At 38.4% G+C, this 60,948-nt stretch overlaps 2 protein-coding genes across 2 annotated transcripts; both read right to left on the bottom strand.

The window, feature by feature from the left end:
• Positions 1–566: 566 nt before the first annotated feature.
• Positions 567–10,052, bottom strand: LOC139728892 (ribonuclease P protein subunit p29-like). Its single transcript, XM_071639826.1, is given in 7 exon segments — positions 567–1,112; positions 2,118–2,219; positions 2,959–3,025; positions 5,145–5,220; positions 7,421–7,662; positions 8,321–8,433; positions 10,008–10,052. Coding segments are annotated over 6 exon segments (714 nt in total). The 5' UTR covers positions 8,411–8,433; positions 10,008–10,052; the 3' UTR covers positions 567–975.
• Positions 10,053–24,288: 14,236 nt separating this feature from the next.
• On the bottom strand, positions 24,289–35,358 carry LOC139728931 (uncharacterized). The gene is made up of 5 exons (XM_071639859.1): positions 34,263–35,358; positions 33,007–33,069; positions 29,672–29,737; positions 28,233–28,310; positions 24,289–26,434 (listed from the first exon to the last, which is right to left on the bottom strand). Exons 1-5 carry the CDS (start codon positions 35,356–35,358, stop codon positions 26,232–26,234), a joined length of 1,506 nt encoding a protein of 501 aa, XP_071495960.1. The 3' UTR covers positions 24,289–26,231.
• Between the last annotated feature and the right edge of the window lie 25,590 nt (positions 35,359–60,948).

Raw genomic sequence — 60,948 nt, 5'->3', positions numbered from 1 at the left:
TGTTACTAGCTACCACAAAGCCTTTAGAAGTTCTCCCAGAGCATTCTGCTGCAGGAAATTTTCATACAGCACTGTCTGATCTTTCTCACCCCTGCCTTTTCAATCCTAATCGACTTAATGCATTGGACACCATCAACAGTTAAAGAGAAATGCAGGAAGTGGGGTGGAGCATAGTACTACAATACACGCCCACAATGCTTCTAATGTCCCCACCAGTGCACCGGCTCTTAATGTAATTGGGGTCGGTGGGGAGAACTCCACTTCAATCACTCTTGCCAATTCCAAGCATCTACAAGATTACCGTGCTGTCATTAACACTTTTGCTATATCTGAGGGGTCAATGCAAAATTGATAAATAATTCAGTGACGACAACGACAAAAAACAGACTTCTGAGCCAGAGCGCAAGGTCGATGGAGAATTCCTTACAGAATGTCTGACCTCTACCAAGTCTCTTATATGCCACCAGCAGGGGCACATGTCTCAAGGCTACTTGTATGAGGTACAATGCCAACAACATTACCTTCAATAGTGGTCACACATGAAAGAGATGTGATGCTAAAAAAAAGAAAAAAAAGTTAATGTCAATAGCAGGGAATGTATGCTTTGAAGGTATTGACCAGATTGCTTCCAAAGGTTAGTGGTGACATAACAGACAATCAAGCAGTCAACAAGTATTCAGTGCCCTTGCCAACTTCACATGTGTAATAATCAATCTATCGCTAAGCTTGAAGAGCGATGGACCAACAGAACTAGGGTTAATAGGCACCGTGAGTACTTCATTTTCAGCAAACCTGCCTGAACTGTCTCGTACATTGCACATTTACAATATACTGCGCACCAACGCCTTCACATCCAATCAACAACATAATCTTCCATGAAGGACAGTCTGGCTGCCATGGAGTGCACCCCATGTGGAACATCATCCGCATCAACATACTGTATCGAGCTCCAAATCACTTCCTTTTTCTCCGTCATCAGAGCTCTATGGTTGGCCTCGCCTTGAACTTCTTGGCCGAACGCATGCTGCTGCGGAGGCAGAAGTGCTGGCCGTAGATGGTGATGGCAAACTGGTCCACGGTGAACATGAACCAGCACTGACTCTTGGGTATCGCTGTTTGGGGGAAGACAGAAAGGAAAAAACAAAAATCATTAGTTTAATGCACTGGGAACTCCCCACACAATACCATTCATCCTACTAATGAGAAGCTCATGAATGAAAGGCAGTAAAAATAGTGCCACCATCACGAAGTCATGACAAGCCAATCTGCCTTACCCCACCCCCTTTGCCACACAACACACCTTGTAAGGAGTAAACGAGCATCCAAGGTTGGTCTTCACCCTCATCCTGATTCTAGCCACAACTTTGTTGCTTTCATTCCATATCATGTGTTTTTAAATATTTTGGCGAAAGTGCTCCCTAGTTATCTTTAATCTACCACAATTTCTTTTTATTTCTCTTTTTGCCACTGTGTCTTTCAATTGTGCATTCAACCACCCTTTACTATTGTAAAATCGTCTTACCAGTCGCAATTTAGTCTCAGTGTAGGGTAATTTGTTAATCAGGTGCAATACGCAGGTAACAACAACTCGACGTTGTACTGCTTTCACAGGTAGCAGTCCTCATCGTTCAAACAGTGTAGAGGGTCTTGAGCAGAAATCAAATAGTTGCAGTTTGAAAGCTGGCTTTCATGAAGTTGACTACATCAAAGTATTCCATCCAAGATCACTATATCCCATCACAATGCAAAAATTGTGTAATTCTGCTTTTTGATGGTTTGGGGTTTTTTCATCTAAACTCAGCTACAAGTATAAATGATACCTGAGGAGGATAAAGCCTGCGTGTAACATAAAATTACATGACCAATTCAATTTCTCACTCATCACAAGTTTGTGTCATAAACAAGATGCATGCAGATTTGATATCAACCAAAATGCCTATTAAAGCTTTGATGAAATTTGATGCTTTTTGTGAAGGCTTGCCAAGAAGGACGACCATTACTCCCTGCAATGCGGAAAGAATACAATTCAAATTTCAAGGGTAATGGCATCTAAATATGTAAAATTGAACTTCATTCCTGATTCTTTCTCTCTGTGTAGATGGAAGAATGAAACCTACTCTTGAGCTTGTCATCTTTGGTGATGATCTTGAACACATTTTTAGTTTCCTGAAGCAGGATCCCAGATGTACCAACGTATGAGGGGCACTTGGAACGAGTGACTGCATTAGGAAAAAGTGCACAAGACAAAACTGACTTTAATATACATGTAGTAGTAGTAGAAGTGGCAGTACAAGAAATGGTGGTTGTTATAATAGTAGTGGTAGATATATGATACTGATGATACTGACAATGCCAAAGAATAATAGTAAAATGATAATCATTACCATTGTGCTACATTTCATTTACCACTATGCTTTCTCTTTGAAGCATCATTATCATTATCAATATGCGATCAATGTCAAATGATTACTTCTCCTGTACCTACAGGCGTATGTACTTCATCGTTACTTCAGTATACCTGCCAGAACGCTTCACGCACATTCTACCTAATTTGTATTAAACATGCAAAAATGGGTTTTCAGAGTTGTTTCTATACCTTGACTACTTGGACACTACATGTGCAGAATGGTGACACAACATTTGCTCCTGCGACAATTGCTCCAGTCTTACTTTCTCCAAGGACTTTAGGATTAGGGTTAGGGTTGTGATTGAGGTTTAGGTTTAGTTTGATGTGAGGATCAAAGTTAGAGTTATGGTAGTGGGTAGAATTTACGTTTAGCTCATAATGTGCAGATATTCCATGGGAGCAATTGTCACAGGAGCAAATGTCATGGAGTCATGCAGGACACTGGTGGCACTATGAGAGAGGTTTGAACCCACGACCTTAAGATCACTGCTCCACAGTGCTGTGAAACTTATGGAAAATTCAAAAGGAGGAGCCGTATATTTTCAACTCACCTGTCAGAATGCAGCCATGAAGGTCGCATTTGAGCAGCCTCGACTGAAGCTGCGGCATGCTCCTGTACTCCAAACCAAAACACAAAGAATTCAAGTTTAAAATTAAGCACTGACTTTTATATGTGCACAATAAAACAAAAGGGCAGGAGACCCAGAGCCAGTCCTTCTCTCCCCTCTCTCTCTCTCTCTCTCTCTCTCTCTCTTGGGGGGGGGGGGGGGGGGGGGGGGAAGGGGCTGTATTAAGGTGACTAACACATTATTTTGTGAGTTTTTAAAGCAGGTAACACGTACTGACTACCAGATTCCTAAGACAGCTGAGAACCCCTGTGGTCTATTTTCAAAAAGATGTAATGGTTTATATGCATGCTGTATAAGCTGTTATTTTTGCAAATTTTGCAAGTCACACTTGGATTGCGAATTTAACATGCAAAAATGTTGGCACGCACTAGGGTAATAGTGCATTTACGATACCATCTGCAAAAAATAATATCTTGTAAAAATGTCTGTGACCTTTGCATTTTGTAAAAATATCTGTATGCGAAAATAACAGCTTATAGATACAGTAGTTTGTGTCAGTGTATTCATTATTTGCCGACTGTCGGGGTATGAGATGTGTAAGGGGCATTTATGTGGTTAAAATTTGTATAATCCACGAACTAGATTTCTAACTACCGTACATGCTTCATCCCATCTACATCATACCATAAAAGAGGACATTTTTGCAGTGTGGAAATTTTCGCTAATTTTGCACAACCAGAAGCTGCTGCAAAAATAAAAGCATGCGAATATTTCTGTTTGTCATATGTTGCAGTAATCAATGTTGTGATTCCGTGGAATTAAAAACACGCAAAATTCATCTTACAAGGCCAAGCGCAAAAAAAAAAAAAAAAAAAAAAAATTACTCACACAAAAAATATCCACTTGTACAGTATTCTACTCTCATTTCAAGCAGTTTGGTTTTTTGTTTTGTTTCTTCTCACTCACATAAAACTCTGCCTTCTGCACTTTAATTGACTTCTGTTTATGAAAGCCCACCAACTGATCGCATGCTGACAGAGCAAATCATATGCAGATCAGAATCTCTTGACATGTGTCCAAGGCACGACAGAATGCAGATGAATGACAATCAATCTCCACAAATTGATAACCACCTATCAACATGATTGGATATCATTCAAGAGCATGAGACCTTAAATTGACCTTTTGCGTGGTAATAATTCTATGACACATTACTGAGGTCTTTTACACGTTATTGTACTGCCATATAAAATCAAGGTGTTCATTCATATCCTCACAAAAAGGGAATACACTTTCACAACAACAGAATAAGCCATCTCATAGATCCACTACGTGCATGAGCCAGGAAAAGATCATTTAAGATATTAAACAGGCATATTGGATTTTAAATTCACACAGATAAGCATCTGGATATAATGATTATTTAATATGTAATACGTATACATGGTTCTAGCCAGCACATCTGTCTTACAGCAAGCCTGGTATTTAGCAATGTGTCAAGAGAAAAATGCATTCAATGTATGACAATAAAATGAGTGCTTCCTCAATTGTAAACTGATCGGCCACTCCAGTCACCCGATTTACGCAGGTTCATTCTTTGTATGAATATACACAAGTGTGTATGAATTCCATAAATTGTTACATCAGATGAGGTTATGCATTATCGCTTTGACAATGAGAAAAGTGCACCCACCAACTGAGAGAAAAAGGAATGGTCATTTGTCTAATAGTGTGCACATGAGCAAATTACAAAATGGCTTTCTAAAAAATGTGCATCAACATGTATACATGTCCCACACTAAGAGAGGGGTCATTCGGTCAATGAATTACAGCGATTTGTAGATGATGTATTTACATTGTCTGCACAATGTATGGATGTCTATTAAAACAAAAGCCCTTCTGTGCACAGTGTTTTACATTCTGACTTTGCCGCACTGGATTGCACAATCAGCATACAGCCCGCACAAATTCAAGAGCTGTAGCAGATTCTACTCGTATTTAACCTTGTGACAAGAACAGAAAAAAACAAACAAAATAAACAGAAGTATTCATCTACTTGACTACAGTATTGCGGAGTCTGGCTAATTCCCAAACACCCCCAGGGGATTATCAGTCTGACAAAAGTCTGTGTTGTGAATCTTGTCGCTAGGCAACGCTTTCAAGGCTACTCACGGGTTTTGTGTCATCAGCGTCTCTCTCATGTAATCCAACCAGAGCTGGTGCAGAGGCGTATACAGCTCATACCTGGGGGTCACAAGCGTGCATTTGTCAATTATTGGATAAAACGAAATCCAAACACCTGTGATATGACACCCATGCGAGATAATGCACACTGTGCATTAAGCCATAACTTGGTACAGAGTATCCTGTCTGCATATATCTATAGGTATTTATAACATAATTCAGGTAAGATACTTATGATGGCTTTATGCATTTCAAAGATTAAAGACTGCAAAAACATTACAGATGGGATCTACAAAGGTTAGATTTTACAGTGAAGGCCAAATTCCAAATGGGGAGATTCTCGGCCTAAAAATGTATATGCTACTCATCGAAACGGGATGTTTCAAACCCATCAAAATAGAAACAGAAAATCACTTTATCATCATCACAGGAATGCTACTTTTAAGAAAAAGGGGTTTTGAAGTTTCAGGTCTATTCAAGTGCACTGAATCACACTTCAGTGTGTATGTTTGTGTGTGTGTAAAACAAAAACATAGAATGTAAAACTTCACAGCAATCTCCAGAAGACTGAAAGGGAGCATCTGATTGATTTCAACATGTGTATATTCATTAACAACAATCTATTAATGACATTTCATATAACACAGTATCAATGCCATTACTGATTGCTTGTAAAGTTTCTGAATGGTTTGAAGACACATCATAACATACATCTACTGAGTTTAAAATTGGGGAAAACAACTTCTGAGAGAAGTGCTTATCTACAAAGCTGTTATGTGTATGGTACTTTAGTTTGGGTTTCTAAACCTCAAATCTAGCTACAAAAGGGGAAACTGTTAGGAAACACCACAACCTCAGTCAAGTTGACCCTAGCCTTTTGGCAAGGCCTCATGGCTGTGAAAGAGACTAACTGCGAGAGAATGGGTGAATGCGAGAACGAGCAGCGCAGCCGTGAGGTCTTTTGAAACCTGACATGAATTTCTTATCTTGAGCCTTGTTTCTCGCTGATTCTGCTACCCTATAGGGCAGCAGCCAATCGGCGACCGCATTGCTCACCATGCCGTCGCATCTAATGAATACGCATAAGTATGCATGTCGGCGGCTCGCTCATCTGTAGCTGCCTGCATCGCCAGCGCAGCGTTGACACGTCCTCATTAGCATACCAACTGTGCTCTGACTCATGAATATATGAGTAATTAATATTCGCCTTCGTCGGGAGGCGGTGGGGAAAAAAAAAACAGATTTCAAAAGGCCTCTCGGTCTCGCGTTCACCCGTTTCTCGCAGTTCTCGGTGTGGCGAGTTAGTCTCAATCTTCAGTCACGAGGCCTTGTCAAAAGGCTAAGTTGACCCAGAAATTGGATATCACTACCACTGGGAAATCAAGTCTAATAACTCTTTGAGGGTTTTGTGATGTTCTTTAAAACAATTACAGAGCTTGCTGGAAAAAGGAACAAAATACATTTAGCTGGAAAAAAGAACAGCACTGCATGAGGTTATGGAATCCTGGAAAGAACATTTCAGCATGCACCTGAACATGCATGCAATTCCCAGATAGTGAGGCCTACATTGACACAATACCAGTACCACCACCTACATTGTACAAGTGCAACAAACCAGCCATTCACAAGGTGAAGTTGAGTCAGCCAAAAAGTCACGGAAGAACAACAAAGCAGATGGCTGGGACAAAACATCGGCAGAAAAAATAAAGGCACACGGCCTGGCTATGAGACAGATGCTGCTCAACGTAAAAGATATCCATTGGTCATTAAGGTACACCTGTATACCCCAAAAGAAAAAAAAAAATGTGACTTCACAACATGGTCACCCCCAACTCAGATGGAAAGATCAGACCAGGAACATCTCGGAACCAACCCTTGAAGAGGCAGAATATACTCAAGCCCAGAATTGGACTGACTGGAGGATATTTGCCACAGGTAAGCACGGGAACACTCGGTCCTGAGCAATTAAGTCAAGTTGAGAGGGAGTCACATGATCTCAATATCACTTCATTATAATAAAAACAGAAAACAGGGATAATGCCCAGCATAATGGGCCTCCTTTCATTTTACAGCAGTTGACAAACTTTTGTTTTCACCCTCTATAGACGTGGTCAGACTGGCAAAAGACTGAGAAGTTTAAGAATGCGAAGTGGCAATTTCTAGCAGTCACACTGGCAAAACTTCCAGGTCTTGAAGACCGCGATCTCAAACTTTTTGATCTTTTGTCAGTGTGACCAAGGCTTATGTGTGCTCCACTCACTTTTGTTGTTCTGGAGGGATTTCAAAGAGTCCCAATTTCTTCTTCTCCCGCGTGCTCAGCATCTTCTTCCCTCGTTTCAGGTTGCTGGACATCTGCTTCTTGGCAGGCTTCTTCCTCCTCACACTCCCGCCTTCCCTGATGACATCTCGCCGCCTCACTAGGCTCACCTTCTCCGAGGCCCGGTTATCGGGCACATGTCGCTTGATGAAGCTGGTGACAAATCGGCCAGGATCAGCAGTCGGCTGTCATCAGAATTATACCATGGGGGGGATGGAAAAAGTTGTATTTATTTCATACTCAATTATCTCATTTGGGCATGGACTGGCATGTTACTTTATTCCCAAATAGTTTATGAAAACAAATAAAATGTGAAGTGTGATTGTGTTTAACACTTCTTCTCAAAAGTGTATTCAACATTGACATTTTTCCTGAACCACACATGTCCAAGTCAAGATTTTTTACACACACACACACACAAAATCACCGTTCAAAATATATCAAAAGAATGAGATCTACAGATTTACACTAAATCTGATCAAAGAGTCACACAAATAATTTCTCTTGATGCTCTCAGATGTTACCGAACAATTCTTTCAAATTGTCATCCTTGTCCGAACACATGGACTCGACCAAGATGCATTCGTAATATGGAAACCTTTCATGTCATATCAAATCGGAATGCCATGACGATGTCATCATTAGCATTATTTTGGGGGTTTGATGCGAGTGATGAATCATAGACAGATATTATGCTTTCCTCAATCTTTGTGAACTGTTTTATTTTATTTTGAATGAGTACATTGTAGTGAAACAGGGTTGAATAGGCACTCAACACCCAAGTGTCACTTGAATGTCTGGGGGTCACAACACACTCCAATAACAGGCTGAAGTATTGCTTACCTTAACCAAGGAGTCATCATCTGTAATGTCCTGTGGAAGATTTCTGTAGAGCCACATGCATGTGCCTTCCTCTGTCTCCATTGAAGACATGCTGTAATGTGGTTCCTTGTGTTCTGTACATTAAATGGCAATCAAAAGGTGCAGCATATAGAATCCTTTAAACTTCAGACAACAGCTCATGTTTCATGTTGTTCATCCTACTTTATATTACCAGACATGTAAAATCTTATTTTGAACTGCATATCCTGAAACCCATAGAGCATTACCTGTAAACATATTGACGACACTCTTACGAGAACAAGGAAACACACACATACACACACACACACACACACACAAAAGTTGTAAAATTAGCAATGAACAGCTATAGGGTCCTACTGCACTTTATGCACATGCACATGGTAGGTTTCATTTTGCTGTAATAATAAGATTCTTAACCCGTTGAGGACGAGTCGCGAGTATACTGGGGCAGGTGTCTATATGGATTATGGGAAATTCATGTTGCAGCAAAATCAGTCCATCCTCAACGGGTTAAAGGTTACTTTGTTCTTAGAAGAAAATACATTAAAATACAACAACAACAGTGAATTGTGTCATTGCACCAGTACACTTAAGATTTTGGACAGAGGTCTGTCTTCAGCATTCAAATACTATACTACTGTAGCAGATCAACTTTTCTCCAGTTTCTCTCCTCCACAATCTCTCTCTCTCTCCGCTCCGATATCTCCGTCTTTCCCACTCTCTCTCCTCCTCTCTCCGTGGGTCATTTATCCTCCCCGCTGGTTCTCTTCAAAACAATTCCAAGGTAACCGCTTGTCAACACTGACCACTTGTTTCACTGTCTCATACCAGAGAGGTGAGTCACCTCCTGTACATGTATAAATACCAGTGGCTCTTTCTGTAAAAATGGAGAGTGTATCACAATTTCACCGTCGTCACATCAGTGACTGGCTCCCACAACTCGATCTAATAAAACCATTCAATCTACAATGTACACAGCTCAGAGTGCTCGATGCCTTCATTTCCTATACCGGTAGTGTATTCGCCTTAAATTAGTGAGAAGGTGTTGTTGTGAACGTGTATACCTGCGCTGCACGATGAACAATACACCACCACAACACATATCATGCACTCAAACTACCATCTAAAAGGAGTTATAGTCTGGACAGTAGCCAGTGTGTGAACACCAGCAACATGCATTTTCTGCCCGATTTTGTGAGTACCAGTAACATAGTAGGTTACTTCAATAGACCAGATTAAAAGTCTACTCTAAATTTAGTTTTGCCTTTTTTTAGGTCCAGAGGCTCAGAGCAGCTGCTACGAGTCCTGCGCACTGCGGGCTGCATATTCTGTAATTAATACTATAGGAGAAATTATATTTGCTGACAGTCTGACACTTATCCATTATTGGCTGCCGGTAAACTACTTAATTTACTCTGCCTGTGAAATCTAAGTAGTGGTGGTCTAATGAAAACTTTTTTTTTTTAACCAATGACACGATTAAAAGGCAGTGGGACTACAGTTTATGAGCTTGATGCAATGATGATGGGCGCTGGGCAGGAGTTATTTTTCCCTTCGACGCCGTTTTCTTACAAGTTAAGAATAGGTTTCGCGACAAAATATCGAATTCACGTAAGGAAAACTAGATTTCTACGTACATTACTCTACAATGAATATGCAATCTCACATCTATTACAGATGACAATTTAATCACCCCTGCAACTAACTGTCGGATGCGCGGTCGCTGCTGGTAGCACACTTCGGGCCTCGTTGCGTTTTACAGTAAATACGTGGACAGCGTGAAATCAAGCGATTGCGCAAGAAAGATGGCGGCGTTGTTTATGAGACTGGGCAGCACATGGACCGGCGTATTTTCGCGTCGAGTTGGGAGCAAGTTCAAAGGACAATTACTTCTACGAACTGTCACTAGAAGTGCGAGATGTCAATTGGGAGAGAGAACAGATTCATTTGATACAGACTTGCTTAAGATCTTGGTCTGCCCGATTTCAAAGCAGGCCCTCAGGTAAGCTACCTAATACAACAATTTGCTAGAAAAAGATGCTGCTCCTGCCGTTGGCCGCCCGCCCCGGCCCGGCGAGCTGTGGCCGACTGCCGCACAGTGCTACGCTGCATCTAATCATGACATTGGGGAGGAGTTTGCCTATTGATACTGAACGCAGACTTTGATTTAAAGTTCAAAGCCTCTCAATTCAGGACCATTGTTTTGTTGTTATTGTTGTTGTTGGTGGTGGTGGTGGAATGTTATTGTTGTTGCTGCTGCTGCTGCTGCTGCTGTTGGGTTTTTTGGCGCTTGTTAGTCAAACATGACTATTAATGTCAGATTTTGTGATGCTTAAGTTGGCTGGGTCATGGTGATATGGGATGGCATCAAACTTAAACTTGATGGGTTCGTTCTTCCAAAGCTTGTCCAGACCGATTTCAAATTTGTAGACACTATGCCATGCCATCAACTCAGGTTTTCTCATATTAAAGAGTTTAGTATGAGAAAATTTAATTCACTTCTATTTCTATACTGTACTGGATTTGAGGTCTAAACTGTTTTGATTATTTTCTTAACCATGTAGAGTCTTCGGTATTATTTGTGCTAAAATAAAACCTCTCTTTCCATCAAAAACAGTAATTTTCCTCCATTTGTATTTTCATTGATTTGAATATATGTTGTACTAGACTTTGAGTGCCAATTGGCAGAAAAAACTCAATAGCATTGTACACACTGTCCAATGCAGAGACTCCAACCCCAAGCACCTTCTGATCTGGAGATTCTCCCGCCTGAAACCCCTAGCAAACGGGAGATTCCAAGTTGATGTGCGCGAAGCGCAAAATTCCTTGCGGCCGGGGTCCAGTCTAGGGTTCTAGATGCTCTCTCGTGCTATCTAAGGCTTATTTTTCAACATACGATATAGCAATACGTAAGAAATCCTTTCCAACGGGAGACACAGAGCCAGGGTGGGAGAAATCACATCTCAAGCGGGAGAACGGGAGATTGTGCAAAAATGGGCTTTCGGCGGGAGATCTCCCGTCGAAAGCGGGAGGGTTGGAGTCTCTGCCAATGTCCCTGGCACAGAAAGGGTTAAAGCCCTATTCCTGTTGTTACATTCATTGTATATGCACACACACACACACACACACACATGCAAAAAAAAAAGTTCTGTAGATGTATTCATTATATGCATATCTATGGGTTATACAAACTGTAGTAGGTGTATGGTTGAAGACCTTTATGAGGTTAAATACATTGTACATGAATAATAATATTAAAACGATTAAGTCATCCCACACAATGCATGCTGAACAGGTACTGCCAAATGAATTAACATTACAATGTACAGTGTATTACATAGATCTATATGCATCAGTTATAGCTACAATGTGTATTATCTTCTGCAGAGTAAGAACACATAACAAAGTGAAGAAATGTCATTGGATACACAGTTTATTAACTCTGAAGACAGTAACACTTCAGCTTCTTTCTCATGGTTTTCTTGGTTACAAAAATCATTGCCAATTCTTTTATAGATTTCCATTGCTTATGCAAAAAAACAGTCATGGTCTATTTTTTTTTTATACAGTGTAGTTCTTTTTCTTGTTCTTATTGTTTTCCTTTTTGTTTCTCCGACTGCTTGTCATTTTAGCTATGACTCTGACACCAACGAACTCATCTGCCATGCTATCAATGTTGCATATCCGGTCAAGAATGGAATCCCAAATTTGATACCAACAGATGGACGCATACTCACAGACAACAACAAGAAAGGACTGAAGCCTGAAAAAAAGAGTGAATAGATATTGTGCTTTTAGGTGAAGGTCACAGCAAATTGCCAAAACCTCTCCAAGCTTGAACACGTACATATATGGTACAGTATCACAGATATGATGTGCCAATTAGAAGCACAGGGCTGAGAGGATGTAACATCTTGCCTAGCTGTCATTGTGTAATGTGCTAGCCAAGCTAGACCTGGCAATGGATTTGTCAATTATTAAGCACCCTAAAATGATATACAGTCAAAGTATTAAGTCATAGAAGGCAGAGATGTCTTACAACTTGTATGCAGTGTCACAGGTATTGGTATCGTGTAGAGGAATGAAATTCATACCTGGATGATATTACTGTATTATATGTATTCTTTGTTTAAAATAAGTTACAACAGAGAAACCAGCTACAGTGTATGTATAGATCTCAGCAGTTTTTACATGCGTAATATCATATTGTACAATGACGGCATTAATACAACCCATATCGAAATACAGTCAGGCATTTTTCAATTTTTCCAATTGAAACGCTGCATGGCACATGAGATTGAAGGTATGAGAATATTGACAGGACTTGTGGAGCAGTCCAAGACAGGACAAGGAGCAGGGCCTGCAACAGTTCTACAGGAAGACCCAGTAGAGCCAACTGCTGTATGCCAGGACAGAGTCAGGAGACAGCTTCAGGTCAACCGAGACTCTCTTCAAATGAGTGCTAATGAAATAATGTGACAGACCTAAGGGAAGTAGTTTGTAGGCTTGTCAACAGTCTATTCATGGAAGGGGATAGGATAGGCACCAGTGTGCGAGATGTGAGAGGGACACAAGATTATCGCCATTCAGGAGGCAGTAATCTATCGTCTGTGTCCATCCGGATTTGTGGACATGGCTGACATCTGGGAGAGATGAGCTGTCCGTGACCAAGCAAGAACAATGAGAGAAAAATGAAAAATACTGCTGAAGTACCAGATAAACATAACGAACATAAGGAACAACCATTCTTCGAGCTCGAAGATTCCTTTCCCTCTGTCTCACTAAAGTACGAGCATTAAATTCACAACCATTGGACCTGTTTAATGAATACCAATTGGATTCAATTTCTTTAAAGAGGTTTGTTCGCAATTGCAATTCTTGACATCTGTAAGTATCATTACAGTAGGCCTACTGTGTTTACCGTCATGTTTACCAAAAGCGATCAACATGCAATAATTATTTCATGTACATGTTTGTGATGCGATATTATTATTTGTGATTAAATGCAACATTTCTGGCATAGAAATTTCATATTCCATTTGGTTCAACACTTCATGCTTCTCCAATTGCTGTTTTGGAAATTTGTCTTGTTCTGTGTGTGTGTGTGTGTGTGTGTGTGTGTGCTTGCGCCGTGTTTGAATGGGCGGCTTGTGTGGATGGACAGGTGGGTGTGTTTTTTTCTGTTGATGCAAGTTGCTATCATACCTCCGTGGTTGGTCTAAATATCGATGCATGCATCTCGATGGTGTGTGTATGTGTGTGTGCGGTGTGGTGTGTGTGTATGTGTGTGTGTGTGTGTTCGTGTAAATCTGTATTATATGGTTACAGTTACTGGTGGATGTGTTTTCTATGTGATCTATGACTGTCCAAATTCCTTTTACATGTACGCCCTACTTGTTTAGGTTTTTAAGAGCGCATGTTAGCATTCCACCCCATTTCCAGCATTTCCGTATACTATTACATACATGTACTTTGAATATTTTGCAAACTTATAAATTTCGTTTATTGTACATTGCAATGTAATCTATGCATTCAAGTGCTGTTAGAAAAAAAGCTAACATGTTTCTGATGGAAATAGAATAAATTAATGAGTTCAAAAAAATGCATGAGTATCGACATACACACACATGATACACAGTACATACAGGTTCACTCACTGATTTGAATAATCAATATGGGTCATAATACTCCGGCACTGAACATAGGAACTTTTTATGTACACTGTAGATGTACATTTTGTATTCATCCGGAAGTTTCACATCAAATTTTGTGCTATGAGGTTGGGGGTCGAAAAATTAAACCCCGTGCGTATAGGGATGATGATTTTTCGTTAAAACACAAAATGACCTCTCCATTTGGGACAACTGTCAATTCGCTTTCAAGAGGACTTCTCTATTGAAATTCCGTCTGCCCATAGAAATCGCACACTTTTCACACACACACACAAAAAAAATATTTTATTTCCGAGATGCCACATGTTTCTAAAGGTTGTTAATGGTACAAACGTTATTTCTAATCGAATGTCTCATTCTCTTAAGTGTAATTGGCATTGTTAACTTCATTGCCACAATCGTATTATTACTCTGTATTAGGATTTTTTTAATTAATAATGTATGATTACATGTCTGTATTTATCATTTTCAAGCACGTGTATACGCAGCTCGCGGACGTATAACCTTCAATGTATTAGACAAAAGTGTCAACCTTGAAAGTTTAAAAATTTGCATAGGCCTACGTTTGCGGTAGAGGTTGTTTTTATTTCCGTTTTGAGATAAAATATACACAATTAATTTGCAAGAAAAATACATATAATAAACAGTATGAAGAAACGGGGGATTGCCCGATCAGCCATAATTGCAAAATAGTGTAAGACTGTTCTTCCACAGGTTCGCACATTTACAATACACACACACACACTTTATTGTTTTTCAATGATATTTTATTGATTTCATTCAAGTCAATCAAAAATCAACCCATTCTGGGTGTAACATGAACATAAAAACGGTACAAATGCCATTCAAAAGACAAATCCATTACCAACTTATACTGCCAATCATCTCCCTTCAACATAACAACTCGATTTTAAATCAATCCTACTGACCATTTCTTCACGAGAAAGTATTGACATGTACAAATATATATATATATATATATATATATATATATATATATATATATATATATATATCTTTGACTATGGTATACTTACACTGCCAGTCATCTCTCTTCAACATAACAACTCGATTATAAATCGAGTATATAAGGGTGTTATACAAGGGTATATACATAAAAAAAAGCTACAAAAATACGTTATACAAAACTAGAATGAAATCATTTCATTGAAAATCAAATCCCCATCCCCACCAACCCCGATGCACTCAAACCTATCCCACACCCCCACCACAACCCCAAACACATGCGTCCACAACCACCACACACATACACCCCAAACACCAACACACATACACACCAACACCAAAACACACATACACATATACACCCCACACACAAACACATCCGAAGCGATACCAACTTCCTTCCTAATGAAAACGATTTCCAAATGTTGATTGATACGTACAACATACAAGCGTGTAATGGGCCGTATGCAGAAAAGCATCGTCCGCCCGCACCCAAATACCACTCCAAATACACATTCAAATTCATCAAACAAAACTCATCAAACTCCTAACTGCAGACAAAATCCTATAACTTTTACACCACCAAAAACGTATCCCTCCCCGCCCGCGGCCAATGATACATTTATATTGCCTTCACCACTGATAACTACACTGTACAGTATGTCCCAAAAAAAATTACAACGGGGCCCTCCGCAATGATATCTGTAAAAATAGTGAATCAATCTAAATACAAATTCAGGGTATGAAACTATAACTCATTGCCCACATCTTACAGAAAACCCCATTCGATTTGCTTCAGTGGTCAAAGAGAAATACGGAATTTTGTAGAGGATGTCGGGAATCTCTTCTGTCCAAGTTCTGTCTATTGTTCACACACAAGATCATTGAAATGCTAAACTCGGAAGAATCTGATTCATGACATGCTTTACAACAATCCACATTTCTCTGTGACCGCTTAACCAAATCGAATGGGGATTTCTGCAAAATAGAGCTTAAATGTTATATTTCAAGACCCTGAAGTAGCATTTGAAAAATTTAATCATATTGGGCATTATCAGTGCGAAAATCTTATTGTAATTTTTTTGGGGACATACTGCAGTAAGTCGCCCCAAAAATTACAATCAGATTTTCGAATTGATAACACCTATTATGATCAACCTAAAGCATGTCATGAATCAGATTCTTCCGAGTTTAGCATTTCAATGATCTTGTGTGTGAACAATAGACAGAACTTGGACAGAAGAGATTCCCGACATCCTCTACAAAATTCCGTATTTCTCTTTGACCACTGAAGCAAATCGAATGGGGTTTTCTGTAAGATGTGGGCAATGAGTTATAGTCTCATACCCTGAACTTTTATTAAGATTCACTAACTATTTCTAAAGATATCATTGCGGAACACTGGCGTAGCCAGGGGGGGGGGGGGGGGGGTTCGATGGGGGCGGTCGCCCCCCCCCCCCCCCCCCCCCTAAGATTTGGACCGGGGATTTGGGAGGCGGAAAAAAAAAATGCGTGTATACTGTATGCATGCACATGAAGCGGGTCTCCTTTGCAACCTTTCATCAAATAAGATATTTTTTTGAATATTTCACTCAAATTGTGCACCAGATCGTTGAATTTCAATTCAAAATATGCAAAATCTCTCGTGCTTGGGAGGGGGAAAACCCCTCCCAAACCCTCCCCCTCTGTGCCTCTTTCCCTAGCTTAGTACACTTTTTAGATTTGCACAAAAATTATGAATAATTCTGAGTGCACAAGACTTATCACTTATATTCCGAAAACTCAAGGTTCCCTCATGTATAAGGGGAGTTTCCCCTTTTAATCGACCCTTTCCTCCCTCAGTCCCCCCCCCCCTCCCCATCAGTTGGTTTTTTTTTTTTGTGATTTCCCAAATGTTGATTCCATCAAATATGCGTATACGAGATATCTCAATTTCAACCTCAAAAAGGCAAAAGCTCCATCGGAAGGGAAGGGTGGAGATAACACTCGCCCACGCCTTCTCCCTGCTCGCCCGCCCCTCCCCCCCCCCCTTCCGCCATGCATAGAAGTAGACTGTGGCTATACCCAGATCGCTTTATTTCAATTCTAAAAACGCAAAAGCTCCGCGAGCGGGAGGGGAAATCCCCCTTCCCCTAAGCTCTACCTCACTAGACTTTATACATACACACAGATGGTGCACATTCGGAATAAGAGCTAAATTCCGTGATTTTAACACTTCGATGAAAAAGTATTGCACCAAAAATTTGCACCAGATCGCTGAATTTCAGGTCTGAAAACGCAAAATCACGTTCGTGTGGGAGGGGATATGCCCCTATCATCTACACCCTCGTGTGCATGCTTTTTCTGTTTGATTGCTGAACAGACAGCGTTCATGATATTCAGTGTAAGAATTAATACAAGAAGATTATTTAAATGATACCATTTTATAGGCATATTGTTCAATAATAATCTACACTAAAATATACTGCAACCTTAAACAAGTGGGACTGTTTCAACTCGTTAAAACACGCAAAAACATGCATCAAATTGCACCATTTGCAACATCAAAATGCAAAAAGTTCTCCCACACCTTCCCCTCCCCCCTCGCTCGCTCCGCTCGTTCGGGTTCAGTCGCGTTCGTGATATTCAGAGAAAAAAATTGATACAAGAAGTGTATTTAAATCATTCCATATTACAGGCTAATTGTTCAATGATAATCTACATCAAGATATACTGCAACCTTAAACAAGTGGGACTGTTTCAACTCGTTAAAACACGCAAAAACATGCATCAAATTGCACCATTTGCAACATCAAAATGCAAAAAGTTCTTACCGTGGGAGGGGGGACACCCCCTCCCACACCCTCCCCTCCCCCTTCGCTCGCTCCGCTCGCTCGGGTTCAGTCGCGTTCATGATATTCAGTGAAAAGAATTAATACTAGAAGTGTATTTAAATAATACCATTTTATAGGCAAATTGTTCAATAATAATCTACACCAAAATATACTGCTACCTTAAACAAGTGGGACTGTTTCACGTCGATAAAACGCGCAAAAACATGCATCAAACGGCACCATTTGCAACATCAAAATGCAAAAAGTTCTTACCGTGGGAAGGGGGACACCCCCCTCCCACATCTCCCCTCCCCCGCGCTCGCTCCGTTCGCTCGGGTTCAGTCGCGTTCATGATATTCAGTGAAAAAATTAATACAAGAAGTGTACTTAAATCATGCCATATTACAGGCAAATTGTTCAATGATAATCTACATCAAGATATACTGCAACCTTAAACAAGTGGGACTGTTTCAACTCGTTAAAACACGCAAAAACATGCATCAAATTGCACCATTTGCAACATCAAAATGCAAAAAGTTCTTACCGTGGGAGGGGGGACACCCCCTCCCACACCCTCCCCTCCCCCTTCGCTCGCTCCGCTCGCTCGGGTTCAGTCGCGTTCATGATATTCAGTGAAAAGAATTAATACTAGAAGTGTATTTAAATAATACCATTTTATAGGCAAATTGTTCAATAATAATCTACACCAAAATATACTGCTACCTTAAACAAGTGGGACTGTTTCACGTCGATAAAACGCGCAAAAACATGCATCAAACTGCACCATTTGCAACATCAAAATGCAAAAAGTTCTTACCGTGGGAAGGGGGACACCCCCCCTCCCACATCTCCCCTCCCCCGCGCTCGCTCCGTTCGCTCGGGTTCAGTCGCGTTCATGATATTCAGTGAAAAAATTAATACAAGAAGTGTATTTAAATCATGCCATATTACAGGCAAATTGTTCAATGATAATCTACATCAAGATATACGGCAACCTTAAACAAGTGGGACTGTTTCAACTCGTTAAAACATGCAAAAACATGCATCAAATTGAACCATTTACAACATCAAAATGCAAAAAGTTCTTACCGTGGGAGGGGGGACACCCCCTCCCACACCCTCCCCTCCCCCTTCGTTCGCTCCGTTCGCTCGCGTTCAGTCGCGTTCATGATATTCAGTGAAAAGAATTGATACTAGAAGTGTATTTAAATGATACCATTTTATAGGCAAATTATTCAATAATAATCTACACTAAAATATACTGCTACCTTAAACAAGTGGGACTGTTTCACGTCGATAAAACGCGCAAAAACAAGCATCAAATTGCACTATTTGCAACATCAAAATGCAAAAAGTTCTCACCGTGGGAGGGGGGACACCCCCCTCCCACACCCTCCCCTCCCCCTCGCCCGCTCCGCTCGCTCGGGTTCAGTCGCGTTCATGATTCAGTGAAAAGAATTGATACAAGAAGTGTATTCAAATTATACAATTTTACAGGCAAATTGTTCAATAATAATCGACATCAAAATAAACTGCCACCTTAAACAAGTGGGACTGTTTCACGTCGATAAAACGCGCAAAAACATGCATCAAATTGCACTATTTGCAACATCAAAATGCAAAAAGTTCTTACCGTGGGAGGGGGGACACCCCACTCCCACACCCTCCCCTCCCCCTCGCTCGCTCCGCTCGCTCGGGTTCAGTCGCGTTCATGATTCAGTGAAAAGAATTGATACAAGAAGTGTATTTAAATTATACAATTTTACAGGCAAATTGTTCAATAATAATCGACATCAAAATAAACTGCTACCTTAAACAAGTGGGACTGTTTCATGTCGATAAAACGCGCAAAAACATGCATCAAATTGCACCATTTACAACATCAAAATGCAAAAAGTTCTTACCGTGGGAGGGGGGACACCCCCTCCCACACCCTCCCCCCCCCCCCCCCCCCCCCCCTCGCTCGCTACGCTCGCTCGGGCTCGGTCGCTTCGCTCCCTCGCAGACTAACCGCCCCCCCTAAGATGAAATCCTGGCTACGCCGTTGTTGCGGAAGGCCGCGTTGTAATTTTTTTTGGGACATACTGTACTAATAAAAAGAAAAAGAAAACAAAACAATACTTAAGCTCTCGTTTCAGAAACATTTTCCCATTTTAGCAAATGTAATCCCAACTTATTTCTTTTTATAGCAATTTCTTTTTCTTCATCCCGAAAACTTATTATTCTTTTACAAATTTCCTCCAAAGTAGGAATTTTTCCCTCCGACCTAGATCTAAAAATGATATATTTCAAAATAAAAATTATTGTATTATAAAATTTTACTATTGGATCCCTTCCCGTAACACCAAAATGAACATCTCTCCACTCTATATTTCGAAGATCTGCCATCTCAAACCTATCTATCACTTCCTGCCACAAATTCTTAACATACACACAATCCCAAAATAAATGTTCACATGTTTCTACCGATTGCTCACAAAAAGAACACCGGTTATTTGCAACGAAACCAAACTCAAAAAGATTTTCCTTTGTATAAACAACTCCATGTAATAATTTATACTGAAATTCCCTAAGTTTTGATAAAAGTGTTGTCATTCTTGGTCTTAAAAATATATGTGTAATTTCCTTTTTTGAAAACAAATAATCATTATGGCCATCTTTCATTCGTAAAATATACAATTGCTGTAAATTTGTAACAGAGAGTTCACACCAATACACCTTTCTAAATGAAACATCTTTCAATAAAATTACATTCTCAAAAATTTTCAAAGAAATATTATATTCCTCTTTATCAACAGAATAAAAATCATATATATTTCCCTCAAATTTCTGGCTTCTTACAACAACCTCCCCTATTTCCCAAACTTTAACTAGAGTCTATATTTTCACTATCTAATCCTAACTTGCGAAAATATACTGCTGATCTCATACGATATTTTTTCCAAAATTTGCTTCACTAAATAAATATTCTTCCTATATAAATTTTCACAAAAAATCATTTTCCCTTTACACAAATAATCCTTATTATAAAAAGAAAAATACACACACACACACACACACACACACACATACGTACATGCCTAGTATGTCCGAGGACCATGACAAACTACCTCCTCTTGAGGACAGATGTTATCTAGCTCTCAATCGTCATACGGTTAAAAGACTCATAATAAAAAAGAATGCCTTTAACGACGCTCACAAGATTACGCGCGTTTTTTTAAGTTTACAAAATAATCATAGACCTATACATCAGAGGACATGATTTCTTGTTTTGGTATACGTCCGAGATAGCTTTCTCTGATGTTAACATTTTATGTTTCAACATTCGACAGAGGTCAACCACACACAATTACATTTGTCAGACATTATAATGCAAACCTGGGTCCTGTTTGATTAAAACTTGCTATTCTAACAAAATAAGATTTCTGTGACTAAGGTCAATAGCTACAGTTTATGCATTTATACATTGAAAAGCATAATGAAATGTCCATTTATTATTATTATTCTTTAGGGGGAGCACTCGCCTAATATTGTATACCGGCCTGTGCCGTTCAGATGGGTCGCTTTTTTAAAAAATATATCCTTGAACATGCCCCCCTTTTGAGTCGTAAAATCTCCAACATGCCTCACTTTTTAAAGATCGGTAATTTTATTGTTGAGTGTTTAATCGTAACTTATAATGCAATAGGGCTTTGGTAAATCACTTTTACATTGTACGTCCTCCTACGTACTTTGTTTCCTTTCCAAAATAATGTTGCACATTCATAAATATTCATACAAATGTTCTTTTTAAACGCATATGATAGGTCCTCGAACGCTTTTGTAAATCGGATATGTGTGTTATAGATACAGTGTAGTGTCCTCGTACATCTAGGCAAACTTGATCTGTGCTACCTTTGCAATGAAATGTCCTCGAATGTTTTTACAAACCTGGTCTGTGTTACCTATACAATGAAATGTCCTCATACGTTTATGCAAACCCGTTTTGTGTTCCCAATACAACTGAGTGTCCTCATAAGTTTACGCAAACTTGATCTATGTTACCTTTGCAATGCAATGTCCTCATACAGTTATGCAAACCTGGAATGTGCTACTTTTGCAACTCATTGTCCTCATTCATTTATGCAAACTTGATCTGTGTTACCTATACAGTGTAATGTCCTCGATAGCTTTTGCAAACCCGGTCTGTGTTACCAATACAATTTAATGTCCTCATAAGTTTATGCAAACATGATCTGTGTTACCTTTACAATGCAATGTCCTCATACATTCATGCAAACTCGGTCTGTGTAAATTACCTGTACAATGTAAGGTCCTCATACGTTGCTGCAGACTTGGTTTGTGTTTCCTGTACAATTTAATGTCCTTATAAGTCTACGCGAACTTGATATGTGTTACCTTTGCAATGTAATGTCCTCGGAAGCTTTTGCAAACCCGGTATGTGTTTCCTATACAATTTAATGTCCTCATACGTTTCGTTTTATTAACTCTCACAACATTCAAGAAGTACGTGTATCTGGAAACAAGCAACTTTTCTAATCCCTTTTTAAATTTCTCATTGTACTGTTTTGTTTATTTTGGTGTACCATGGACTTCGTATCTTTTGAAAAGAGTACTTTTGGTATTATCTTTATTATCATTATTATTATTGTTGTTATTATTATCTCAAACAACACAGTGGTCTTCTTCTTTTTATCATTTTTATAATCTCTTCAATTTTCCAAACTCTATTTTTCTCTCTCATCTTCAGTTATCTCTTCCTTTTCTCTCTTCTCAGTTCTCTTCTCTCTGCAACCCAGCCCCTCTTCATCTTTGTGTGTGTGTGTGTGTGTGTGTGTGTGTTGTAAATGCCAGAAATCCTGGTATGATTTTTATGACTTTGGGGTCGAACAGCCAAGTTCCTTATGATCTTTCATCTCGATTCTCACTCATTCAGATTTGTATGTACTTGATAATTATGTATGATCATCATGTGCAACTGTGCACTTTTATGTATTTTTATACTGATGAGTGAAATAAATGAATCTTGAATCTTGAATATTATTATTATTATCATTAACATCATCATCATTAATATTCTTACTGCAATCCAGTGAACAGCAATAAGACTAAGATTTTAATACAGTTATTGTGCTTTGGCCTGTTTCAGAATTATTCGTAGAGACAAGCAGACAAGTGACAGAGATTCAGTTAACAGTGGAACACCTCTGAAAGAAAGAATAAAAGCCAAATAGATGAGGAAATAATTCAATAAGGTGGAACCATACTTTAAAGGAACAAAAAATCATTGTGTTCTGTGTAACGTGTATCAAGTACGTTTAGGCCCTGGGCCAGTTCTTTATAAAAAAAACAAAAAACAAAACAAAAAAGCAGTAATATAAATGCATCTTACATTAGGTAATTTTAGCTATCATAAGGAGATTATCATAACAAGGTTCCATTTTACTTATAGAATTCAGATACAAGCAAATTCATCCACTACAAATATTCATATAGATTGTTTTCTAACATTTTTTTTAAAATAAAACTCAACAGGGAAGAAGGAACTTGACATACATGCTGTCAGGCATTCATAATGTATAAACAACTTTTCTCTTACATGTACAAAATCTTGATGGAATGCAAAAATCTCCAGAAATCACCTCTTCATTTCACTTAAAAGGACAGAAGTAACTTAACCTGAAAACCCCCTTTACAGAAGGACTTCGTTAAATTTCAACTACAAAAAATCGGGTAAAAAAAAAAAAAAAATGCCCAGGTGATGGCTTTTGTTGTCCACGACCAAGGATTTACTTTAAGAACTCAAAAAGCATAGTATAAATCAACCAAAAAAATATTTTTAGAATCTTTGTCTTCTAGGGCCGATTTTTCTTTTTTTAATATTCATCTCTAGCATAGAAATTATAAATGACAAGTTAAACAGATTACTACATTGGTACATAAGCATACTTTCTCATGTGCAAACTACATATAATTGGTTCAACACAAGGGGAAAAATTAGTGTTGCATATATCCACTTTTAAACTTATGCAAGGCTAATGTTCTGTTCTTTAACTTCTATCCCTCTACCTAAAAATGAGAGAGAGAGAGAGAGGGAGAAAAAGAAGTTATGTAAGTGCTACCTAACTGATCCCAACAATTCTGGATTCCCTGTACCACAAACCTTAGTTACCTACATAAATCTGCACATTACATGTATCCCTAACAAACAAATCACATCATCTTCATAGCATTTACCCAATGACTGTACACAGTGTCTCTTTAAGCACCAAGAAATTGATAAGTATTTATTTTACGGTACCTCTACACACCGTAATAAAAAAACCATAACAAAACAAAGGAACAAATAATGTCAGTAATGCCCAATGGATTTTTTCCAGGGTCCCGTTGCATAAATACTATCATGGTAACGTTGCCATTATGGTAACTACCATGGTAACAGAGCTCAGCAAGCAATCAAAATCAATTTTTCCATGGTGCATGTACTTAATATAATGGCAAAGTTATTATATCAGTAAGCTCTCATGCAATGGGACGTATATCTTAGTAAACTACTAAGAAATGATAATCCACTATTGCAACATACAGATAAATTTTATAACGCAAAGGCCAACCCTCTCTGCTACCAATGCATCCATCCCAGTCTCTTTGTGAGGTTAACAGAAAAGCAAAGGTAAAAAGGTAATCCCTACTGTTCCTAATAATTGGCCCGTATTTCTCCAGTGCATTCCCAGCCTCATTTTGAGATTTTGGGAATTAACATTATACTTCATCCCCACCAAGTCCAACAGTAATGCCAGCCAAATCCGGGTTATATTCCAGAAATCCCACTATAAAACGATACGATATCCATCGTAACACACACAAACACAATAGCTACGAATTGTCAAAAAGTAAAACAAATACAAGGGCTCTCCTACATTTCAAAAGTAGTCCCTATAACTATCAAATGCACGTCATGCATAACACACAAACAAAATTGAATTCACAACCTAATCGTATTGACACATTTTGTCTCCCTGAGCAACGCTCCCTAGCGTCCGATGCAAACAGTGCAATGTTGTAGACAATGGGCTTTCACAAAAAGAGTTTCAGGACAGTACATGGAGCCACTTTAAACGTGGAAAATGGGTGAAATTTGAGCATTTCACTAGACCTTTGAAATTTGACCTCTGGCCTAGTTCACTCAAAAGCTAATCAAGTGATTACCACATCACACTTCATCATTTTGGACCAGGTTGGGGGAAATTTGTTCTTTCCAGTCTGAAGTTATTGCATTGAAGGATAAATTTCATGATTTGACCTTTGGCCTCCAGCTGAGTTAACTAACAAGCTAATGAAATGATTGCCTTATCACACTTCATCCTTGGACCAAGTTTGGGGAAATTTGCTCCTTCCCGTCTCGAGTTATCATGTAAACGGATAAATTTCTTGCTTTGACCTTGACCTTTGACCTTTGACCTCATGCTGATTTCAACCCAAATCTGATCATGTGATTGCCCCATCACACAACATCCTTGGACCAAGTTTGGGATAATTTGCTCCCACCAGTCTTGAGTTATCATGTAAACGGATAAATTTCTTGATTTGACCATGATCTTTGACCTTTGATCTCTCGCCGATTTCACCCCAAATCTACTCAAGTGATTGCCCCATCACACTTCATCCTTGCACCAAGTTTGGGGAAATTTGCTCGTTCCAGTCTTGAGTTATCGCGTAAACGGATAAATTTCATGATCCGACCTTGACCTTTGACCTCAGGCCAATTTCACCCTAAATCTAATCAAGTGAATGCCTTATTCTTCTATTTCCTCTTCACTTCCTGTGAAGGCAATGATTGCTTATTGACAAATAATGGGCAAATATAGAATATTTTGTTTGACCTTTGACACAAATATACTTAGGACAGATATCAGATATGCTACAAAAACATGTCCGCTTCAAGTAATGCACAATACATCTATAAAATGTGGATGTAGTATACTGCACAAGTGGACGCTTTCCTCCTTTATACACTTTGTTAAAAAAATTAAATGCAAACACACACACATTCTCTTTGATTACAAATAATCCATTGCAGTCCATGGTATAACATGCAGATCTAATGTCAATAACTTCCATACTTCTCAGGAAGGATAGATACAATTGTGATGTTTGTTTTATTTCAGCAATGAATTTATGATATCTTACCTTTCACAAGTGTCATGTGATGAGTTTCTTTTCACACCTTCTTAGAAAATACAATTAGTCATGCAAAACATTTGCAATTGTGCATGGAATGTTTGTTCATGGTTTGATAATTCAATGGAAGTTTATACACATAACCATTTCTTGCAGCTATGATTTTCATCATGGTGATCCCTAATAATTGCGACCCATATCTTTGTGTGTGTACATATATAGCTCTTGTATTCTTTTCCTCATTGAGTTAAGAGGAATTCAATGAGAATTTAGTTTCTTTTGTTTGATAATGTTATAAACCCTGTATTTAATCTTAGTCCAGGGTAGTTTCGCAAGTACAGGATATTTCTCTTGACACTCAATGCATTCTACTTTCCCTGGGACTTTGAAAGTCCTATAATTTGTTTTGAAGAATGTGTCCACAGCATGCTGTTGGGCTGTTGTCCAGGTAATACGTTCAGCTGAAAAAAAGAAAAAGAAAAGAAGAGCTTTTGTAGGTGAGTGAAAAGAATTCACGAACGTATTTGATAACTTCAGGACAGCCACATGTGATGCAAAAATTCGACTAAAATTGAAAACTTTTCAAAATCTGTTTTACTTAGTAATGTACAGATGTCACATATATGTACGTGCAAACCATGGAACCAAGGAACTGGGACAAATGATTCAGAAAATGTCAAACACTGGGACATTCCTGAATTCCCTATACATTACTATGGACAAATTTTTATCTATTTTTTTTTTTTTTACAAAAAAAGTTTGTGAAGGGTGAAATTTGCTCTTCCTGTTAACCCGAAAAATAGGGACTGTCTCTGTCAAACAGGTACAGTTGGTAGGTATTATTTCATCATTTTTTCACTTGACCTTTTTCAAACCCCTATATTGTCCCACTTGAATTACTAATAGTGTGGTGTATTTTAAGCTTGGTAAAAGAATCAAAATAAATGGCGGTAATTTGTCCATGCAGTATTCTTTAAAGACCATTTCAGAAGCAAAACCAATCAGTAGAAAGCTAAGAAGTAGAATACAACAATGAAAGTTTCGTGCATTTTCACCGCTTACCAGCTGAGCATTTTGCTTCAGCAACACTAAAATATGCGAGCTTCAAATATAGGCTTCATTGCACCCCTCACATGTTCCAGTGAAGGACGTGGGCTTACCAAGAAGAAGAAGAAGAAGAAGAATTATCTGACATCATGTCATGAGAGAGCAAGGCTGTGATTACATTGGTTTTACATTGAAAAAATTGATTATTTTTTATTTTCCACATCAAGAATTTGAATTTTTTATAGTAGAACCTCAAAGAATGGCTTATTATAAATCAATAGAAAGCTTGTGAGCTAAAGAACTTAAATGTAAGAAGAAATTTATCTATAATGCTCAAATATGTTAATTACAGTCACAATTTTCATATGCACCTCCTAGCGACCAGAAATGGCAAAAACCAGTCGTCTTTTCCTTTCCAAAGCCTGTGACGTCATTGGTTGTAGCAAGTTGCGTGAAACCGGCTAGTAAACAAACACAATACTAACGCAAGTAATCACACCTTAGTTCTCATGAGATGATGTCAGAGAATTCTGGCTGATGTACAATGCAATACAGCCCATCTTCAGAGCTTGTGAATTTGAGTTCTAAAGTAAATACTCGGCTGGCAATCCGTGAAAATGCATGAAACTTGCATTGTTGTATTTTGTAGCTTACAAGCATTCCATTAGTGTTTAATTTGTCAATTCAAATTTTTGCTTCCAATAAGGTCTTCAAGATTAATACAAACAAAATGGATTCACGTCTGAGTCAACTTTCTGTGTATTCACACGTAACTTAACTGTGATAGAATTATAAACCTGAACATAGCGCGACAGGTATGTTGTCTTGACTCTTCACTACCTTGACATATCATATTAACCCATTCACTACTATATTCTGTAAATCCCCATAGACTTTGTACAGGGCCCACCCGGTTCCCATAGGCAACGGGTTAAAGAAGCTATAACCTGAAATTTCTTTAAATTTGACCTGTGACCTTTAACCTTCATACTCTAGATCTCCAGATTTTCTTCCCAGGGTGATACATGCTTTGAACAGGTTCAAAGTTTTAATCTCAAACAGTTCTTGAGATTAGGTTAAGCTGATGGATCTATGGATGGACAACCTAAAAACAATTTCTCTGGCACCACCTTTGGGTTGACCGAGAGATAAGTAAATACACCCCCTTAAAATAGGACTACCAGCAAAATATGAACTACATGTAATGGTTACCTTTTGATCTCTTTGCAACAGGATGGCTCCTGCTTGGCTTCATAGTCCCACACGGTCCATCGCTCTCATCTGAGAGCTCTGGGAAGAAAAAAACAACCCATTAATATCCTACATTAATTTACCATGGCAATGCAGTTTCCAACACATTAAAACATGACGTCTTGCTTGAAAAATTAGGAAGTAGTTCGATCCGCAATATTTCTACCTGATTTATTGCCATATGCCGTTACCATGGCAATGCAGTTTCTGACACATTCAAAAAAGAGGTCTTGCATATCTTCACCATAAGACCAATGTGTGTGCCAAATTTTATGAGCATTGCTCAGAAACTGAGGAAGAAGATTTGCATCGGACGGACCAGCCGACCAACCACACGCTGATCCCTATACACCTCCTTCAAATTTAGTTTGGCTGTGGTATTAAAAAAAAAAAAAAAATCATATAAATTAGCACAAGTGGAGTGCAACTGGCAGTCTCCCCTGCATTATGCAATTCATGGCAACATTCTTGACTTTGTGACATGGAAATATCACACAAATTCTTTAATATCCCTAAAAGTTGTAAAGAATGTGCATGTGCATACTTTCTAAATTATGTTAAAAATTCGAAAACTTAACCTTAGGTTAGGTTTTTTTATGTCGATGACGCCGCCATTTAAAAACGGCGCCTATGTCTCGCTTCTACTATGCAGGCGAGAGAAATATTTGGGACAAAATTTCATGTGTCTGTGTAGAAATTCTGTATTCCTAATGTAGTACAGTACTTTACTGAACAACTTTGTGAGGACATTCATCTGTGAATGTAACACAGAACTTATTTCAATAAATGTATGAGGACATTACAACGCAAAAATAACAGTTCTTGTTTGGATTAATGTTACATATGAAACACAGAACTAGTATGCATAAATGTACGAGGACCTTACACAGAAATGTAACACAGAACTTATTTCCATAGATGCATGAGGATATTACATTGCAAAAATAACAGTTCTTGTTTGGATTAATGTTACATATGAAACACAGAACTAGTATGCATAAATGTACGAGGACCTTACACAGAAATGTAACACAGAAATTGTTGCCATAAATGTATGAGGACATTAAACAGCAAAGAAAAAACACAGTGCTTGTTCGCACAAAGTATGAGGGCATCAAAACTGCAAATATGACACAGACATTTTTCACCTATACAAAGGAGGACATTCCATTGTTGAATTTATAACTTCTCTTCCGTTCTTCTTTTTCTTTCTCTATTGTGCCTTTTTTTGCACCTCTTTTAAAAGCCAATGAAAAAGCATTTCCCCTCCCCCAGATATTAATTGGACTACTTTGTATTCATTCGTACTTTTCTATAAAACTTTCTAAATACATGTTCTTTGCTTTTAACTTTTTCCAAGTTGAAATAGGACCATCAGAAAAATATGTACTAATAGTTACCTCTTGATCTCTTTCCAATTCCATGGCTCTTGCTTAACTTAGTTCCATCCCTCTCATCTGAGGGCTCTAGAAAAAAAAAATAGTTGCAACACAAAGTACAATCTTATAGCCAACTAAATCACTCCACACAACTTAATGCTGTTTATTGCATTTAATATCTGAGATTACTACAAATAATATACCATGGCACCATACCACTCCAGTGTGCATGAATATCACTTTTAATTATGGGAAATGTATCAGGATACATTTAAAGTAGGAAATTGGTCTTATTCAAATGACACCGTGTCAGCCATATATGACGATGATCCATCAAATGGTTCTTAAATTATCGTGAGAAAGGGCAATTTTCATGTATACAGTGACATCTATGACCTTGACCTTTAACCTCATGACCCTCAAATCTAATCAGACCATTGTTCCTCCCCATATGCATACATGAGCCAAGTTTGAAGTTGATCCGTCAAATGGTTAACTTATTGTGAGAACCCATTTTTATGTATATGACTTCTATGACCTTTGACCTTTGACCTTGAGACCCACTCATCTAATCAGATCATTGTTCCTCCCATATGCATACATGAGCCTAGTTTGGAGTTGATTCGTCAAATGGTTCTGAAGTCATCACGAGAACAAAAACGCGACGGACGGACGGACAGATGGACGGACAGCAGACTGACGGACGGACAACCCGAAAACATAATCCCTCCAGCACCCACCTTTGGTGGGCGAAGGCATACAAAATTTAGGCCATGCATACATTCTTCAAGATAACAGAAAGAGCAAAATAAGATTAAGCATGACACATTACTAATAACATGTTTACTCAATTTCAGCTTATGATATGTTACATGTAGACATAGGGATACCCACCATACACCCATATTTTCATGAAGTACAATGTTTTCATGAAGTACTTTATTGGCAAAAAATGAAGTAGAATATATAATAAAGAAGTTTGGAAGACACAAATTCCTTTGAGAAACCTTGAGATATGGATTACTGACCAAACACTACACTAACCAGTTAAATATCTGTGATGTCAGTAGATGTATTTCTAGGTACATTTAACTTCTTTTAATTTGAATATCATGAGGACACAGTTGTTTAAAAAAAAGAAATGATGCCAGATGCAATATAAATATAAAAGTAACTGAATATCAGTAATAGGATGGTGTGCAAACAAGGTGTAACTCTAAGATACATTAAATAAACTTACGTCTACTTGACTGGTCATCTTCTTCAACATCTCCATCAGGGGCATCGTCTTCTTCACACGACTCTGCAGTGAAAATAGAGAGATGAGAGACTTGGGAGAGGGGGTTTGTCCAATGTTTCAAATTTTAGAAAGACAGTTGACTTCAGAAAGGTTGACCTACTTAAAGCACAATTCTCCGGTATGTGGCACTTTCAGTAGCTGTCATTCTAATTATGTTAAATGATCCCTCAACAGCCTACTATACAGATTTCTCCTCTGGACGTCACAGCCTTGTGGCCCTATACACCGCACCTCAAGTGGGCACAGAGTACTCCAAGTACCTCTTCACCTTCAAATGTTTTACATCATGTGTAGGTGGGCTCAACAGGAGAAAGATCCAGCTGGTCTTCACACTAGACAACAAGAGTGGGAATATCCTTGGACGTCATGTGTTGGATGTCAGGGTATGCGCTTGCCCAGGGAGGGATTGGAAAACGGAAGAGAAAGCCTTTGAGAGGTCCAAAGCACCTCAGAAGAAACCCCTCGAGAGGTTGGAGCAAAGTGACATTAGTGGTGGGCGTTACATCTTTCTCAAAGAAGGCGAAGAAGGACAAAGAGACGTTCTACATTCTGGTTCAAGGGTGTGAGAAGTATGAACTCTTCAGGAAGATCAAGGAGAGTCTTGACTTGATGGACTGTGTTGACCCGAGTCAGATCAGCCAGTACAGACAACAACAAGCTCAGCAACAAATGCAACTGAATCAACATATCTGCGATGAGCTGCAACGTTACTACAGGAAAATAAGTCGAAGACACTGGGTGGGAATGAGAAACAACAGTGGCACACCTCTCTCTCTCTCGTCCGTTTTTCTTCTATGCATATTTTACAAGTGTTACAGTGCATAGTTTTACTTATTTTGTTATTCTTATAAGTGGATTATGATTTCATTCATGTCATGTTTTAAATCTTGGAGTGCTACACAGCTATGTCAAACATTCACTGTAATTGATCGCTACTTACTAACTACAGGGGAAAATGTATTAGTTGTGAATATGACAATAAGATTGTACATACGTTTTGTACACACTTTTCAGAACTCATGGTGTCACAGTCACTGTGTTACAGAACATGTATTTATAATCTATGTCATAATTCTACTGTCAATTAATTCTTTCCACTGGGTTCTACTTGGTTATTGTCATTGAGTCTCTGATACACCCATTCAACATTACCAGTTTTCAAAATGTTCATTAACTTCACAAATTTGGACAGAAAATCAAGTGCGCAAAAATCCATGTCCATTTTGCGTCACGGTGTTACGGTTCTAATTAATAGCTCATAACTCATTTATCACTGTGAAGTTTTATTCATTCTTTTCTTTTCAAAGTTGCTTGTGATGATAGTCATAGATACACAATAAAACATTGTTCTCAAGTCTTACTGATTGTTTATTATTTTAATACAGTTATGGAGTGAAAATCTAATCAAAGTGTCAGTGTTACAGTTCAAAGTTTACCTTATTTTGTTTTTTTATTAGTGATTTATAATTTCAATCATGTCTTGTTTTATCTTGACGTGTTACACAGCTATGTCAAACATTCACTGTAAATGATTGCTTCTAACTACCTACAGGGAAAAATATATGAGTTGTGAGTACGACAATAAGATTTTACATACAGTTTGTACACACTTTGTTGAAGTCACGTTGTTACAGTCACGGTATTACTGTGCACTTAGTTATAATCTAAGTCACAATTCTACTGTCAATCAAAATTTTCTTTCACTGGGTTCTACTTGGTTATTGTCATTGAGTCTCTGATACACCCATTCAACATTACCAGTTTTCAAAATGTTCATTAACTTCACAGAGTTTGGACAGAAAATCAAGTGCGCAAATATCCATGTCCATTTTGCGTCATGGTGTTACGGTACTAATTAATAGCTCATAACTCATTTATCACTGTGAAGTTTTATTCATTCTTTTCTTTTCAAAGTTGCTTGTGATGATAGTCATAGATACACAATAAAACTTTGTTCTCAAGTCTCACTGTTTGTTTATTATTTACATTTATTGAGTGAAAATCTAATCAAAAGTGTCACAGTGTTATCGTGGAATTGCCCATTAAATAAACTTACGTCTACTTGACTGGTCATCTTCTTGAACATCTCCATCAGGGGCATCGTCTTCTTCACACGACTCTGCAGTGAAAATAGAGAGATGAGAGACTTGGGAGAGGGGATTTGTCCAATGTTTCAAATTTTAGAAAGACAGTTGACTTCAGAAAGGTTGACCTACTTAAAGCACAATTCTCCGGTATGTGGCACTTTCAGTAGCTGTCATTCTAATTATGTTAAATGATCCCTAAACAGCCTACTATACAGATTTCTCCTCTGGACGTCACAGCCTTGTGGCCCTATACACCGCACCTCAAGTGGGCACAGAGTACTCCAAGTACCTCTTCACCTTCAAATGTTTTACATCATGTGTAGGTGGGCTCAACAGGAGAAAGATCCAGCTGGTCTTCACACTAGACAACAAGAGTGGGAATATCCTTGGACGTCAGGTGTTGGATGTCAGGGTGTGCGCTTGCCCAGGGAGGGATTGGAAAACGGAAGAGAAAGCCTTTGAGAGGTCCAAAGCACCTCAGAAGAAACCCCTCGAGAGGTTGGAGCAAAGTGACATTAGTGGTGGGCGTTACATCTTTCTCAAAGAAGGCGAAGAAGGACAAAGAGACGTTCTACATTCTGGTTCAAGGGTGTGAGAAGTATGAACTCTTCAGGAAGATCAAGGAGAGTCTTGACTTGATGGACTGTGTTGAACCGAGTCAGATCAGCCAGTACAGACAACAACAAGCTCAGCAACAAATGCAACTGAATCAACATATCTGCGATGAGCTGCAACGCTACTACAGGAAAAAAGAGTCGAAGAAACTGAGTGGGAATGAGAAACAAAAGTGGCACACCTCTCTCTCTCACGTATGTTTTTCTTCTATGCATATTTTACAAGAAAAATACTAAAACACTGCCTTTCAGCACTCTTTCGAAAAGTGGGTGTGATCATTTCCTGTACAATGTCTTAAAAAGATGTCATACTCCCAGACATTGAAATTTGTACCTCTGTGTTACTGTGACTGTCAATAGATCTAAAGAACTAAACTGGATCAAAAATCATTCCATGGGTTTCTAGATACCTTCCCCCTCCCTTTTCCTCATCGAATGAACCAGGATATTTTTTTCACTACACTGGGCTGTACTACCACAACTCTAGGAACATGCGGGTGAATGTATACTTCCAGCATATATGAATAAGCCTCTGTGGATTAATGTTGTACTCGTATATCAGAATGGAAAAGTGTTTTGGAATAAAGATGTTTAAGAATACTTGTACTCACCATTAAGATTGACATTGATACTGTCCAAGGACATCCCAGAACACTCGCTCATCTGTCCCTTTTCCATTAGCAGCAGTATTTTTGCGATCTTAGCTACCTGTAGTGTGTTCTCGGGCAATCTATAAAATTCTCTATGTACTTGAATGTTGTGGCCCATAAAGGTGGCGAGTACATCCAGTTCATTGTCCTTCAGACATAATATCTGGGACATGGTCGCCACATGTTTCCTCAGCTGAGTGGATGTGATGTTTTCTGGATGTTCTGCTCCAGACGACTGAGCACACTTTCTCACAGCATCACAACCCCTATACGGTGTGGTACAACCTGGGCGTGCAAACAGGTACATATTGGACTCTAGGACTCCAGCATCTTGCCTAACGTTTTCATCTGCCAAAACATCAAGTGCTTCTTTCATTCCCTTCGTCAGAACCACAGGAACTGTTCTCCCTCTCTTTCCGGGTATTTCAACTCTTGACAGTTTCTTGCAAAGCTCCTTTTCAAGCTTGTTGAGGCCCTGTAGAACGTCTTTGTTGACTTCTCCAGTACGTTTTTTGTAGTTTTCTACTGTCATCCTTTCCACCTCTCCACTACGCTTCCTATTAAACAGGACAGTCTGGGCAAGCATAGCTTGACCCAACTTGGAGAAATCTTCCCTGCTTACAGAACCTGCTGTGATGTGTGCCATTGACTCCTGCACCTGGCCCTGGATGGTCTTGTGCACCTTTTGTATGTCAGATGACAAAGGAATTATTGTTGGTCTGTTCCTCTTTGCTGCGTACCGAGTCTTGAGGGCACCTGTTGAAACTTTCTCAGCCCATTCAATAGAGCACAGTTCACCAAACTGTTCAGCCTTTTCTTTCTGACTTGTGTCCATTTTTTTCAGTGCATCAGCCATAAGAATCCTGGCACACTTTTTGAGTGAGTGTCCTACTTTCAGCGCTAGTGAAGGTGTCTTATACTTCCCTGAGCTTTCATCCAAGCCTGCTATATTGTTGACAGCTCTGACCACATCATCAAACACCTGTGGGTCAATGGTCTCAGACAAGCAGTTGATGCCTGGTCTTATAGATCTCATTTGAAGGAGTAGCCGACCCATTTCCCTCAACTTTTGTCCAACATAGTTGTAATGGTTTTTCTGAATCCTGGAACTTTGACAGAAGTTGTGCACCTAGCTTTATGATTAAATCATCATGCCGCACTGCCAAACTAACATCATCATGAGTCATTCGACGGAAGACCTCATCCCGAAGTCTTACAGGCACTTCTTTTGGCATTGGCAGCATCATGGAACATTGAGACTGAAAACTTCCAGATCCCTTTCTTTCGCTTCCAACACACTTCTTTCTGTGTTTCCATAGGTCACTCCTAATGAACCATCCAAAACACTGAGTACAAGGCAAGAAGTCTTTCACTGCTGTTTCATATGTTGGTCGTTTGTAAGGAATGATCAGACCCTTTCCTTCTCTTAGAACTTGAAGATTATGGGAATGGTTGCCCTTATTGCGCAAAATCTCAAGTAAATTATGCCTATTCTTTGACTTCTTTGGATGTGCCATGATTCTTTTCACTTCAATTTCATTGGAATGATGCATTTCAATGTGTCGGGCAAATTTTGGTGTGTCTTTTTCACAAAAGACACAAAAGTGACGTTTGTCCCACTTCCTTCCAGTTGCATTATTTGCTGTTAGAACCTTGATATCCTGAGGTTTCTCTGCCATGTCCATCTCTTGATTTCCAGCATGGTTTTCTGATTCAGGTTGACTGGTATTGGGCTCATATGGATGATCTGCTCTGGATGTACACGGTATGTCCATCTCTTGATTTCCAGCATAGTTTTCTGATTCTGACCTATGTGTAAAGCCAGGTTGACTAGTATTAGCCTCATATGGATGATCTGCTCTGGATGTACACGGTATGTCCATCTCTTGATTTCCAGCATAGTTTTCTGATTCTGACCTATGTGTAAAGCCAGGTTGACTAGTATTAGCCTCATATGGATGAGCTGCTCTGGATGTACGCGGTAAGCGATATGGAAAGACATCAGAATCACAATCATCACTGCTGACTCCACTTGGATTCACCCATGTTGGGTCAGCATCATCATCATCATCATCTATTTCTTCCTATGGAAACAAATAAAACACAAAGTAAATGCAAATGCAATAATCAAAATGAAATATTTTGCCAAGCAAAGCTGGATCTGAAAATAGCTGAGGAATGTCTCCTCATAATTATCACCTATTTCTATTAATACCCCCCATAAAGAGTCATCTCTATAAGTCACTTTATGACATGATACCAGACACAACACACATCAATCTTTAAATATTTGCTTCTTTCTTTTACAGCACCCCCCCCCCCCCCCCCCCCCCACGGAACTAGAATCTACTGATAGACCACACTTAGTTATCTAACAATTGAAAGAAACCAAACCCTGGGAAAAGTAAATTTTAATGAAAAGAAAACAGGGAGGGAAACAAATTATTTACATGTTTAATCAACATTGGGGAACAGAAGAAATGTCATGAAAGTCTGAGAAGTCTCAATTTACTTTCAATGCCACATACTTATGGTCAACCCTAAATATGTTTCATACCTAAACTTTGGTATTTTCTGCATCATCTCTATGGATGGATTTTGACACAGAAATTGTTTACATATTAAAACGAGGACATACATGTATCACTACTAAGCAATTTGAGCATATTTATTGAGGATCCCTATAGGAACCCTTTGAAGGTACAGTGGAACATCGTTATAACAAGGTGCTTGGGACCAGAGAAATTACTTCTTTCTCTCAAAACTTTGTTATATCAGGGCATAAAATACAATAGAATACAAAGAGTTGGGACCAGAAAAAATACCTTGTTATAACAAGAGTTTGTTAGATCAGTGCTCTTTATAACAAGGTTTGACTGTATTACTTACCACAGATTCTTCCATATCTTCATGAGCATCTTTTTCGCTGTTTCCTCCGTTTACTGGAGTTTCCTTGGCCAGAGTGGACTGCAATACATGGGAAAAAGACATAAAATATTTCAACAGCAAATTCATCAAAGAAATTGTTTATATATAAGAATGAGGACATTACATTACTTCCTATGCTAATTTCTCTTCTTTTTCTTTCTCTCTATTGCATTTTTGGTGCAGTGTGCTGGCAATGGTGTAGACATACCCCTCCCCTGAATCACTAAAGAACACACAACTTGTTTGCAAAAATGTGTGAGAATATTACACTGCAAATATAACAATGAACTTGTTTCAATAAATGTACGAGGACATAACACTGCAAATTTGACACAGAAATTGTTTGCATATTCAAACGAGGACATATCATAGCTGAGCTATCAGCATATTCATTGAGGATCCCTATAGAAACCCTTTGCAGGTATTACTTACCACAGATTCTTCCATATCTTCATGAGCATCTTTTCCGCTGTTTCCTCCATTTACTGGGGTTTCCTTAGCCAGAGTGGACTGCAATTCATAAGAAAAAGACATAAAACATTTCATCAATGAAATACAGAACTATATGAGGACATTAAACCAGCAAATTCATCCAAGAAATTGTTTATATATAAGAATGAGGACATTACATTACTTCCTATGCTAATTCCTCTTCTTTTCTTTTCTTTTTCTTTTTCTCTCTACTTCATTTTTGGTGCAGTGTGCTGGCAAGGGTGTAGACACACCCTTCCCTCCCCCCCTCCTATACACTAAAGAACAAAGTATTTTAGGAGAGAAATAAATGTGTGAGAATATTACACTGCAAATGCAACATTGAACTTGTTTCAATAAACGTATGAGGACATTACACTGCACATTTGACACAATAACTGTCTACATATATGAATGAGGACATTACATTGCTTCCTATGCTAATTTCTTTTCTTTTCTCTTCTTTTTTCTTTCTCTCTACTGCATTGTGGTGCAGTGTGCTGGCAAGGGTGTAGACATACACCTCCCCCTCCCCCTCCCCCCTCCCTATACACCAAAGAACAAAGTAGTTCAGGAGAGAAATAAATGTGTGAGAATATTACATCACGAATGCACGGTGAACTTGTGTCAATAAATGTAAGAGGACATTACACTGCAAATTTGACACAAAATTGTTTACATATATGAGGAGGACATAACATTGCTTCCTATGCTAATTTCTCTTCTTTTTCTTTCTCTCTATTGCATTTTTGGTGCAGTGTGCTGGCAATGGTGTAGACATGCCCCTCCCCCTCCCCCTCCCCACCCCCACCGCGATACACTTCAGAACACAGCACTTGTTTGCATAAATGTGTGAGATTATTACACTGCAAATGCAACATTGAACTTGTTTCAATAAATGTATGAGGACATTACACTGCAAATTTGACACAGAAATTGTTTGCATATATAAACGAGGACATTACAATGCTTGCTATGCTAATTTCTCTTCTTTTCTCTTCTTTTTCTTTCTCTCTACTGCATTTTTGGTGCAGTGTGCTGGCAATGGTGTAGACATTCCCCTCCCCCTCCCCCCCTCCCTATACACTAAAGAACAAAGTAGTTTAGGAGAGAAATAAATGTGTGAGAATATTACACTGCAAATGCAACATTGAACTTGCTCCAATAAATGTATGAGGACAATATACTGCAAATTTAACACAGAAATTGTTTACATATATGAACGAGGACACAACATTGCTCTCTATGCTAATTTCTCTTCGTTTCTCTTCTTTTGCTTTCTCTCTACTGCATTATTGGTGCAGTGTGCTGGCAAGGGTGTAGACATACACCTCCCCCCTCCCTTATACACTAAAGAACAAAGTAGTTTAGGAGAGAAATAAATGTGTGAGAATATTACACTGCGAATGCAACATTGACCTTGTTTCAATAAATGTGTGACGACATTACACTTCAAATTTGACACAGAAATTGTTTATATATATAAATGAGGACATAACATTGCTTGCTATGCTAATTTCTCTTCTTTTCTCTTTTTTTTTTCTTTCTCTCTACTGCATTTTTGGTACAGTGTGCTGGCAAGCGTGTAGACATACACCTCCCCCTCCCCTCCCCCTCCCCCTGCCCTATACACTAAAGAACAAAGTAGTTTAGGAGAGAAATAAATGTGTGAGAATATTACACTGCAAATGAAACATTGAACTTGTCTCAATAAATGTATGAGGACATTACACCGCAAATTTGACACAGAAATTGTTTATATATGTGAATGAGGACATTACATTGCTTGCTATGCTCATTTCTCTTTTTTTCTCTTTTTTTTTTCTTTCTCTCTACTGCATTTTTGGTGCAGTGTGCTGGCAAGGGTGTAGACATGCCCCTCCCCCTGATGCACTACAGAACACACAACTTGTTTGCAAAAATGTGTGAGAATATTACACTGCAAATACAGCAATGAACTTGTTTCAATAAATGTATGAGGACATTACACTGCAAATTTGACACAGAAATTGTTTACATATATGAATGAGGACACTACATTGCTTCCTATGCTAATTTCTCTTCTTTGTCTTTCTCTCTATTGCATTTTTGGTCCAGTGTGCTGGCAATGGTGCAGACATGCCCCTCCCCCTGATACATTAAAGAACACACAACTTGTTTGCAAAAATGTGTGAGAATATTACACTGCAAATACAGCAATGAACTTGTTTCAATAAATGTATGAGGACATTACACTGCAAATTTGACACAGAAATTGTTTACATATATGAATGAGGACACTACATTGCTTCCTATGCTAATTTCTCTTCTTTGTCTTTCTCTCTATTGCATTTTTGGTCCAGTGTGCTGGCAATGGTGTAGACATGCCCCTCCCCCTGATACATTAAAGAACACACAACTTGTTTGCAAAAATGTGTGAGAATATTACACTGCAAATACAACAATGAACTTGTACCAATAAATGTATGAGGACATAACACTGCAAATTTGACACAGAAATTGTTATCATATTCAAACGAGGACATATCATAGCTGAGCTATCAGCATATTTATTGAGGATCCCTATAGAAACACTTTGCAGGTATTAATTACCACAGATTCTTCCATATCTTCATGAGCATCTTTTCCGCTGTTTCCTCCATTTACTGGGGTTTCCTTAGCCAGAGTGGACTGCAATTTATTGGAAAAAGACATGAAACATTTAATCATTGAAATACAGAACTATATGAGGACATTACAACAGCAAATTCATCCAAACATTTTTTATATATAAGAATGAGGACACTACATTGCTTCCTATGCTAGTTTCTCTTCTTTTTCTTTCTCTCTACTGCACTTTTGGTGCAGTGTGCTGGCAAGGGTGTAGACATACCCCTCCCCCTCCCCCCTCCTATACACTAAAGAACAAAGTAGTTTAGGAGAGAAATAAATGTATGAGGACATTACACTGCAAATTTAACACAGAAATGGTTTACATATATGAATGAGGACAGTACATTGCTTCCTAAACTAATTTCTCTTCTTTTCTCTTTTTTTTCTTTCTCTCTATTGCATTTTTGGTGCAGTGTGCTGGCAAGGGTGTAGACATACACCTCCCCCTCCCCCTCCTATCCATGAAAGAACAAAGTTGTTTAGGAGAGAAATAAATATGTGAGAATATTACGATGCAAATGCAACATTGAACTTGTCGCAATAAATGTATGAGGACATTACACTGCAAATTTGACACAGAAATTGTTTACATATATGAATGAGGACACTACATTGCTTCCTATGCTAATTTCTCTTCTTTGTCTTACTCTCTACTGCATTTTTGGTGCAGTGTGCTAGCAATGGTGTAGACATCCCCCTCCCCCTGAATCACGACAGAACACACAACTTGTTTGCAAAAATGCGTGAGAATATCACACTGCAAATACAACATTGAACTTGTTCCAATAAATGTATGAGGACATAACACTGCAAATTTGACACAGAAATTGTTATCATATTCAAACGAGGACATATCATAGCTGAGTTATCAGCATATTCATTGAGGATCCCTATAGAAACCCTTTGCAGGTATTACTTACCACAGATTCTTCCATATCTTCATGAGCATCTTTTCCGCTGTTTCCTCCATTTACTGGGGTTTCCTTAGCCAGAGTGGACTGCAATTCATGGGAAAAAGACATGAAACATTTCATCAATGAAATACAGAACTATATGAGGACATTAAACCAGCAAATTCATCGAAGAAATTGTTTATATATATGAATGAGGACATTACATTGCTTCCTATGCTAATTTCTCTTCTTTTCTCTTCTTTTTCTTTCTCTCTACTGCACTTTTGGTGCAGTGTGCTGGCAAGGGTGTAGACATACCCCTCCCCCTCCCCCCTCCTACACACTAAAGAACAAAGTAGTTTAGGAGAGAAATAAATGTATGAGGACATTACACTGCAAATTTAACACAGAAATTGTTTACATATATGAATGAGGACAGTACATTGCTTCCTAAACTAATTTCTCTTCTTTTCTCTTTTTTTTCTTTCTCTCTATTGCATTTTTGGTGCAGTGTGCTGGCAAGGGTGTAGACATACACCTCCCCCTCCCCCTCCTATCCATGAAAGAACAAAGTTGTTTAGGAGAGAAATAAATATGTGAGAATATTACGATGCAAATGCAACATTGAACTTGTCGCAATAAATGTATGAGGACATTACACTGCAAATTTGACACAGAAATTGTTTACATATATGAATGAGGACACTACATTGCTTCCTATGCTAATTTCTCTTCTTTGTCTTACTCTCTACTGCATTTTTGGTGCAGTGTGCTAGCAATGGTGTAGACATCCCCCTCCCCCTGAATCACGACAGAACACACAACTTGTTTGCAAAAATGCGTGAGAATATCACACTGCAAATACAACATTGAACTTGTTCCAATAAATGTATGAGGACATAACACTGCAAATTTGACACAGAAATTGTTATCATATTCAAACGAGGACATATCATAGCTGAGTTATCAGCATATTCATTGAGGATCCCTATAGAAACCCTTTGCAGGTATTACTTACCACAGATTCTTCCATATCTTCATGAGCATCTTTTCCGCTGTTTCCTCCATTTACTGGGGTTTCCTTAGCCAGAGTGGACTGCAATTCATGGGAAAAAGACATGAAACATTTCATCAATGAAATACAGAACTATATGAGGACATTAAACCAGCAAATTCATCGAAGAAATTGTTTATATATATGAATGAGGACATTACATTGCTTCCTATGCTAATTTCTCTTCTTTTCTCTTCTTTTTCTTCCTCTCTACTGCATTTTTGGTGCAGTGTGCTGGCAATGGTATAGACATCCCCCTACCCCTGATGCACTACAGAACACACAACTTGTTTGCAAAAATGTGTGAGAATATTACACTGCAAATACAACAATGAACTTGTTTCAATAAATGTATGAGGACATAACACTGCAAATTTGACACAGAAATTGTTATCATATTCAAACGAGGACATACCATAGCTGAGCTATCAGCATTTTCATTGAGGATCCCTATAGAAACCCTTTGCAGGTATTACTTACCACAGATTCTTCCATATCTTCATGAGCATCTTTTCCGCTGTTTCCTCCATTTACTGGGGTTTCCTTAGCCAGAGTGGACTGCAATTCATAAGAAAAAGACATAAAACATTTCATCATTGAAATATAGAACTATATGAGGACATCACAACAGCAAATTCATCCAAGAAATTGTTTATATATAAGAATGAGGACATTACATTGCTTCCTGTGCTATTTCTCTTCTTTTCTCTTCTTTCCTTTCTCTCTACTGCATTTTGGTGCAGTGTGCTGGCAAGGGTGTAGACATACCCCTCCCTCCCCCCCCCCCCCCTCCTATACACTAAAGAACAAAGTAGTTTATGAGAGAAATAAATGTGTGAGAATATTACACTGCAAATACAACATTGAACTTGTTTCAATAAATGTATGAGGACATTACACTGCACAGAAATTGTTTATATATATGAATGAGGACACAACATTGCTTCCTAGGCTAATTTCTCTTCTTTTCTCTTCTTTTTCTTTCTCTCTACTGCATTTTTGGTGCAGTGTGCTGGAAAATATGTAGACATACCCCCCTACCCCTCACATATACAATAAAGGGACACAGCGCTTGTTTGCATAAATGTGTGAAGATATTACACTGCAAATGCAACATTGACCTTGTTTCAATAAATGTATGAGGACATTACACTGCAAATTTACCACAGAAATTGTTTACATATATGAACGAGGACACAACATTGCTCCCTATGCTAATTTCTCTTCTTTTCTCTTCTTATTCTTTCTCTCTATTGCATTTTTGGTGCAGTGTGCTGGCAAGGTGTAGACATACACCTCCCCCTCCCCCTCCCCCATCCTTATAGACTAAAGAACAAAGTAGTTTCGGAGAGAAATAAATGAGTGAGAATATTACACTGCAAATGCAACATTGAACTTGTTTCAATAAATGTATGAGGGACATTACACTGCAAATTTGACACAGAAATTGTTTACATGAATGAGGACATTACATTGCTTCCTATGCTAATTCTCTTCTTTGTCTTTCTCTCTATTGCATTTTTGGTCCAGTGTGCTGGCAATGGTGTAGACATGCCCCTCCCCCTGATACATTAAAGAACACACAACTTGTTTGCAAAAATGTGTGAGAATATTACACTGCAAATACAACAATGAACTTGTTTCAATAAATGTATGAGGACATAACACTGCAAATTTGACACAGAAATTGTTATCATATTCAAACGAGGACATACCATAGCTGAGCTATCAGCATATTTATTGAGGATCCCTATAGAAACCCCTTTGCAGGTATTACTTACCACAGATTCTTCCATATCTTCATGAGCATCTTTTCCACTGTTTCCTCCATTTACTGGGGTTTCCTTAGCCAGAGTGGACTGCAATTCATAAGAAAAAAGACATAAAACATTTCATCATTGAAATATAGAACTATATGAGGACATCACAACAGCAAATTCATCCAAGAAATTGTTTATATATAAGAATGAGGACATTACATTGCTTCCTGTGCTATTTCTCTTCTTTTTCTCTTCTTTTGCTTTCTCTCTACTGCATTATTGGTGAAGTGTGCTGGCAAGGGTGTAGACATACACCTCCCCCTCCCTTATACACTAAAGAACAAAGTAGTTTAGGAGAGAAATAAATGTGTGAGAATATTACACTGCAAATGCAACATTGAACTTGTTTCAATAAATGTATGAGGACATTACACTGCACAGAAATTGTTTATATATATGAATGAGGACACTACATTGCTTCCTATGCTAATTTCTCTTCTTTGTCTTTCTCTCTACTGCATTTTTGGTCCAGTGTGCTGGCAATAGTGTAGACATACACCTCCCCCTCCCCCTCCCCCATCCCTATACACTAAAGAACAAAGTAGTTTATGAGAGAAATAAATGAGTGAGAATATTACACTGCAAATGCAACATTGAACTTGTTTCAATAAATGTATGAGGACATTACACTGCAAATTTGACACAGAAATTGTTTACATATATGAATGAGGACACTACATTGCTTCCTATGTTAATTTCTCTTCTTTGTCTTTCTCTCTATTGCATTTTTGGTCCAGTGTGCTGGCAATGGTGTAGACATGCCCCTCCCCTGATACATTAAAGAACACACAACTTGTTTGCAAAAATGTGTGAGAATATTACACTGCAAATACAGCAATGAACTTGTTTCAATAAATGTATGAGGACATAACACTGCAAATTTGACACAGAAATTGTTATCATATTCAAACGAGGACATACCATAGCTGAGCTATCAGCATTTTTATTGAGGATCCCTATAGAAACCCTTTACAGGTATTATTTACCACAGATTCTTCCATATCTTCATGAGCATCTTTTCCGCTGTTTCCTCCATTTACTGGGGTTTCCTTAGCCAGAGTGGACTGCAATTCATAAGAAAAAGACATAAAACATTTCATCATTGAAATATAGAACTATATGAGGACATTACAACAGCAAAATTCATCGAAGAAATTGTTTATATATAAGAATGAGGACATTACATTGCTTCCTGTGCTATTTCTCTTCTTTTTCTCTTCTTTTTCTTTCTCTCTACTGCATTTTTGGTGCAGTGTGCTGGCAAGGGTGTAGACATACCCCTCCACCCCTCCTATACACTAAAGAACAAAGTAGTTTATGAGAGAAATAAATGTGTGAGAATATTACACTGCAAATGCAACATTGAACTTGTTTCAATAAATGTATGAGGACATTACACTGCACAGAAATTGTTTATATATATGAATGAGGACATTACATTGCTTCCTATGCTAATTTCTCTTCTTTTCTCTTCTTTTTCTTTCTCTCTACTGCATTTTTGGTGCAGTGTGCTGGAAAATGTGTAGACATACCCCCCTACCCCTCACATATACAATAAAGGACACAGCGCTTGTATGCATAAATGTGTGAAGATATTACACTGCAAATGCAACATTGACCTTGTTTCAATAAATGTATGAGGACATTTACACTACAAATTCAACACAGAAATTGTTTACATATATGAACGAGGACACAACATTGCTCCCTATGCTAATTTCTCTTCTTTTCTCTTCTATTCTTTCTCTCTATTGCATTTTTGGTGCAGTGTGTGCTGGCAAGGGTGTAGACATACACCTCCCCCTCCCCCTCCCCCTATCCCTATACACTAAAGAACAAAGTAGATTTATGAGAGAAATAAATGAGTGAGAATATTACACTGCAAATGCAACATTGACCTTGTTTCAATAAATGTATGAGGACATTACACTGCAAATTCAACACAGAAATTGTTTACATATATGAACGAGGACACAACATTGCTCCCTATGCTAATTTCTCTTCTTTTCTCTTCTTATTCTTTCTCTCTATTGCATTTTTGGTGCAGTGTGCTGGCAAGGGTGTAGACATACACCTCCCCCTCCCCCTCCCCCATCCCTATACACTAAAGAACAAAGTAGTTTATGAGAGAAATAAATGAGTGAGAATATTACACTGCAAATGCAACATTGAACTTGTCGCAATAAATGTATGAGGACATTACACTGCAAATTTGACACAGAAATTGTTTACATGAATGAGGACATTACATTGCTTCCTATGCTAATTTCTCTTCTTTTTCTTTCTCTCTATTGCATTTTTGGTCCAGTGTGCTGGCAATGGTGTAGACATGCCCCTCCCCCTGATACATTAAAGAACACACAACTTGTTTGCAAAAATGTGTGAGAATATTACACTGCAAATACAACAATGAACTTGTTTCAATAAATGTATGAGGACATAACACTGCAAAATCTTCATGATCATCTTTTTTGCTGTTTCCTCCATTTACTGGGGTGTCCTTGGCCAGAGTGGACTGCAATTCATAAGAAAAAGACATAAAACATTTCATCAATGAAATACAGAACTATATGAGGACATTACAACAGCAAATTCATCGAAGAAATTGTTTATATATAAGAATGAGGATATTACATTGCTTCCTATGCTAATTTCTCTTCTTTTCTCTTCTTTTTCTTTCTCTCTACTGCATTTTTGGTGCAGTGTGCTGGCAATGGTATAGACATCCCCCTCCCCCTGATACACTACAGAACACACAACTTGTTTGCAAAAATGTGTGAGAATATTACACTGCAAATACAACAATGAACTTGTTTCAATAAATGTATGAGGACATAACACTGCAAATTTGACACAGAAATTATTATCATATTCAAACGAGGACATATCATAGCTGAGCTATCAGCATATTTATTGAGGATCCCTAAAGAAACCCTTTGCAGGTATTACTTACCACAGATTCTTCATGAGCATCTTTTCTGCTGTTTCCTCTATTTACTGGGGTGTCCTTGGCCAGAGTGGACTGCAATTCATGGGAAAAGGCATAAAACATTTCATTATTGTCTTGATAGTTTCATAGTTGCACAAATAAGACGGTCATATTCTTAAATATCAACTGGTCAAATTTATTATTTCTCTTCTAAAATACTTGTACGATTGAGGGCATTATATTGCTGAGTTGCTTATTTCTCTTCCTCTCGCTTTTTTAATTCTCCACTGTTTTATTTATGCAGAAAATTGTCGCCATTTTGTGTTTTTTTTTTTTTTTTGGGGGGGGGGGGACAATTGGGGAGGAAGACTTGAGAATCAAGTTTGGCAAACAATTTTTTTTTCATTAACCCGATGAGGACGGACTGATTTTGCTACAACACGCATTTCCCATAAACGCCTGCCCGAGTATACTCGGGACTCGTCCTCAATGGGTTAAGCACTCTGGAATTTTTTGAAACAATTGATAAATTACCACTTAACAGAATATTCCTAAAGGACGTTTTCTGAGGGTTTATTCTGAAATGTGGACCTGTCTATCAAAGTGAGATCCTTTTTTTATAGCTAAGTTTAGTCATTTACACACTGTAAGGACCACCTGTATTACGTAAGTTCAGCAGGGTTTTTTTTTTTTTACAATGGAATTACCTTGAATGTCAAAGGTCTACTAATGTTAGGTTACTTTATAAGCAAGTTTTTCACATTTAAGGTCCACCTTTTAACAAGTGCATACACTAGAATAAGCAACAAAAACATATATATTCACTTACCTGTCGCCACGGTAAATTCTCTACTCCATAGTCGTATGTCAGTTCAACACCTTCTTTAAGGTCCACCAAAGCAAACAGGCACAGATGGGGGAAGCTATCATCAAATGTGACCTTTTTCATGATGCTATTTGGACGGATGTGTTCATCGTTGACCCACCTTGCCAGGCAAGAATTGCTATCTGATGCATCAATCCTGGAGAGAGTGAACATACCCAGAACAGGAACTTTATATACAGTACTGGAAGTTTTCAACTCCCCTATCTGTCCCAAATGGTAAATCACTGCACTAAAATGAAAAATTAACTAGAAAAGCTGTGCTGTGTCCATAGGACACGGATGCCCAAGTTAATGTGATTAGTAAGCATTTCTTAGTTCTTTGGTGTGAAAAAGTTCATCAAAAATGTTGATCAATTTGCATATATAGGACTGTGACCTCTGGCCTCAGACCTCTGACCTGCAAACTCTGAATTTAGAAATTGACCTGTTTTAGTGTGCTCTACCTATACTCCAAATTACTTAAATCTGCCCAATATTTTTCAAGTTATTGCATGGAAACAAATTTGCATATATTATGACCTGTGACCTTTGACCTGCCAACTTTGAATTCGAACTTGACCTGTATTTCAGTGTGATATTTTACAAACCAAAAATTACTTAAATCTGTCCAAGATTTGTCAATTTATTGTGTGGAAACCAATGCGCATAAAGAATGAGTTGCGACCTGCCGACTCCAAATTCAAACGACCTGTATTTTAGTGTGATGTACCTACACAACAAAAATTATTCAAATCTGTCCAATATTTTTCAAGTTATCGGGTGGAAACCAATTTGGGGGATGGACGGACTAACAGGTGCAAAAGTTAATTCACTCTCCAGACTTCGTGGGGGGGGGGGTCATTATAAAACAACAAGTGATATACATGTACCAAAAAATACTAATATCCATCAATCATTTAATCAGTTTTGTGGATGGAAAACCACATTTGACCAATTTGTAAATATAATGAAGTGTGACCTTTGTATGTTAGTTTCGTCTCCCCCAAACCAACAATTATTGAAATCAGACCGATATCCCATGGAAACCCAATTTGGAGACGGAAGGACAGATGGACAGAAGGATAAAAAGGTGCAATGTTTTAATGCTCCCTCAAGACTTCATCTACAGAGGCCTAAAAAACAACAACATTTAAACAAACAGGACATTCGTTAGCTTTGTACCATATGACAGACAATACACATCAAAATAAAGGGAATAAAGAATAATTCTTCATATCCATATTTCGAGTAATCATAGCACTTTAGGAAACACAGTCTGTATGTCTGAATCAGGAACCTTATCAAAAGTCTCGTCTTGCGTCTTTAATCGTCTTCTTCTTTTACTTACATCGGCTTTCCCGATCCCCTATTGTCTGTCCATAGAGCTTTGGGAGCTTGAGCAAGACGCTGTGCAGGAGAGACACTAACAAAACATGTTCCAAATGGGCTCTGACTTTTGATAAGGTGCTTAACATTTATCCATGAACTAGTGAAAATCTGTTTACAGTGCAATTAAATTAGTAAAATAAATTAGTAAACTATTTCATGGCATCAAATCTTCCCTTTCAGATTGGTGATGGGGGGGGGGGATTTTGCTCTTCTTGTTTTGGGTAGGTAGCTAACGGATTGCATTTATTTGCTCTGTTGAGAATTGACCTATCCAAAACACTAAAATAATAAATTTTACAGCATGCAAATATCAACCAGCATACACTGAACATATAAGAGTCAATATACTATTTCAAATTACTGACCGATACTCCGTATTTCTGTGAGAAAAATGGAAAATGTAATCCACATTCTCTTCATCTTCGTCATTAGCAATGGACAGAGCTCCACGATATTCAAGCAGGAAATCTCCCTTAAGAAATGGTCTTGTGGTCACAAGTCCATGTCCTAGAAATGGAGAAGGAAAACTACATTTAAAACACATTTATATTTTTATAAAACTTATGGCAAACAAAGTTTTCAACAATACTGTTTCAAGCAATCATGGCCATACACAGAAATGAGGTGGGGGGTGGGTGTTGCCCCCAGAAATTTTGAAAACTGACATTTGTTTCTACTGAAAATTTTCAGACAATCCATCAAAAGTGTGCACCAAATTTCACTGTTAAAAATGCAAAAGCACCCTTGTGACCAGCTCAGTCACTTCGCTCCCTCGTTTTCAGGTTTTCAAAGTTTGTATGTGTTTTGCTCCCCCCCCCAAAAAAAAAAAAAAAATTCTGTGTATGGCCTTGCATGTATTAAATCGTTATGTGGTCATTATCATTTGCCTCGCTTGTACAGCCCGCTGCCCTTGGCAAGGAGAAATTTCTGCCTCCCTGGACAGTCCTTAGTGATTCATCCTTTACAAATTTATTTATACCATTCCGGTTTCTAACAAGTAGCATATAAAGTGTTTCACATATGGTACTGGTTGCCAGGGAAACAGTAAAATTTGAAACCTCTCTTGAGACCATTCATACTGTGATAACATCAGAACTTTACCATATCTAAAGACTTAGCCAACTCCAGTGGATAATGTTGTCATTGACTCCACTGAGATTTCTAAATAAATACAGGGACTTACATGTATGATGCTTTCTTGCAAGATAAGCCTTTTGATACACGTACATATATACTATCTTATCTGTCAATTTCTAGCTCTTTTTGTAACCTTTTTATTAGGGGAAGACAAGAGGCCTTATACAAAACATAAAGTAAAAGTGCTTTTTTAGTACAGTAATCTTTGTTGTTGTTGTTAATTCATCCCAGAGGAGTTAGGAATGCAAAGTCCCACAAACCCAATGTACATCCCCCCCCCCCCCCCCCCCCCCGAACAATGTCGGTGAATGAGTGCAATTGCACTTTGTTTAGATAGCAAAAAGTAGGTCACCTGGACAGTCTAATACATGCACCTCAGGCATAAACGTGCAGATTGCTTGACATTCAACATCCCCCCCCCCCCCCCCACAAAGGATGATCCCCTGTGGGTCTACACAGAGAAAGATTACCCTCCTTAAGTAGCCCTTGGCACAAGTAGCACATAGTGTTTCATATATGGTACAGGTTGGCAGGGAAACAGTAAAATTTGAAACCTCTTCATTGACCAGTTCAATACTACGTACCACTCCTTAAACTACAAAGAAATAATCTACGTGTACCTATGTTGTCGTTGAGAAAAACCTTCCTGAAACCTTCTTGATCTTTTCCCAGCTTACACCAATGCTCCGCCATAAGACTGGGTGAGATGCGGACACGCCGCTTTTTTCGTCCTGGAATACTCTGTCAATAGGGGATTATGAAATGCTGTACATGAACATCCAGTTGCATACTTATATGTAAAGTAATATATCATTTCATTTCTTTTCTTTTCTTTTCTTTTCACTTTTTCTCTAGAATCTAAAACATAAACATATCTTTAATAAATATCTATTCATATCTAATCCAGGGGAAAAAAACCCTCTTTTTTCTGTACGAGGGGCTATTTTTTCCTACCTCTGTTCATTCCAAATTAAATTCTCTATTGAATCTAATAGCAATTTATGGGGGCTCTTTTGCAACTTACAAGGGCTATTTTTCACATTTTGGGGCAAATCGCCTTTACCCTCCTGTATTTTTCCCCTGATCTAGCCTATAGTCTTTATATCATAAGTGTAAAAACAGACTGTACTGTAGGCCTAGTCTAACTCCAGTCTACAGAGCTGTGCCACAAGCACTGTAGCACACTAACACTCATGCCAGGTTATCATCAGATAACCTAGCACTCAGGTCTAGCATAGTGCAAATTGCTCACAATAGAAAAGTAGCGTTCTCTAGATCTAGACGTTCTATATGAATTCCAATATAGAGGAACAAGAGCAGTGATCAGAAAAATATTGTTAAAAATTCACTTGATCATGGTAATTTAGATCCAATTGAAGGTATGGACTGAAAATAGGATATAGGATATTTTATCATTACAGGTGTACATGCCAAAAAATTATATATATGTTCCAAGAATTTGCTGATTATCTTGGTGATTTCTATCTCCAAATATAGAGGGCCGCATGTCACTTAAATTTGCACAGCTCAGCATACCAATGCCAATGACTCCCTGAGTTACCCGTAAATTACGTGATTATCATCACCCCTTTTCCATTGACTAATACCCACAATTTTAAATTAATTATTTTCGAAGCAGTGGATCGAGTCTCCTTTGTGAACTGCTGGTAACGTCGTTCGTCGTCCATTACATTTTAGACTAGCAGCAGGCGTTCACAGCTTCAGCCTCAGCCTCAGGCTTCATTCATGTTGTACACAGGTGCGTGAGTGCAAAGGAACAAGTGGACACCAACATTATCGTGGTTTCTGTCACCATGACTATGATCTTAAACTTGACATTAAAACATAAAAGAATGAATAGATCTGCGGACGGTACCGCTAGTTTTCTTACCATTGACATCGTTGACAAAGCGGTCCTCGAAGGCGAGCTCAATAACCTCTTTTCACACATTACGATCCGGATCCATACGGTGCATGCTGCTCATACTTCACCTACAGTATACCGTACTACCGCGCGCTACACGCTAGCGCTATCGCTGATCGCTAGCGAAGCGCGCGCTAGCGCCCTAGCGCTAGCTAGCTGCAGCACTGCTTAATCGCGTGCGCGATCGCCAGGATCTGTGTGTTCACAGGGGGCGCTCTTAACTTTTTCTTTCACACACGTTGCTGCATCGACGGGAGTGTTATGTGTGTCAACTTCATACTTTTCGAACGTCCGAGGACAAGCCGAATATCGGGTCAGATGCGTCCTCGGACGTAGAATATCATTTTGCACGTCTATTCCTTCCGAGGACAGCATGTTACGTCCTCGGACGTAGATTTTGTCCTCGGACAAAAGGTGTGTTTTCATACCATTGGTCTCGGACGATCAGTGATGTATACGCACACACACACACACACACACACACGCACACAAACATGCACACAATGAGCACACTAAACTACAGCAATGAATATCCTTGTCTTTTCTGAGAGTGAGGGGATTAGGCAGAGAGAAAATATCTTGCTAGGGCTTGGATAGTTCCATGTGTTAACTATTTCATAAGTGCCTATTTTGTGACACAATATCCTCAGGGAATGTTCTCTTCTATTGAAATGTTTCCAAAGGAAAGAAAGTGTGCACAGTATTTTTGTGTCAAATTGTGGAACAATTTTCATGATGTAGCAATGTTGACTCATCAAAACATTTAGAGCTATAGATTACAGAATGTTACCTTTCCATGCTTCTGCAGTACATCAATTTATGTACATAATATACTGCATAAATGTATTGCATTTTGTACATGTATTTTGTATTGCTCTTTGTTATATAGTCATTTCAATAACTAGTGTTGCTATTTTGCATTGTACATTTTTTTAAGTGACCCCCTTCGAAATCAGTCTTTAAAAGGGCTACCTATCCAGGGCCGGCGGAGCGTTTTCAAAAGTGGGGTGGCACTTCCGGGTTACTTCAGCTGACAAGCAAAAAAAAAAAAAAAAAAAAGTTTTTTTTGCACAAAAACATAACCTTACTGCGTTCATACTTCAAGGTCTCTATCTTTTTCTTTTTAGTGCCACTTACGTACTTCCGGGGGAAAAAAAAGTGGGGCTCAAAGTGATGACACCTTATGTATTCCTTTGTATGGTGCACAAAAAGTGGGCCCCCCACTCATCTCTACCCCTTCAGCTCATCTCTCCCCTTCCACTTCCGGGTTTCTTCAGCCAACAAGAAAAAAAAAGAAAAAAAAGTTTTCAGGCCAAAACATAACCTTACCGCACTCACACTTCAAGATCTCTATCTATTTCTTTTTAGTGCCACTTACGTACTTCCGGGGGAAAAAAAATGGGGCCCCAAGTGATGACACCTTATGTGTTCCTTTGCATGGTGCACAAAAAGTGTGTGTGTGTGGGGGGGGGGGGGGGGGGCTCCCCCCCCCCCCCGACCCAACCATACAGGAAGGGTAAGCACACACTTTTACTTCCCCAGCATTTATATTTCTTCTAATCACCATCAAAGAATCTGTTTTGAGATGGATTAGGAAGAAATTAATTTCTGCCAGTATGAGGCCCATGGTGCTGCTGCCCATGACGAAGTGAATTGCTTTGTCTGACTGCAGATGTTGTGTGATAGAAAATAAAGATGAAGAACATGAAGACAAGAAGAAAACTAGAAATTTTTATGTCGCTATGGCGACTGGTATGCCTCTGCCATAATGCATGATTCTCCTGATAGGTCTATAGTACGTCTTGACAATGTGTGATGACAGTTTAACATAACTGACAAAATACTAAAATGACATGTTTGTCACAAATGTGTTGAATGTTCGTTTTCTTTGAACTAGGTTTAATTGGATGAATGGCTATACTTTCCAAGAGAGCATGTATTTAGGGATGTGAGGATTTTTTTCTGGACTTTCGACCATTTCATAAGTTTCGTATAATTATAACTATAACAATCGTTATAATTTTCAAGGTATGGAGAAAAAGTGTAATTTTAGTATTAGGTTGTAAATTGTTAGAATTTTAACCTGGCCTTTCAGCTTAGATCTTTGACCCAATGATCCTAAAAATCCGGAGAGAATCACTGTAAGGCAGAAAATGCAAAAATATGTACTAAGTTTCATGATGATACCTTGAGCCACTTCCTAGATATGGAAGAAGTGAAATTTAACACTCTCACTTGACCTTTGATCTTTTGACCTTCGACCTTTTTGGCAAAAGACTTCCCAGGGAATCTCTATTGTGTAATACATTGGCCCTACATACACTAAGTTTCAAGAAAAATCCTGCAGGCATTGCTTACATGTAAATATGAGGGAAAAAGAGAAATTTTGAGGAGTTAACCTTGACATTTGATCCATGCCCTTCGACCCCTTGACCCCCCATACATAAGGCACAACTTCACCAACTCATACACATACATGCCAAGTTTCATTAGGATACCTCAAATGGTTTTTTCGTTATGCTGTCCACAAAATTGATTAGGGACGGACAGAAGGAGGGGCAACCCGAAAACATAATGCCTCCAGCGCCACTTCGTGGCAGAGGCATAAAAAAGAGGTTGCTGCAGAGATCAGACTTTGGTTGATGTGAAAAACTCTTGCAGAAATTATATCATGAAGATAGTACAAAATGAAATGTTTCACAAACTAGTTGAGAGGTTCACCCCCCCATCCAGAAGAAGGAGACCAACCTAGCTAACATGTAAAGCAAGCTCTAAAGCCTGGTCTAAATTTGACCATTACATTGAGATACATGGCCATTAGTGATAGTTATGCATCTCTGTACATCTGTCATGTAGTCTCTAGATCAAACAGAACTTCAGCGACACATTTTACAACCTTTTGCAAAGGCTTGCGACCTTTTTGCCACCACTTGCAAATGTTTCTGGGAAAAACAAAATCACAAAGAAATTTTGAAAATGTCCACAATTTCTTTGCAACTTGAAGAACTGTTTGCAAAGTTGATTGCAATTTTTCACAAACCCTGACAAAACCTAAATTTTGCCACATATGCAAATATTTGTGATGAACATGTACTTGTGAGATACTCCACTCTGAAAGGGCCTTCCACCCTGTATGTGATGGAAAATAAATAAAAGACAGTATAACAATACATCCTTTTAGTGATTTTTCTCTTTTCTGAATTAAAACCAGTGGAAGAATCATGATGCAATAACATCATCACTTCATCAAATTTTCATCTGTGAGGTTGTTGGTGTCCGTATCTTAAAAGCATAGATATCTACAAAATGTTTGATTTAATGAAACTTTCACCATTCTGTTTGTGTGATATATATTCCTTGTTGACTCTAATAGATCTACAATGAAATCAAACAATGGTATAAATTTATGAACAGGTGACATAAAATAAGAAAGTCATAGGATCATGATTACCCACGTTGCTGATTATGTAATCTCGTAGAACAAATTATTACTTTTTCACAGAACAGTTGTTTTCCCAAATTTATCATTATGCTAAAACGTGAATATTTTTGTGCATCACGCTGTAAGCTCAAACTCACTAAATAAAGCTTCAAATGGGCTAATTTTTTGTCTGAATATTCTTTGTACGTAGAATTATTCATCAATATACATGAAAAAAATGAATGTTCAATGTATCTTTCTTTTAATTTATATATTTCTTTGTCTTTCTACTTTTTTCAATTGTTTCTTTTATCTAGAATACTGTAAAACCTTTTTTTTTTTGTGAACCAAGATTTGCCAAATTAAAATGCATATATGAAAGTTCTTGTCTACTATACTATATATGCATTCAATGTCAGTAGCAATATGCGAAAATTTCATGCAGCGAAAAGGGCCATCGGATCCAATTCGCATAAATTTCATGCCACGATTATTACTTGCTTTACTGTAGTTGATAACCAACAGGGATGTTATCTGAAAAAAAAAAAAAACAATATATCATAGGCCTACCGGTACACACAAAAGTAACAGGAAACTGCCATAGATTTGTGATGACATTGGTCATGAAAATGTGTTATATCTTGGCAATCGTATCCTGTATTTTCTAAATAGGGTCTCAAACTGTGCACAATGTGTCAAAGAAAAAAGTTATGAAATACCAGCGCAAAAAAAAACCAAAACAATTATCATGAAAAATGTTGGTTAAATAGGGTTATACCATGCAGTTTGGGCCTCCTGAACACAAATAATTTGGAGCAATATCATACTGTATGACCGCTCAGTCCTTTGGTAATTTCATACATATTTCTTCTTGGTTCAGATTCTTCTTTTTTTTTCCAAGGTATTCTTTCACAAGAAGCAAGGGTCACGGAGAGAACATAGGGACTAGGAAAGCCTTTACATGGATTATTCTTGTATAGAGTCAACAGTTAACACCTACCCAGAAAAATGTCAGGCAAATGACTCATTATAAGAAGAAAAAGGATGAGTTGGAACATCATGTACCCTTCATCAGTAAAGCTATGTTTACTACAGTGTAATTTCAGTATCCTGGTTTCAGTGGATAGTGAAATACACCTCTTAACTCAGAATATGACTCATTCGCCTTGCACAGATTTTATATGGCCTGATTCCTTTGCCTACTCCCTCCACCCCAATGTCATTTAAAGGGGCATAGTCCCGGTAGTGTAGAGGGCACTGTTGATGATACTGCCGATCACCGTTAGCATTGATACGAAGATTACCGAAGTTGAGCTGTCATCAAGAGCAAAGTGCGTAGGTGTTGCTAAGTAACGTTGCCTTCGTTGTCTTCTCTGCACATCGCACAGTCTGTAGTAATGCCAGGGTGCGTGCATATGTGCTTGTTATTATGACATCACAAAAGAAGTTTGCTAAAGCTGTCATCCCCCTCAGCCGAATCATGAGCCGAACTGTGATCGGACCACTGACTACAGTGGATCGGACTTCTTCGGACTCGGGGAAGTGGGCCAAAGCGTAAGCGCTAAAGAGGAGTCGATAGCGTAGGTCTCTATAGGAAACTTGCGCCGTGCGCCCGCGTACGCATTTGACTTAAACACCGGGACCATGCACCTTTAACTTTATATGAAAACTTACTTTAAGTCACTGTTTTGTTAATGTTTTCATGGTGTATAAGGGATGTTGTAATTCCTCAAGGATAACATGCCTTTCAAACATTTGGGCAAGAGGACCTCCATCAACATAATATATATTTACATCTTTGTAATAGAGTTAGCCACTTCTGGTACTTAACTAGTGATGGCACAAATGTGAATGCTGCTAATTTGTCCTAATACCTGTTTAATCTATGATAAAGAAATATTACATGATCCGACTAATATCATTACAAAACAGAAAACCTACAACAACAAAGAAAGGAAAATTAAAAGAAGAATTAAATGCACTATGTGAAATAAAATGGGAAATACATATTACTTTACTATAAAACAATAAGAATACAGTACAGTATTTTAAATATTTGTTTGGTGTGTGCACAAGACTACATCGTCATCATCATCATCACACCATTTTTTTTATTTTTTTTTATCCAGGTCTGTTCCCAATCAGGGGTGGCCAAAATTACCTCACTGCTCTCACACCTTCTCACCATCTCTCCTGATTTGGGGCATCTTTTCTTGAGTCAACCCTCCAGAGTTCTCCCTCCACCTGTTTCTTCCACATTTTCTTTCGTCACCCTCCCTTTCATGGCTCATTCACTTGAAATTCAAGTACTTTCCTCAGCATATCATCCTCATACTTCCTTAACTGATGCCCACGCAGGTCTGCCAACATTCCCACATCCAAATCAAGGAGATATCTGTGTGTTACATGCATTTCAATGGGCGAAAATAATTCCCAAATCAGGGAGATTTTAATATTGTCTTATTCAGACATGAACAGATTTTGACATTTTCAGGGAGACTCCTGCAGAGTCACAGAGACTTGGCAGCTCTGCCCATGCCATTGCAAGGACATTTGCCCTTGCCAGCTGTTCCACTGCGTCTTTCAACCTACAGCTGTACGCACCTCCCATCATATCCTCCGTCTTCTTTTTATCTGTTAGTTTCACACCACACATTGCTCTCATCATAGGTGTCTCTGTCCTCCTCAGAATCGCTATTTTGCTTTCCCCTCAAACACCATGTCTCACTCCCATCATTGCAGATCTCACACAACTCTGATAAACCCTTCCTTTCATATTCAAGAACTTTTTCCCACTATAATTTCTCTACATTCCCTGAACTTTGCTCAGCCAAGCCTTGCTCTTGCTTTCACGGCTGCTTCACACCCACCACTTGCTTTCACCCTATCCCCCAAATAGCCAAACCCACTCACTGTTTGCACGTCATCACACCGTCTCTCTCTTCTCGCATCTTCCACAAACAAAATCTCTCGCCAGTCTTGGGGTCACGTCATCAGACAATTTTCACGTCATCTCTTCATTTTCATATATCTGGTACAAATCCTTTTCCCATATTTAGTACACAACACTGAATTTGCCATAACCCTCTTCCTGCATACACCACATGGATTTACACTTGTACCTTACTGGCCGACAATTCTCCTGTCAGTCCACTCGACCATCACTTTTGTCTTCTTGAGATTTACCTTCAGTCTTTTGTGGTCAAAATTAATGCCACCTCCCGCTTTAAAAACGGTTACAGCTTGTTATTCTGAAGGCTCTTTAGTCCGAAGATTTGTTATTCCGAATGTTCATTGTTCCGAATTTCATTTTCGGATTAACAAATCTTCGGAATAACGAACCTTCGGAATAACACCACAAATATTCGGATTAACGAACTCTTTTTCATTTTCGGATTAACGAACCTCTAGATATAGGGAATTTGTGCGTTTTGGATTAACGACCCTTCGGAAAAACGAACCTTCGGAATAGCGAACCTTCGGAATAACGAACAGCACCCTTAAAAATATCTTCCTCAATCCCTCCACTGTCTCATCAGAACCATATCATCTGCATACTGTACCTCCAGTAGCAATCCCTGTCTTGCACTCTCTGTATTAATAAAACAAATCTGCAAAAAGCTGTACATATCTAAGTCCACATTTCTTCCCAACAGAGGTCATCTGAAATGCTCACTAACTATTACATGTAGGCCACTGTTTACTTACGTGAACAAGAATAAATTCAAAGTTCAAAATTTAATATGAAGATTGGGTAAGGTAAAAAAAATGTGTTTTTCAATACATTTACCATTGTATAAAGTACAGCTGTATATGCCATTACATAATTGCTGTGGTACTGTACTTAACCGTTGTTATAAAGATAGTTGTTATGTTGCTGCTGCATAGGCCTAAAAGTGTTCAATGAGGGGTTTCTACACGTCGCTGCAACATGCTCGAATTCTTGTGCAACATCCCCAAAAAGCCAGCAACATGCTATGCAACATCCTCGAGAATTGGTAACATGCTGAAAATAGTATGTATTCAAACATGTAGAAACACATGCAAAACTTGAGAAAAATCAAACTACTTAGATAATTTGTGTGAAAACATAGGAGAGAACATCAAATGTACGCAGCGCAACAAGAAATAAGTTGCAAAATATTGCGCGCTACATGCTCATGATGTGTGCTCCATGCACATACAATTTCCACAATATGTGTTCTCACATTCAGAGCTTGCACACATGCTCTAATTTCAATTTGGGGGCCACCCTGGTATAATATGCCCTATGTTCACACAGTTTAAGTCAGGCAAGATGCTTTGCATATTGAAATACAGTGTGGATCAGTAATAATACATTCTGTACATGAATCATTTTTTTAAGGACATTATCAATTTTTTTTTTTCTTAATGTCACATACAGAAATGGTTCTATTTGGTTTGTTATTAGTAGTGCTTTGTGCATTCGTTTTACAAGTTAAACATTGCTGGAAATATATACACACTGAACAATACATTGTATTTGTGTGCAAAGTATGATTTCAAAGTGAATGCTTGCTGAGCTTTTCTATCAAGACGAGTTCAATTTAAAACACCACACAATGCTCACTTTTCACAAATTTACTGTCCTTGTTTCTACACAGCTTGAGATGTCACTTTTCCCCGCCTTTTTTTCCCCTTTATGTGTTTACAAAGACGTGTGGATGTTCAACATCTACAGAATTATACATCTGTACTTACTTTGTCACTCACTGGTTATTTAATTTCAGCACCTGGTTGATTTGGTGGGCCTGCATTTGCTATTGAGACACCTGTTACCTCCGCCAAGGGAGGAGGTTAAGTGATCATTGGCATTGGTTTGTCTGTTTGCAAAATAACTCAAAAAGTTAAATATGGATTAAAATGAAACTTGCATGAAAAGTCAATATTGACAGAAGGAACACCTCATTCGATTTTGGTAGTGATCCTGGAAATTTTATGGATTTTTGAAGGATTTTTCATCTTTTGGCATGTAAGGTCAACGAACTTCTCTGAGGTTTTATACGCACGCTGAAGCGTGCTCTGCTTAGGCAAGGCGCTGTGCAATGATCTAACAAAAGGCTTCTATTTTGGGAATTATGATTGCATGCGCCAGGGTAGAAATGAGTTACTGGCTTGGCGGAGGTCTGTGCTCTCCGAGTAC

The sequence above is a fragment of the Diadema antillarum genome, unplaced genomic scaffold, assembly GCF_040938485.1.
Source record: "Diadema antillarum isolate AM-2024a unplaced genomic scaffold, OU_Dant_1.0 seq00000205_RagTag, whole genome shotgun sequence".
NCBI classification, from domain to species: Eukaryota; Metazoa; Echinodermata; class Echinoidea; order Diadematoida; family Diadematidae; genus Diadema; species Diadema antillarum.
The sequence above is the reverse complement of the archived record's forward strand: the minus strand, read 5'-3'. Positions and strand labels throughout refer to the sequence as shown.

What these genes read in the sequence shown, in the direction of transcription:
- LOC139728931 (XM_071639859.1), bottom strand. Translation starts at nt 35,358, where the DNA reads ATGGGTCGGCTACTCCTTCAAATGAGATCTATAAGACCAGGCATCAAC. An exon ending in AATTGGAAAGAGATCAAGAG is followed by an intron (nt 28,311 to 29,671) that starts GTAACTATTAGT and finishes TTTTCTTCCCAG; the next exon opens with AGCTCTCAGATGAGAGCGAT. An exon ending in TGTTGCAAAGAGATCAAAAG is followed by an intron (nt 26,435 to 28,232) that starts GTAACCATTACA and finishes TCTTTTTTTCAG; the next exon opens with CTGAACGTATTACCTGGACA.